General features: G+C 36.6%; 2 protein-coding genes and 1 pseudogene across 2 annotated transcripts; 2 read left to right on the top strand and 1 right to left on the bottom strand.

Annotated features, from left to right (window-relative positions):
• Window positions 1-19,096: 19,096 nt before the first annotated feature.
• Window positions 19,097-19,546, top strand: LOC142620413 (uncharacterized). The gene has a single exon (XM_075793782.1). The coding sequence runs from the start codon at window positions 19,097-19,099 to the stop codon at window positions 19,544-19,546; it is 450 nt and encodes a 149-aa protein (XP_075649897.1).
• Window positions 19,547-49,219: 29,673 nt separating this feature from the next.
• On the bottom strand, window positions 49,220-50,401 carry LOC142620412 (uncharacterized). The gene has a single exon (XM_075793781.1). The coding sequence runs from the start codon at window positions 50,399-50,401 to the stop codon at window positions 49,220-49,222; it is 1,182 nt and encodes a 393-aa protein (XP_075649896.1).
• A 910-nt stretch (window positions 50,402-51,311) lies between these two features.
• Window positions 51,312-53,627, top strand: LOC142620410 (FT-interacting protein 3-like; annotated as a pseudogene).
• Window positions 53,628-72,089: the final 18,462 nt, after the last annotated feature.

Here is a 72,089-nt window from a genome sequence, read left to right as displayed (position 1 = left end):
ACTTGCTAGCCCCGCCAAGCGCAATGAATCTCTTATGTTGGAACTGCTGAGGGCTTGGGTACCAATTGACAGAACAGGAGCTTGGGGATATTATCCAGGCACAAGATCCCTTAGTTGTGTTCTTAGCTGAAACATGGCTAGATAAGCCTAGGCTAGAAGATATTCGGGTCAGACTGAATTTTGGTGGTATGGTTGAAATGTGGAGAGATACGAGAGGAGGGGGGATAGAAATGTTTTGGAGAAAGGAAGTGGATTTTTCTTTAGACACCTTCTCCCCAAATCACATTGATGGTGTTTTGAATAAGGGTATGGAGGATGAGTGGAGATTCACGAGGTTCTATGGAGAATTGGAGACTAGTAATCACCATTTATCGTGGGCTTGTCTAAGGAAACTAAGGGGCAGAAATTCAATCCCATGGCTTTGTGTAGGTGATTTTAATGAGATTACATGGAGTCATGAGAAGCTTGGAGGGAGGCAAAGACCAGCTAAACAAATGAAAGATTTTAGAGATGTTTGGATGAATGTGGTTTTCGGGACCTTGGCTATATGGGAGGAAAATTTACATGGTGTAATGGACATCCGGATGGTTTTACAATTTGGGAGAGGCTGGATAGAGCGGTTGCTACAATGGAATGGCTAGATAAATTTCCTACAACTAAGTTAATTCACTTGGAGTGTGGTTCATCCTATCATAAACCTATTCTTATATGCCTTAATGGTATCCCTAAACATTGACAAAAGCCGTGGCGTTTTGAGCATATGTGGTTGGAGGAAGAGGGTTGTAGAGATACGGTAGAAAGGGCTTGGCTTTTCAATGCACCCGGTCAAGCTATGACTAGGGTGGAAGGGAAGATAAGCCATTGTCAAGCACAACTCAAGTGGTGGAGCCGGGTTGCATTTGGGAATATTACTAGAGTATTGAAGGAAAAAAAAAAAAAAAAAAAGAGTTGTTGAGAAAGGCAGAAGATGAGGCGATAAGAGGGAGGTCTATAAACCGGGTGACAAGGTTGAAAAAAGAGATAAATGATTTATTATCAAAAGAAGAGAAAATGTGGAAACAAAAATCTAGAGCATTGTGGTTGCATGAAGGAGATAAAAATACCCAATATTTCCATAGTAGGGCTACTTACAGGTATCGCCGAAATAGAATTGAGGAATTGGAGAACCATTTGGGTGAGAGCTGAGTGGAGGAGGATGGCATGCAAATATTTTGGTGGATTTTTACCAAAATTTATTCGCTTCATCCTCACCAAATTGGATTGAGGAAGCTTTAGAAGCTACTCCACGGGTGGCAACGGAGGGGATGAACCATGAGCTTGTTGCTCCTTTTGGGAGAGCCGAGGTTGATATTGCATTAAATCAGATGGAACCCCTGAAATCTCTAGGACCTGATGGGATGCCTCCATTGTTTTTCCAACAATTTTGGCCGGTTATTGGTGATGAAGTGGCTGAAGCAGTTCTTACATGCCTCAACACAGGTTCAATTCCACCTTCAATTAATCGAACTTTTATCACTCTCATCCCAAAGGTTAAAAGCCCGGTAAGAGTTTCTAAATATCACCCAATTGCACTTTGTAATATTCTGTATAAGCTTATTTCTAAAGTTTTAGCAAATAGGCTTAAGAATATCTTACCTAGCATTATTTCAGAATCTCAAAGTGCTTTTTAGTCTAGTAAAGCAATCTCTGACAATATTTTGGTTGCTTTTGAGACCTTGCACCATATGAAAAACCAAAAATCCAAAAAAATGGGTTTTATGGCTATGAAGTTAGATATGAATAAGGCGTATGACGGTGAAATGGAGCTATTTAGGGAAGATTATGGAGAAATTGGGTTTTTGCAAAAGGTGGGTGTCTCTTGTTCTAGAGCGTGTTAGCACGGTGTCCTTCATAATGATGAGCCCACAAAAAAAAAAAAAAAGAGAAGAAGAAATCTTACCTCGAAGAACACTACCAAAATCATTACATTGGATAGCAAAGGTTGGCAACAGTGGAAGCTACAGCCAGTCGGGGTTTCTTGGTCATTGAGATAGAGACTGGAGTAGAGAAAATCACGCATTGAAAACCAAAGATTTATAGGTGTCGGTATTCAGGGTTTTGAGTTTTTATTTATTAATTTTGAGAATCAAGACCGTGATATTATTGAATCAAAACTTTGTCACAGATTACAAAAAGAGATACGTCCTCAGGATTAATACCATTGCGTCTAACATTGGAAAAAGAGATAAAATTAATATCTTTTATTTACTTCTACCTAAGAGTCTTTAATCACAGAACACAACCCGCAAGGCAGCAACCTTTAGAGTTAAGGAAATCGATAACATGCAGAATCTCCTTCAACCTTAGTCACATTGATGTCAATCTTCAGAGCAAAGAGAATGGCTCCCTTCAGGGTTTTGAGTTTAGGGTTATAAAATAGAGTCGGGGGTTTCACCATTTTAGTATGGATTATTTTTGTTATTTAAATAAAACTTTAAATAATGCCGGTGTGTCAAATTTGGATTATTTTTGTTATTTAAATAAAATTTTAAATAATGCTGATGTGTAAAATTGTGGAGTTGCAAAAAAATCAGAGGCACATATATCTAATAGAGTTTTACTTAAGCTAAACTATTGTAATAGGCCATGTAACCCAAACGAGAGATGGTAGAACTGAATTTGGCAAACCAAGCTCGTGGAGCTTGTTTAAAGCCATAAAGTGCACGTCAAAGATGACAAACCTTATTGATTCAACAGAGAGACTAGGCGGAGGTTGCATATAAACTTCTTCACTTAAATCTCCATTAAGGGATGCATTTTTTACATCCATTTGAAAAAGGTCCCATATACTAGCAGTAGTAACAGCTAAGAGGGCACGAATAAATGAGACACGAACAACCGAAGCAAATGTCTTTTCATAATTAATCCCATACTCCTGTGTAAAACCTTTTGCAACAAGATGAGCTTTGTAGCGCTCAATAGACCCATCAGAGCGAGTCTTAATCTTGTAGATCCACTTACAACCAACCACAGATTTTTCAAGTGGGGAGAGTCACCAAATCCCAAGTATAGTTTCTAGATAATGCATTAAGTTCTTCTTTCATTGCAATCTTCCATAAAGGGTTAGTGGAAGCCTCATGATAGGTGTAAAGCTCATGCAGTGTAGAAAGGGCAGTAGAACAATGATAGTCAAGTGAATGTGCAGGAATGGATCTTACCCGAGTTGAGTGACGAGGTGGAATGTCTTGTGCAAGATCTTCAGGCGGAGCAGGAGTAGGGGACCCATGCTCAGGGTTAGGTAGCTCGTCTTCAACTTGTTTATCTTCCACCTATTCATTAAAGGGTGAACTAGGAAAGGAATCAAAGATATTTGATGGTTGGACAGAGAAGTCTATAGGAGAATCAGGAGCAATTACAGGAGGATCATGAGCAACTACATAAGGAATATGTGCTTCATTTGGAAAAAGATCTAATACAGAGGAGGAAGATAGGGAGGCACGGAATTGAGATAACCTCGACAAAGGATCGATGTTCCTAAAAGACAATATTGCGGGAGATACGAAGATGATGAGAGACAGGATCATAACACTAATACCCTTTTAAGTTTCGCCATAGCCAAGAAAACAACAAAGCCTTGACTGAGGCTCTAGTTTGTTATGCTCATGTGGCTGAAGAAGAACGAAACAGGCAGAACCGAAGGAGCGAATGTGATGATAATCTGGAGGTGACCTAAAAAGGCGCTCATATGGAGTTTGATTTTGGACAATAGGACTAGGAATGCAATTAATAAAATGAACAGCATGAAGTGCAGCTTCGCCCCAAAAAGGAGCAGGAACTTTGGCAGAGAGAAGGAGAGCACGAACAATGTCTAGAATATGATGAAGTTTTCGTTCGGCTCTACCATTCTGCTGAGAGGTACTTGGACAAGTTAGTTGATGAATAGTGCCATAGGAATGCAAAATAGTTTGGAAAGCATATTGAGTGTTATTAAGAGCATTATCAAATCAAAAATTTTTGATGCATTTGGAAAACTGAGTTTCAACCATTTTTGCAAAATTAGAATATACTTGCAATAATTCAGAACGATATTTCATATGAAAAATCCAGCTATAGCGAGAGTAATCATCAACAAAGACAACAAAATATCGAGATCCACCAATACTAGAGACAAAGGAAGGCCCCCAAACATCATAATGAATAAGGTCAAAGATATTAGTGGATATTGATTCACTAATATTGAAAGGCAAAGCTGGTTGTTTTCTTAACTGACATGGAACACAATCAAAATTTTCTGTAGACACTGAACCTAACAAACCTCTAGAAGCCAATTGTTATACCCGAGAGGAAGATGTGTGACCAAGTCAAGCATGCCAAAGTGCAAGGGAAGGAATAGAAGAAACTGCAGCAGCTACAGCAACAGAAACAAGAACAACAAGTGGAAGACGAAGGTTGTCCACGGGAAACATACACCTAACTCTGGGACTAGTCCTAAGCTCCTGTCCTACCCTCGAATCATGCACAATACACCCAAAATAATCAAAGATAATGCGATAACCCAACTCCGCTAATTGTCTCACAGAAAATAAATTGTAAGAAAGGTCAAGAACATTAAAGACCCCAGGATCCGAGAGGTTGGAGGTCGAAATGAAACCTATATTATGACCAGACATTGTGGAACCATTTGCTATGCGAATATTAAGAGGGTGTGGTGCAAGTTTAAGTTCAAAAAATAAGGACGAGTGAGGTGTCATGCGATTGCAACAAGCATAATCCATAAGCCAAGAGGAAGGAGACATACTAGATAAAATTGAGAGAGAAGAGGAATAAGATGCATTACCAACCATACGAATGACATTAGTGATGATGTTTTGAAGGTCAACTGTGGAAATGGTGATAGTGGATCAGAAGATGTTGACTTAGTAGAGACGAGAGCCATTGGTTGGACACTCTCAGTATTAGAAATAGTAGCAACAGAAATGGAAACAAATGATTTGTTGCGATGATAGCAAGTCTCAATATTGTGGCCAAGAAGTTTGTAAAAATTGCAAAAACGTTTGCTGGATTGTCAGTGACAATTATTGCAACAAGAAGAAGACCTGTCCTTATTCTTCATTTAAAAGCAAAATATGCAAAAATAGACTGCAAAAATGAAATCTACGTGAAAAACTTGGCATAGAGCACCTAGACTGCAAAAAGTCAACAATCAACTCTACAGAAAAGTCAATGGTCAACGCAGCCAAAAGTCAACGGTCAACCACGCTCCAAGTCAACTGAAGATGACGCCAGCAATCGGCGGATGACATGGTAGGTGACGTCAGCAGGTGAGTTAGCTAGGGCTGACGTGGCCAATAACCTCAGTAGCAAACCCAACGGCAAGTGACGTAAACGAATAGAAACTTTAGGCCACGCGTGGAGGCGCGTGAGATGTCCAATGAGGCTGATTCTTTTTCGATGATGTAGATCAGGAAAAGAAGATTCTGTTGGTGGTGGCGGCGACAAGATCAGAACAACATTGGTGGCGCGTGAAGAGAGTGGAAGGATTTGGTCGAAACTTTGACCGGCGTGTGGCAACACGTGCAATCTCCAATGGCTATAAGAGTTCCATGGATGAGTAGATAGGGGCAAGACAATCACAGTGGTACTTGCAAAAATGTAATCGGAGAAAGATGCACGGCAGTAATGGGAAGGCAATGGTCTTTGTGGTGAGTGATGGCAGCAATTGCAGGTCCAGAACTAGAGACGATGACTAAGAGACGTCAGAGATTCAACGGCAAATGGCTGCAGTGGCGGCTGCGACGACAAAAGCAAGGAACACCAAAGAGAGACAAGACTACAAAGAAAATTTTAGAGCAATGACTCTGATACCATGTAAGAAATACAAAATGATTGTATTATATTTCTTTAGTAATAGAATATACATGAGTGCCTTTATACAAAAGACAGAGTGTGCAGTACAAATAAGTGTGTTATACAAGTAAACAAAGTGGGCCTAAAGCCCACATACCCTAATACACGTTAACAATGAACAAACTGAATTTTGAACCCAGCATATTCCAGGGCTCCCAAGTACTGCCTCCAATTCAATAGTTTATCTTCTGTGATATCAAAAATTCTGGTGCAGCACACGCAATCTATAGTCCCACATAATATGACAATTAGATACATCTTTACCCTAGAAGATAAATTGGTCTCAGCACCCACATCCCCATATTTCTCTAAAAAGCTTTCTAGGATGGGGGCCAAGCTCTGAGGCACTAAGTAATCCCTCACATTAACAACCTGCTCCTCTCTGTTCCATAAGTCCATTAATTGCTTAGGCCCGGACCCAAGCTTTTGCTTTAAATCTGTAAATGCTTTGTCCAAAAACAAGGAATTATCTAGGCCACCCAGCTTATCCTCCGATGAGTTCTCTTCATCGATACTTTCTTCCTGTACATCTTCTGTCATTAGAACTTCCTTCAATTCCTAATGCTCATCTTACTGAAAGAAGATAATATATGCTTCCAGGTTAAAACACCCGTTCCCCTTATTTGTGGCGTAATTTGTCTTCTAATTCCTTGTGCTACTTCCATTTGAAGCAACACATTTTCATATTTTAATAATCGATCCAAAGTTAGTAGATCATGCAGAGCCTTCATTTCCTCTGCTGCTCCTGGATCATTAAGTAATTTGGTTGCTTCTGCTGCTTCCTTTTTGCACATCTCCATTGCCTCTGTTCTTTCGCTGATCACCTTCCCAGCAAATTTTCCTTCGGGTGACCTCAACTCCGCATCCCCATATTCTCCTCTGAGCCATAGCATAACCTGACATGGCCAACTGAATATCTTAGCAATGGAAAAAATTATATTTGTACTATGTCGAAATGGAATTATGGAAACACAGCCCTGACAATGCGGTTTTCGTTGAACTTATATATAAGCTTTTGAAACTCCAAAATTTTGCACATAATTATTCTAATTTATCTCTTTTAATTAATTTTAAATTTTATTCTATATTTAAACATTATATTAGAATCTTCTCCTATTTTATTTTCTTTAAATTGTATAAATATAGCTTTATAGATAAACACAATATGATATCTATTAATAATATATATATATATATATATATATATATATATATATATATATATTATACTATAAAACTGAAACTTTTGATTTTTATTGACTTCTTTAGAGCTTGTCACATACGATTTATTGCTCTCACAATTTTACACCTCATTTTAAATATTTAATGTTTAACTAAACACATGCAAAGTTTTGAGAACCCAAACCCATCTACGAAATTATATATATATGAATGCATAAACTAAAAACATACCAGACACATAGCCATCCAAAACTAAAGATTCTCTTTCACCGGATTAGTCTCCTTGCTTGCCTAAGATTCTTCTAATCAGAGCAACCGTTAATGTTGCAGAGTCCTTCTTGCTGGTACGCACAAATTTTGAAAATCTGACTACATCTATGAAAAACGTGTAGAAAAGAGAAAACCAGTTTGCTTTGAACACATTCATGAGAACTTTTAGCAAAACAGATGAGAGGTGTGGCAACATATGCCTACTGTATTGAATCAGAAAAGACGTGGGAAATACTTTGTAAGACATTTTATTATCAATAAACCATTTTCTACCGTTTTCCTTAAGCCGTTGCTTCTGCTAAGCACTGTTGTTACATTGAACTTTTTTGTTTTATATATATTACATCAGTTACAATTGCACTATTATTCTTATTTTTAGCTCATATTAAAAGAAAAGACCTGTGAAAGGTTTTGTAAAAGGGGCAAAGGTTTTTAGTGGTCACAGGTAAGGGAAGATTTAAGTAATTGGGCGGGCAAGGAGTATTTGGCAGAAATTTTGTATAGGAATAGCTGTTTGATGAAAATTGATTTTGCTAGAGGCATAATATTCTTCTCTGTAGGGGATTCACTTTGATCTTGTGATATAGTTGGTATGGTTTAGATTTTAGCTTATCCTTGGATCACCTTTAAAGTGTTTAAGAAAATGTCTAAGCCAAATTGAAAAGGGGCTAGGACTGAATTTTATTTTCCAATCTGCTTCTTTTCCTCTGGAACTAAATCAGAACTAGGTAGTATCTATGCCCTATACATACATATACTCCAGTTTAAGCTGTCAAAGAAAATTACGACATGTAAGATTAACCATAGAATTTATGATATGATTTACTAAGATGGATTCTTTTGTTTTATATTTGCTAGATAGCCTTTAATCTATGGACTATGTGAATATAAGTTTGATTTGTATTAATACTGGTAGAATTTTTTGTATTGTGTTTGGTAGAATTTTACTGATGGAATTTGTAGAATTATTGATTTTTTTTCTTTGAATGTTCATAATTTGTGTCATGCTCACAATTATAAAATTATTATGATCTTCATTCACATAGCTAGAGCCATTTTAGGAATAACATTAGTTAGAAATTGAAGGAAAATGAATATCTAAGTTGGAGGTTTTTAATTACATTTTTGTTTTTTGGCTTTGCTTTTAGAATTACAAGAGCTTATTCTCAAAAAAAAAAAAAAAAAAAGAATTACAAGAGCTTTATTTAAAACACAATAGGTGCGAGTGTTTCATGGTTTAGGAAACTCTCTAATTGTTGCATATTTAATGCATGTTCTTGAAAAGAGTTTGTAAGTTTTTCAATTGGTGAGTCTTGAAAAAACTGTCTCAATTATACTAGACTTGCGTATGGAGAAGCCATGACATTAGTTATAGGCTTTGGATATTGCCTTTTTTTCTATGTCAAATTTGGAGAATAATTATAGTAGGTGAGTACAAATGACGAGTTTGAGTGAGTGATAATTCGATACAATTCTCATCAGATTCAGTTGTGGTGACTGAAACTTCCTTAGCTATATATTGTGTTTCAATTGATCACAATTGTTAATTTTTTTAAATATTCATATTGAAAGGTATCTTGCATAATTACTACGTATACTACATCATTAATGCATGTCATCTCCTATTTATAAGCATTTCATGCATTTATGAAAAATATCTTAGCTAAAATATCTTAGCTAACTATAATGAAATGAATATTTGAAATAATTTTTCAAACTACCACAATTATAAAAAAAAAAAAATTGTCAATGGCAAAAAAAAAAAAATTAGCAAAAATATTTTAAAACTTATATTTAATAGCTTTCTTGTGTATCACACGAGTTAGCGACTAGTTAATAAATATAATTATTGAAGTTTATATATATTTAGAAAAAAATAGAATAGGGACAAAATCATATTATTATTATTATTATATTTAATAGTTTTTTCGTGTATCGCACGGGTTAGCGACTAATTAATAAATATAATTATTAAAATTTATATTTAGACAAAAATAGAATAGGAAAAAAATCATATATTATTATTATTATTATTATTATTATTATTATTATTATTATTTTGTATATTGCAAGAGTTAGTAACTAATTATAAAATAAGAGGCAAAACTTAAGTATAATTATGTAAATACTATACTTTAGATTACCCAATTTAATTCAAACAGGTGAATGCAAAATGTTGCATGCTTGCATTCACTTGTTTGAAGTTAATTATATATGAAATCTAAAGAGCATTTCAAATAGTTTCTATAAAATTTTACACTCTTTGAAATTTAATTATACTAGTCGCAGACCCACGTGTTGCGTGGGAATATATAATTATTGTTATTATGATATAATCCATAATCTATTCTCTCTAAAATTTATTGAAGATAATTTGTTCTCCTAAAAAATTGAACTATTTTTAAAAGTTTTTTTTTTTCCCAAATCTCTATTTCTACAAATTTATCATTTTTTTTTTTTTAGATTCGATATTTATAACCCAATAATAATGGAGGCATGCCAATACAATGTTAGATTTCCGCCTTTTCTTCATGTGATAAGATTGTATCATATTTTAATTCTTTTGAATTTTTAGGCGCACCCTTTGTACCAGCTACATGCATCCTTAACTCCTAAAAGTGATGTCTAGTTAGAAGCCAATAGAAAAGGATAAAAAAAAAAAAAAAAAAAACAAAAACAAAAATAAAGTAAGGTTTAATAGGTTAGAATCATTATTTACAAAAACTTATTTACAATAAGGTAAAAAATAAAAATATGTTTTAAACAAACCTTACTTCAAAAAAATGATCAAATTTAATAGACTCTCACTCATATCAATTTCCATCAAAGACCAAATTGTCAAACAGTAATGTGCCATTAATTCCACCCATGTCCACTACACATTCATCAATGTGTCCATATACAAATCACCCACTTGTCACTACATTCATTTCATCAATGTTCTGAATTTCCATAGAAAATCAAAATAGTGAGTATACAAATTATAACTAAGTGAGTCACTTGTATTGCCATGACATTGTGGTCAAAGTTGGTGGCAAACTTGTTGAACTTAGCCCAATTGTTTTTGCTTTGGAGAAGATGGCTATTAGCATTCTAGGTCATGAAATTTAAATGGGTATGAGAAATTATCAGATTGTATTAGCTACTATGCCCTATCAACGCTTAGATGGCAAAAAATGCCACATCAGCTTTTAAAAATATTTTTTTATGTACCAATTTTTTCCTTTCTATTTTCTTACATTTTCTTTAATAAAATAGAATTTCATTTTTCTTTCTCCCAATTTTCTTCCCAAACCCCGAATATGTAGTTACTTGAGGAGTTTTAGAAAGATACATATAAACTTAACAATTAAGACATATGTAGAATGAGATCACCAACACTCATTATTTTATCTCTAAAAGCATCCTTCAACTCGTTAGCAAGTAAATTTCTAAGTACAAGCACTATATGTGCACAAATTGAATCATTTGAAAATCTCTATGAGTCCTTGACAGAAACCACAATACCAATCGACCAACTAAATTATTCTAAACAGGAAAATTGCACTATTAATATTTCTAAGCACAATACCCATAACAAAATAGGACCTAGGTTCAAACACCAAAATCACTACACCTACAAAAAAAATATACAGCAAGAGAACCCCAAAATTGAAACCCATTTCTAGTCCATGTACCCATTTTGCAAATCTTGCCCAAAACAAAATCCATTTCGCAAATTGGTGGAGGTAGTAGATAGTCATTTATTTACCACAGACACAGCAAAGTTCATTTGAATCAAAGTTGAGATCCTTAAATCATTGATACTTTTTTTTTACTTGTTTCTCTAACTCAATTCTTAGAGAAAAACAAAAAACAAAACGAAAACATCACAATGAAGTTAATTATCAATTAGAAAAACATAATAGCAAACATATTGAGAGTAACATTCCTGCAGTCTCGAGAAAGGCAACTACAAAGCTATTTATAACAAACAAGATCAAATGCCCAACTGAAATCAATTTTGAAAAATCTAAAAATATTTTTGAATATTTTTGAGACCATGAAAACTCAAACTCATTCATCATAAAATCCCAAAATTGAATTACATTATAAGATGGAAATAAACAAATAAAAATAAGAATAGTAAAAATAACAAAACTCAGTTTGAGTTCATACCCTTTGGACATGAGCTACTAATGTTCGTCTCTCATGTGCTTCAGTTTCGTTCACAAGCTCTAGAGTCACTCTCTTCTCTTGGACTCATTTGATTAGGTTTTGGCAATGGACTTGAGTCATGACCAAAAGAACGGGAAAAACACTCTAGAAACTATCCCATTGTAGGCCATATCAATTAATTTGTGGAGAGAAAACAATTGAAAATTTATAAAGAAAAAAAAGAGAGGTGAGGAGTTGAGGAGGTTGCAATCTACCAATGACCATCAGAATTCCATATAATAATGGAAAACAATTGAAAATTAATAAAGAAAAAAAAAAAGGTGAGGAGGTTGCAATCTACTAGTGACTATCAGAATTCCATATAAAAACAGCATCTAGAAAGTCTGGGCTAATGGAGAGACACATAGTAAACTTGGAAATAGAGTAACACCTACATTTAAAGAGACGCTCAATAAATTTCAATTGGTAAATAAAAAAAATTAAAAATTAATAAAAGAAAATAAATGATGTTGTGACACTGATGTGGCTTAACTGGAGTATAGCAACAATAAATGCTACGTTTCAACTTTTAGATATATATATATATATATATATATATATATATATATATATATATATATATATATAGATATAGATTTGTATTCACTTGTTTGAGACGAAGAAGACACTTGACTTTTGAAAAAAAAATAAAAAAGTTTAGTGAGGACTATTTTGATTCAACACCAAAAGGTTAGAGACTAAACTAATACATTTAAAACATTAGAACTAAATTGACACTAGTTTACCTCCAAATCAGTTTAAGGCAATTTCCTCAAATCCATTATGTGACGATTTATTAGACTATTTTATATGTATTTCTTTTTGGGTTTTGATTCTAGAAGGAATTTTTTTCTCTTTGTTAAATTATTGTGGTCCTACTCAAGTTCAGATTATTTTGACTATCAAATCTTGATTGGCATTAAGATGAGGGTAATGAGAGACATGTTTTGAATGAAAAGATTTGGAGGAATCTATGAAAGCTAAAACTTATAAATTGTTGTATTCATATGGACACTTCATAATAATGTGGTTCCTTTAAGAACAGAGTTGGCTGAAATCAACATAATGTGTTGCACTAACTCAATGTCCTTAATCTGAAGAAGCTGAGGAGATTCAGTGCCATATTTTGCACTCAGTACCATCTTTTCTATTTCCATAATTTACTACAGGGCCACTTGGTTTGAATCTGAACTGTGACTCAGAATAGAAGATTTAGTTCCAAAGTCTGGTCAAGAGGATGGACATCTATATGGCTTCTTCATGATCAGTTTAAGCAACAAGAGTTGAGGGATTTCTCTGTGACTTTAGGTCCTAATGGGCTATTTGGCTATGCAGAAATAAAACAGGCATTGAGAGGGATAAATCCCATAGCAGACGGATCCAATTTGTTAAGTTAATAATAAAGCAATGGTGACACCAAGAGAGACGGTCTGGATAGCTTAATAGTCAAAGACTTGGTAGACGGAGTCTCATCTTGAACAGAAGGCAGAGAGACGAACAGACCCTTTTAAAGTGGATGGACTCTTTAAGGTGGACGGACCCGACTGAGACAGGTGATAAAGCCACGTGGCATCCACGTGACCTGAGTAGTCTCCAAGGAACCTAATATAGGAATGCCTTGCATTCTACGTTCAACCGTAATCAGAGGGATCCCTACAAGGAAAGAATCCCACAATATATGGACGTTGGAAAAGATCTTATCTATAAGGAAATACCTTCTCCATTAAGAAACTGAGGTCAGCTCTACACTACTATAAAAACCCCAAAGCCCTCACAAATCAAGGCACGCATAATAATACCCTAGGGATGGCACTATAGAGTGAGAGAAAATTCCCTTTTCTAACTTAACCTTCAGAAGGTCTTTAGCCGGTACCACACTGGTACTCTCTGCAAGGCTTTCTTTTTATTTGCGTTACACAGGTTACGAAAGGCACGTAAGGACTATTCAGCTTACTGATGATTTTCTTCATCATCAGTTGGCGTCGTTTGTGGAAACGACACGATAGCCGTATTGTCACTTCCTAGACAAAGAGTTGTATGGTACTTACACACTCGATGGCAACAACCAACAACTAAGATAATGAACCACGCAGCGTTGCCTTCAAGAGACAGGTGCAGACTTTGGCCACGGCTGTGGAACGCCTTACTAAGTAGAACCACAATTTAGAAGAACAGTTACGCCAAAGGGACGCTAAGCCTTGAACCCAGGAAAAAGAACAAAAGGGTGACAGTAGGCAGAATAGAGAGGGACCAGAAGGCAGCAACGCTTTGAGCATACCATTTATCACGAATACTGCACCACCACACATGGTCGCAGAGATGCAGATGATGAAGGAGAGGATGGACTTCATGATGAACTCCCTTAAGGGATGGGTGTCAAATGACCTCGATGAATTGGTCCACAGGATGGATTCACCTTTCACATCACCCGTCACTTCCTTCCCCCTCCCTGCAAAGTTCCAAATGTCATAGATAGAACCCTACAACGAGTCTAAGGATCCCTTGGATCACTTGGAATCATTCAAGACCCTTATGCACTTGCAAAGGGACCCAGACGAGATCATATGCCGAGCACTCCCAACTACACTGTAAGGACCTACAAGGGTATGGTGTAGCAGATTGACCCCCAACTCCATCAACACCTTCAAGGAATTAAGCGCACAGTTCGCTTCGCACTTCATCGGGGGGCACAAGTACAAAAGCTCTACTGCATGCTTGATGAGCATCAAGCATCGTGAGGATGAGACACTAAGATCATACATAACACAGTTCAACAAAGAAGCCCTTTCAATAGATGAAGTGGATGACAAGATACTGATTGCTGCGTTTACCAATGGCTTGCAGAAGGGGAAGTTTTTGTTCTCCTTATACAAAAACGGCCTGAAGACCATGTCAAACATGCTTTACCGGGCCACCAAGTACATGAACGCGAAAGATGTGCTACTGGCTCAAGAGGAAAAGCCTAAGAAGAGGGACAAACAGGAAGACGCATGGCAAGAGAGAGAACGGAAGACCTCTAGAACAGGAGACTAATGGGAGCATGGGCGCTCCAAACCACCCGTTGGAAGGTTTCAAATTTCACCTTGCTGACTGCCCCAATCAATCAAGTCCAGATGCAGATCAAGGATGATACAACCTTACATGGCCGGGCAAGTTAAAGGGGGATCTGAGTAAGAGGTCCAAAGGCAAGTATTGCCGCTTCCATCGTGATCATGGTCATGACACATCTGAATGCTATGACTTGAAGCAACAGATCGAGACCCTCGTCAGACAGGGAAAACTACGATAGTTTGTCAGCAAAGATAGGATGGACCCACTGTAGGAACAGGCTGGTCAAAAGGAAGGCGAGCGCCCTAAACCCCCTTTAAGGGACATAAAGATGATTGTAGGGGGCACCACAACATTTGGCTCATCTAGGAAAGCCTGCAAAACTTACCTTAGGATGGTTCAGAACGTCCAGCTGATGGGTTTCGCTCCAAAGATGGCATGGGTCGACAACCCTATAGCTGGGTTCTTAGAGGAAGATGCCCGACGTCTCCACCACCCCCATGACAATGCACTTGTTGTTAGCACACTAGTAGGAGATTAACAACACTCACCGAGTCCTAGTTGACAATGGGAGCTCTGTTGATATTCTTTATTACCCGACATTCTAGCAGATGAGAATTGAGAGAAAACGGCTCGTACCGACCAATGCATCGCTTGTCAGTTTTGGAGGAAAGTATACCCCCTTTATGCAATTACAATTCCCATGACGATTGGTGATTACCCTCAACAGATTAACAAGGATGTCACCTTCCTCGTCGTAGATTATTCCTTCGCTTACAACGCCATACTGGGTCGACCTACCCTCAATTTGTGGGAGGTCGTTACTTCAACTTATCATCTGATGATCAAATTTCCAATATAGTACAAAGTAGGACCAGGTGGCAGCACGCAAGTGCTACATAGCGATGTTGGAGATGGACGACCACTTGTAGACTATGAGCATAGAAGAGCAACGAATGGTTGCAAAGCTCATTGAAGGGTTGGAAGAGATACTTCTCGACAACTCCAGACCCGAGTCGATGACTAGGATCGGCACCCTCACCAGTCCACCTGTTCGCCAAGCAATCGCGACATTCCTAAGAAAGAACCAAAATGTCTTTACCTTGAGCCATGAAGACATGCCCGAGATCAACCTTTCAATTGTGGTTCACAGGTTGAATGTATCACCCTCATTTCCTTCTATCTGTCAAAAGAAGCGAGTGTTTGCCTAGGAGCGAGACAAGGTCATTGCGGAAGAAGTCTGCAAATTGCAGGATGCAAAGTTCATTAGAGAGGTATGTGAAGACCAAGTGGCAGCACGCGAGTGCTACATAGCGATGTTGGAGATGGACGACCACTTGTAAACTATAAGCATAGAAGAGCAACGAACGGTTGCAGAGCCAGTTGAAGGGTTAGAGGAGATACTTCTAGACAACTCCAAACCCGAGCCGACGACCAAGATTAGCACCTTCACCAGTCCACCTGTTTGCAAAGTAATCGCGACATTCCTCAAAAAGAACTAAAATGTCTTTGCCTAGAGCCACGAAGACATGCCCGAGATCGACCTTTCAATTGTGGTTCACAGGTTGAATGTATCACCCTCATTTCCCCCTATCTTTCAGAAGAAGCGAGTGTTTGCCAAGGAGCGAGACAAGGCCATTGCAGAAGAAGTCCGCAAATTGCAGGATGCAAAGTTCATCAGAGAGGTATGTGAAGACCAGGTGGCAGCAAGCGAGTGCTACATAGCAATGTTGGAGATGGACGACCACTTATAGACTATGAGCATAGACGAACAACGGACGGTTGCAGAGCTCGTTGAAGGGTTGGAAGAGATACTTCTTGACAACTCCAAACCCGAGCTGACAACTAGGATCAACACCCTCACTAGTCCATCTGTTCGCCAAGCAATTACAACATTCCTCAGAAAGAACCAAGTTGTCTCTGCCTAGAGCCATGAAGACATGCTAGGGATCGACCTTTCAATTGTGGTTCACAGGTTGAATGTACCACCCTTATTTCCCCCCATCTATCAAAAGAAGCGAGTGTTCGCCCAGGAGTGAGACAGGGCCATTGCAAAAGAAGTCCGCAAATTGCAGGATGCAAAGTTCATCAGAGATGTGTACTATCCCGACTATGTGGTGATGGTCAAGAAAGCCAATGGAAAGTGGAGTATGTGTGTAGACTTCATGGACCTAAACAAGGCATGCCCAAAAGATAGCTACCCACTCCTGTCGGTCGACGTCCTAGTAGACTCAACAGCAAGACATTAGTTGCTGAGCTTCATGGGCTCTTTTTTCTGGTTACAACCAAATCAAGCTAGACGAAGCTGATCAAGAGAAAAATTCATTCATTACCAGACAAGGCCATTTCTGTTATGAAGTGATGTCGTTCAGTCTCAAGAATGTAGGTGTAACGTATCAGAGGCTCATGAACAAGATGTTTGCACATCAGATTGAGAGGAATGTCCAAGTCTACGTGAACGACATACTAGTGAAAAGTTGACGGGAGGACGACCTTAAGGAGGCCTTCGATACCCTCCGCTCTTATAACATCAAGCTCAATCCAAGTAAATGCGCATTTGGGGTAGTGGCTGGAAAATTCTGGGGTTCATGGTGTCGCAGAGGGGCATTAAGGTCAACCTAGACAAGATCTGGGCCATAATGGAAATGGAACCACCCAGGAACATAAAAGAAGTACAAAGCCTCAACAGCAAGGTAGTAGTACTGAATAGGCTCGTGTCAAGGGCAACGGACAAATGCCTACCTTTCTTTCACACGTTGAAGAAGTCCTTTGAGTGGAAGGCTGAGTGTCAACAAGCATTCGAGGACTTAAAATCGTGCCTCTCTTCCCCATCATTGCTAAGTCCTTCTAAACCTGGGGAAGAACTATTCCTCTACTTGGTAGTCTCCCCAATTGCCGTCAGTGCGGCCTTAGTCAAAGAAGAAGACAGGGTGTAAAAGCTCATATACTACACTAGCCGAGCATTCTAAGGTGCAGAGGAGAAATACCCCCCGATGGAGAAGCTAGCCTTCACCTTAGTAACTATAGCTCACAAACTCAAACCATATTTCCAGGCCCACACTATAATTATTTTGACAAACAAGCCCCTATGGAGAGCAATGAGCAATCTTGAAGCTGTCGGACGAATGACTCTATGGGCAACTGAGTTAAGCAAATTTGACATACAATACAGCCCGCACACTGCAATGAAGGGACAAGTAGTTGCTGACTTCATCACGGAGCTCACCAATATGGAAGGCCAGGAGGGCAGAAAAGCATCCTCAATGGAATATCCACACGGACGGATCATCCAACAGGCAAGCTGGTGAAGTAGGTATAGTACTCCGCTCTCTAGAAGGGGATGAAATCGAGTGCATGGTTCGTCTCGACTTCCCTACAACCAACAATGTACGAAACTTTAGTGGCAGGTCTAGATCTCGCCAAAGCAGCAGAGGCCACAAGTATGGTTGTTTATTGCGATTCTCAGGTGGTCACAAGTCAGGCGAACGGTGACTACGAATGCAAAAGTAAACGGATGAAGAAATACCTAGAGCAAGTAAGGAGACAAGTGGTTGACCTCCAGGCCAAATTTATTCAAATCCCAAGGGAAGAGAACGAGCAAGATGACCGTCTTACCAAGGCTGCATTAGCAAAACACATGCTCATCCCCAATAAGGTACTTTCTTTTGTTCAACTTTCGCCTTTGATTGAGGGCATCGATGTGCAGGAAATAGGCTCAGATAGTAACTAGACCACACCGATAGTTTCATACTTGAAAGACGGCACACTACCTTACGGTAAGGAGGCCGCAAGAAAGATGAAGGTTTAGGCGGCATGATTCTTCCTAATAAAGGATGTCTTGTACAAAAAAGGCTTCTCTTGACCGTACCTAAGATGCTTGAGCCCTGAGGAAGTAGACTATGTCATGAGGGAAGTTCACGAAGGAATATGTGGAAACCATTCGGGGTCACGGTCACTAGTGCACAAGCTGATTTGGGTAGGATACTATTGGCTCACCATGCAGAGGGATGCCCAAGCCTACGTCAAAGCCTGCGACAAGTGTCAGAGGTTCGACAATGTCATCAGAAAGCCAATAGAAGAGCTCACTCTAATGACAGCTCTGTGGCCTTTTGCTCAAGGGGGGTTAGATATCATGGGCTCATTCCCAACGGCAATAAGACAATTGAAATTCCTAGTGGTTAGTATAGATTACTTTACCAAATGGGTGGAAGCTAAAGTGCTGGCTACCATCATAGAGAAAAAAATACGAAACTTCATCTGGAGAAACATCATCTACAAGTACGGGATCCTTAGAGTATTGGTCTTAGACAATGGAAAGCAGTATAACAAGGAGCCATTCAGGGATTTTTGCTCACAGTTGAGGATCAAGAATCACTGCTCCTCACTCGCTTACCCTCAGGACAACGGACAAGTTGAGGTCACGAACCGATCCTTACTCAAAATCATCAAGACTCGGCTCGAGGGGGCAAAGGGTATATGGCTAGACGAGCTGCCAAGTGTACTTTGGGCATACATGACGACAACTAGGACACCTACAAGAAAGACACCATTTAGGCTAGCATACGTGAGCAAGGTCGTCATCCTTGCTGAAGTCGGACTCACAAGCTACAGGGTGCAGAATCATGACGAGAATAATAATGATGAAGCCATGCACCTACAGCTAGACCTAGTAGGCGAGGTCAGAGCAGCAGCCGAACAAAGGTTAGCACGATACCAGGATCTCATGGCCACGCACTACAATTCTAGAGTCAGACACAGGGACTTCCAAGTTAGAGACCTCATCTTGAGGAAGGTGACGAGCGCCACAAGAGATCTATCCCAAGGGAAGCTTGGACCCAATTGGGAAGGACCCTACATAATCGCTTCATGGCAGAGGAAAGGCATCTATCACCTAGACACACTTGACGGACAGAAGTTGCATCATCCATGGAACATCGAGCACCTGAAGAAATACTACCAATAGACGATGGCATATAGACCACTCCTAATTTCCAGTTTATTCCTTTCCAGTTTTTTATTATTATCTACAAGTACTTTTTAAGCCCAAAGGGCAACCTTTCATTTTTTCAAGAACAAATTTTTTTTTTTTTTTTGCTTATACACGTATTTATCATAATAAGAAGAGTTATTCAGATATATCATGTGTATATACATCTCTACAAAGCCGTGTCTACGACTAAGTCCTTAACTGGAAGGATGCATTCCAAGGGATGCCTCAAAATTTATTTTTAAGTCCCTGAGTGGACGGATGCATCCCAAAGGGGTGCCATAGAATTTTTATACGTCCATAAGTGGACGGATGCATTCCAAGGGATGCCTTAGAATTTATTTTTAAGTCCCTAAGTGGACGGATGCATCCCAAAGGGGTGCCACAGAATTTATATATGTCCATAAGTGGATGGATGCATTCCATGGGATGCCTTAGAACTCATATATGTCCATAAGTGGACAGGTGCAACCCAAGGGATCTGCTGAGGATTATACAACCCCTTGGATGGACGGGGACGACTAATATTAAAAAATTTGCTAAGTCCATAAGGTGAATAGACTCCAACTTACATTATAAGTCCACTAAGTGGATGGACGTGAACCAACATCCCTAAATCCGGGGAATGGACGAAGATTGTATTAAGCACGACAAATCCCAAAAGGGGATAGATAGGAATGTTTGGTCCCACATAACCTCAACATGGACGAAGAAATCCATTGAAATCTAATAACAAAAGTATGTTCAAACAAAGCAAGTAAAAATGTAAGCGACGGGTATGAAAATGATAATGGATAAAAGCCCATGGAAGGCAAATGTTTACATAAAAAACCCAAAAAGGTGGGCGACATTAAAGAATTTACATAAATATTGATCTCCCAAGGCTTTTTATAAAAGCAAAAATGAAATCTAAGGTTGGTCAACGAGGGCCTCCTCATCCACGACCTTCTTGTGACTAGCCATCTTAGCTTCCTTAAGGGGACAGTTCTCATCCTTGGCAGACTTAACCTGTTCATCTTGAAGTGTAGCCTCTCTGTTACCTTAGGCGTCAAGAGTTGGATCAACCTCAAACAGCTCGTCGATACCTTTAGGATCGACAGATCTAGCTGGGTTTTGGGCCAATACATCAATTGAGATTGAAGAAACGTCTAGATTGGGGAAGGAAGCCTTGACCTAACGAAGGCACTCGTTGAAGCCGTTGGCATAGCAACCATCAAGCTTGTAGAGGAAGCCGTCGAAGTTACGAAACACCATCTTTCCGTCCTCCTTGGCCTGAAGGAATTGCTTCCTTAATGAGGAGATCTCCCTCTCCTTGTCTTTGAGCATGTTTGTCAGCACCTTGGTTTGTCTCTCCAACTCCTCCAAGGCTTTCTTTGTCAAGTCAAGCTTCTTGATCTGCACCTCTCTCTAGGCCTTGAGCTCATTCAACCCCTTCTTCACGGCCTTGGCCCTCTCTTTCAAACGGCTAACCAACTCTTCACGAGCCATGCAACGGTACATCAGGCCTTTCATAATTAGCACCCCCTGCAAAAAAAAACCCAAAACAAGGTTAGAAGTGAGGGTAACGAAGAGACGGGAAAGAAAGAAGACGGGCACACACCTAAGCCAAGTTGAAAAGGCCCGTCTCCCCCATGGCCTCAGTTGCATGGTTGCCCAAGTCTTCTTAATCATCGTCCTTGATAATGGATGAGATTTGCCCAACAACATAATGCAATTCTTCATGGAAGAAGGGGGGAGGGCGTTACTCAACAACGGGACCCTGGGCCATCATTAAACCCTTCCCTTTTCCATGATGGAGGGAAGGAGGCAGCTTGGCGGTCGAAGGTGTCTCCCCAACGGTTGGACCAGTCACCACCTTCGGCTTCTTGGTAGGACGGTCAACCTTGTTCGTTGGTTTCCTTTTTAGGAATGGCTTTAAGGGATTCGTCCCTAAGGTTGGGGGCACGTCCTCGTCTAGTTTTTTCTTCACCTGTGCGGCGGCTTGTTGGCGAATATAAGCCCTCCTCTTACCATCTTCCATTTCTATGCCAAAGAAGATGGAAAGAAAAAGTTAGACAGGAATTTCTAAAAATTTAACGAAGATAAAGGAGAAGAATAGGCGACGGACTCACGTTAGCGTGCTTGTGAATTGTAATGACGTGCAATGGCTGTAAGATCGGGACCCTCACAGTACTAGTATAGGGTGTCCAAGGTGACGAGCTTCTTCCACGTCCTCTCTTTCAAAGAAATTTTGAAGATCTTCTCCAAAAAGCTCCACTATTCAAGATCAACTTCTAGACGTTCCTGAGTTTCAATAAGAGATAGTTATATTAACAAGTAAAACAAATAAAAGGTAAACAAGAAAAAAACTAAGCAAATAGGCACCTACTAGATGGAGGTAATATGCCCTAAGTTCTATCAACCAAGGGCATGTTCTCCCATTCATCAGGGTGACACACCCAGTTGTCTCCCTAGATGAAGAAATACTGACTCTTCCAATTTTGGTCAGAATTAGGTGTTTCGTACACTAGCCTAAGTTTCCTTAATAGAAAGCTGTAAATCCCCCTAGACTTGATGATCTCAGAAGGACAATAATAATGGAAGAACTCCTCCACGGTTAGTTGACGTCTCCCTTTGCTTAGAATCCTATATAGGACCTCAGCACCAAGGAAGATTTTCCAAGCATTTGGAGCAATCTGGGTGATGGCTAGCCCTAAGTATTGGAGTAAGTGACGGTGGAGAGCACTCAAGGGCAATCTGAATCCTGCCTTGAACATTTGCTCATACACCCTAACGTAATCAGCATCGCAGTAATGACACTTTTCAAACTTAAGGGGCAGACAGATAGGGATGTCGACGGGAATCTGATACCTCTCATGCAAGGTATTGAAGTGACTAATTTTAATGGTGGAATTGAAATCATTGACTGTCCACAAAGGGGGAAGAACAAAATTCCTAAGGCCGTCGAGGCCAACAACAATTCTAAAAGGAGATTCAAAGCCTTCTTCACTGCTTGAGTCTGTGTCATTCTCAGATCCATCCACATTTGTATCCTCATCCTCCCCCTCAAAAGGTGAGTTGGCAGACGGAACTCTTTCAGGAGAAGAGGTGCCAAGGTCGCCTCCACCTGATGGGTACACATCATCATAGTCCGCTCCTTCGCAGACATACGATTGTTCACTCGATGTTTCACTAAACATTATTACACCTACAAGTGATAGATAAAATCCTAAGACTCTATAAATCTATATGCACGACGGTCATAAAACACTCTAATGAAAAAAGAAGATAAAAGGCATGCCCAAGATGGAGAGCACTTACAGGTGTACAGTGCAGAAAAGAGACGGAGACGTTGTGATGAATAGACGCGTCGAGAAAACAGACCGACAAATTCCAAAAGGATACGGATACGCTCTGACTGAAGAAATGATAGCATAAAGTGGAAATGAATTGGAAAGGCAATATATATATATATATATATATATATATATATAGGGAAAACAGCGCGGAAGAAGAAGCAACGCTTTGATCTGAGTAACCAGCCATTAAAATTTTGCCATGTGTCCCTCAACATTTATGGCTCTCAGTTGCCCTGTCAATCAAAACACGACTCCCTAGAACTAAGTGAAACCGTCACCCCACATGTCCGTCAGGGATATCAAGCGACAGACCCATGGAGTAAGGGGCAGTTTATAGGGATAAATCTCATAGCAAATGGATCCAATTTACTAAGTTAATAATAAAGCGATGGTGACACCGAGAGAGACGATTTGGATAGCTTAATAGTTAAAGACCTGGTAGACAGAGTCTTGTCTTGAACGGAAGGCAGAGAGACAAACGGACCCTTTAAAGTGGACGAATTCTTTAAAGGGGACAAACTCTTTAAGGTGGACAGACCCGACAGAAACAGGTGGCAAAGCCACGTGGCACCTGCGTGACCTGAGTAGTCTCCAAGGAACCTAATATGGGAATGCCTTGCATTCTACGTTCAATCGTAATCAGAGGCATCCCTATAAGGAAAGAATCCCACAATATATGGACGCTAGAAAAGATCTTCTCCATAAGGAAATACCTTCTCCATTAAGAAACTAAGGTCAGCTCTACTCTACTATAAAAACCCCCCAAAGCCCTCACAAATCAAGGTACGCATAATATTACCCTAACTCTGACACTCTAGAGTAATAGAAAATTCATTTTTCTAACTTAAACTTTAGAGGGTTTTTGGCCGGTACCACACTGGTACTCTCTGCAAGGCTTTCTCTTTATTTGTGTTACGCAAGTTACCAAGGGCACATGAGGACTATTTGGCTCACTAACATCAGGCATCAAGGGGATAACGATTGATGCTCAGTCTTGCATCTAAGTATGAATCTAAAAAAAAAAGTACAGTATAATGTAGCTCTTAAAGCGAAAAATCATTGTTCAGAGAAAGCTTTAGTGATGCAGGACAATCAAGAGGAAAAATTGGAGTAATAAATAAGAACAAAACTTAGATACAGTACCTTAGGTATTGTTATTTAGGTTTCCCTCTTAAGATTCACCCATGTGACTACTTAATTAAAAAATACACTTCCATCCCATGAGAAAAAATCCACATGGCACCTAAGTACTGTATCTAAGTCTAGCCCTAAATAAATAAAGATAACCCTAAGAATCGGCACCTAGGGCTTAACTGGAATTAGCACCAAGCAAGAAAACTTAAACTTAGGCATCAACACCTAAGGTGGTAGGAATCAACATCCAACAATTTGGAAAATTTCCAACTTGAAATTTCATTAACCAGTCGTCTCCCCAAAATACAAACATCTAGAATCCTTATATAGAGATTTTAGAAATAACATAAAATCCTATATAAAATTGAAGCTAATCTAAAAACTTATCTCAAAACTTAAATATAATTCCTATTTGAATTCAAAAATAAAAGTCTACAATAATCCAATCTCCAATGAGACAAATATAAAAATATAACTCTAAAATAAGCACTAAGTATAGCCAGCTACTTGGGTGTTTGATCAAGAACGGCACTGCTGGGGAAGGAAAGGTAGCAGAACTTTCTTTTGAGGAAAAAAAGGGGGATAGGAATCGAGAGGAGGGTTTTTTTTTTTTTTTTTTTTTTTTTTTGTAGTATGTGTAAGTTTTAATTGGCTGATCTTCATTAGTCTGTTAAGGATCCACACCAACTCCAAAATTTTCAAACTGTATCTTCTTTGTTATTGCTATTTCTAAATTTCAATTACAATAATTAATTATTAACTGTGTAACAATTAGGGAGGCTGCGTTAGCAGCTGCCGGCAAAGGTTTTACTAGGCAATTAGTCCTTATCTGCAGCAAAGAAGTTGTGCCACTTTGAAGGAGAAAAAAGTCATCTCCTAGGCAGGTGCAGACCATTTTAGAAGATACCAAGTACTGAAGTACTACAGATGGGCGAATGAACTTTACATGAAATTCACTTTGTTACTTAAAAAAAAAAAAAAAGAATGAAGTTCACTATTTAATTCTTCCGAAGTAGCTGTCCGTTATTTGCTTTTATTTTTGTATGTTTTCTTATATTTCAAACCCTACTGATTGTAACCCAAAAGAAAATCTGAGTAAAGGGGCAAAAGATGAGCATACCCTTATGTGTTTTATATTCAATAATTTTTAAATGAATTTCAATCCGCTAATATTAGATAATTTTTTTTTAAAAAAAGTATTAATTAATATTTTGAATTAAAATTTTGTTATGAATTGACGAATATTATTATTTCTGTTATTATTGTATCATGTGCAATTGATAGTTGCTACATCATTAATCACAACTTATATGAAACCTAATATGTCTTCTAAATTTTGCTCTAATAAATTTTAGAAAATGTTGATACCATAAACTATTTTACAAACAGTTGATGTGATGGATGATTATTGGTAAGTAAAAAAATGATATTAGTGGTGGATCTAGTTAAGAACCAGTAAGAATTTACCACATTAACAGTTTGTAAAAATATTATAAAATAATTTATGGTTATTAATTCTTGATCAATTAGACTATGATAGCTCCTGGCCATTCGGAGGTAGGGTTGGTTTTGGATAATATCCAAAAGATTGTTGCTCATTCCAGTTGCCTTTCATTCAATTTTATTCCTTCAAACACATACTTGTGTTGCTCTAGCTCTAGTTAGAGTTGCAAAAAAGATAGAGAAGGTATTTGTTTCAATTGAGGAATGCCCATTTTTCTCTTTTTCATTGTACAAATAGAGTTCGGAGGAGTAAACTTCTATCCTTTTTACTAAAAAAAACAAAACTTGGTTAAGTAAGCTATTATAGAATGGAAAAATAACTCTTGCTTTCTCTTTCCCATTGTAGAAATGGATTTTGAAGGAATAAACTTCTATCCTTTTTACATTAAAAAAAAAAATCTTGTTTAAGTAAGATATTATAGGATGGAAAAGACCTCATCATTTACTCTTTCCCATTCTAAAAATGGAGTTTGAAAGAATAAAACTTCTGTTCTTTTTACTTTTTTTTTTTTTTAAATCTTGATTAAGCAAGCTATTATAGGATGGACAATAAATTATCTTTTTTCTTTCCCATTTTAAAAATGGAATTTGAAGGAATAAACTTTTATCCCTTTTTTTTAAAAAAATAATAATAATTAATCTTGGTTAAGCAAGCTATTATAGGGTGGAAAATAAAATGCCAACCGCATCACAAAATAAGTACTTTTTTGTGGCATACTCCATATGCAATTAAAAGGACTTGAAAATGCCAACCACATCTTTCTTTCTCTATTTTTTTTTCCTCCATAATAATAATGAAAAATGTTTTAGCATTGGCGCATATGGATTAGCAGACATTTTATAACACGAAATACCTCAATGTCACAATGTATTTTAAACGTGGTCTACTTTTAACTTGGCAGCACCAATCTTCATATTTTGAGGATTCTTTTAGAGAATTTCAACTTATGGCTTTTGAGCAAGGCTTTTGATAGGGTTGAGTGGGGTTTTTTGGAAAAAATTATGCAGAAAATGGGCTTCCATAGTAGATGGGTTAACCTCATGATGCAATGTGTTACATCTGTTACCTACTCTCTAAAAATTAACGGCACACCCCGAGGCCACATCACCCCTACTAGGGGATTGCGGCAAGGGGACCCCATATCTCCCTTCTTGTTCTTGTTTTGTGCAGAGAGACTTTCATCTCTACTTCGCAAAGCCACTAGCAATGGTGTTCTTAAAGGCATCACTGCCTACCCACGAGGCCCACGTATCTCACACCTCTTCTTCGCCAATGATAGTATCATCTTCTGCCAAGCAACCCTAGAAGAGTGCAGCCACCTTGCGCATGTCCTTGAAACCTATGAACTTGGTTCAGGACAGCAACTAAATAAGGAGAAAACTTCTCTCTTTTTTAGTCCAAACACACCACATGCAATACAGAAGGACGTCAAGACTATGTTTGGGGCGGAGGTAATCAAGCAGCACGAGACTTACCTAAGCCTCCCATCCCTTGTTGGCTGCTCTAAGGTGAACACCTTCCATGCACTTAAGGAAAGGCTTGACAAGAAACTATCAGGTTGGAAGAAAAAAATGTTTTCTCAAGCAGGAAAGGAAATTCTTATTAAAGCACAAGCTATACCCACTTACACTATGAGCGTCTTCAAACTCCCTGACACACTCTGTGATGACTTGACTAGCATGGTTCGTCGGTTTTGGTGGGGACAATCAAATGGAAAAACAAGATGGCATGGCTTAGCTGGAATGAAATCTGTACTCCGAAACAAGATAGTGGCCTTCGCTTCCGTGATCTACCAGCTTTTAACTTGGCACTGTTAGCCAAATAAGGTTAGCGTTTGCAAACAAACACGCACTCCCTCTTGTTCCATGTCTTCAAAGCACGCTAGTTTCCAAATACCGACTTCCTCCATGCTGAACTAGGGCCAAAGTCGTCGTACGCATGGCGTAGCATTATGGCAGCATAGAATGTTGTTAAGGAGGGCTGTAGATGGCAGGTTGGCGACGGAGTGTCCATCAACATTTGGAATGATAGGTGGCTGCCTCATCCGACCACCTTTAAGATCTCTTCCCCACCATGCGTCATCCTACCCAAGAGCGCCACTGTCAGCGCTCTTATAGATGGCACAGTGGGTGAATGGAAGCACAACCTGATTAAAGAAGCCTTTCTCCCACATGATGCCAACAAAATCCTGAGCATTCCCATCAACAAAAATCGCAATAGAGATCGGCAGGTCTGGGCTTACACACCTAAGGGAATTTTCACCGTAAATAGTGCCTATAAGCTTGCCTTATCTCTGCACTCACAGAACACCACTGGGTCCCCCTCCACAAGCCGTGATCAGAGTGCATTCTGGAAAAAAATCTGGAGTTTGCATGCTTCAAATAAAATCAAGACCTTCGTTTGGCGGGTATGCCGTAATATCCTCCCCACCAAGGAGAATCTCTATCACCGACGAATGCTTGATGAGTCCACCTGTGAAGCTTGCGGGTTGGCCTTGGAGACAACTGCCCACTTGTTCTGGGAGTACACAAAGCAGTTGAACTTTAGGATATCTCGAGCATTCCTTTTGATAAGCATGGGGTCCACTTTCAGGATTTTGCGAATTGGCTATGGTACCTTATCTACAGGCAGCATGTTGGAAATGACCTCCTTGAACTCATTGTCACCATCACGTGGTGCATGTGGTTTAATAGAAACAAAGTGCGTGTGGGCCAGCGCAGACAAACGGGAAGTCAGATTCTCCACAGAGCTTGTGGCATACTCAGCGAGTTCCAGCTTGCTCACCATCACCCACTACAACACTGGGATGCCATGGACTCTCGCTGGGTCCCACTGTCCCCACCGTGGTACAAGATCGATGTGGACGCCGCTGTCTTCAACCAGCTCAACTCTGTGGGGGTGGGTGTTCTAGTTCAGGACCATGAAGGATCGGTGGTTGCTGCCATGAGCAAACACCTCCCATTACCGCTGGGCCCGTTGGAAGCAGAGGGAAAAGCAATGGATGAAGCTGTCTCTTTTGCATGGGATATGGGGATCAAGGACGTTATCTTTGAGACAGACTCACAGATAGTTTTTGACGGACTCAATGGAACCATCACTCCCCCAATAGTCATCGTGAACCTCATTGTCGGCATCCAGCACAAGTTGCACTCCTTCGGATCCACTCTTTTTCTCCATGTACTACAAAGCGGCAACAAACCAGCTCATACTCTGGCAAAATATGCCAAAGGAATTAACAATTTTGTAACCTGGGTAGAGGAAAATCCATCCATTATTGAGTCTCTTGTTTTTCAAGATGCTATGTATTTCTCTTCACCTTAATAAATTTATCATGATTTTCCATCCAAAAAAAAAAAAGACACCAACTGGTTTTTTTTGTAGGCAAGAATTGAACTTCAAATCTCTTATTCAGCCATTAAAGATTTTACCAGCTAAACTAACTGAAACCCACTCATATTTTAAGTTTGATTATGATAGATGGCAAGAAGAAGTTGTATGACAAAGTCACAAAAGTATCCGAATCGTTCAAACATAGCAGTTTTTGTTGGCAATAGTCTTTATACACACGCAACAAAAAGAACAAATACACTTCCATAAATTATCTTGAACAGCCGTATTTGAACAAGAAAGCTAGTAAATTCACCATCACATAAACGAAAGACTATGCATTTACGTCAGAACATAGTTTCTAATATTCATCTATTTTTTGTATATTTAAAAGCTGAAGCGTAGCATTTATTATTCCTACGCTCCTGTTAATCTACCTCATCCTCCACGTCATTGCCACATCGTTATTGTTTTTCATATTTATTTTTTACCTTTAATTTTTTTGTTAATATTAAATATATAAATACATTGGTTTTACAAATTCATCTTAGGTGGTTTTAACTTTACATATTCACCTACTTTAATTTTGATGTTATAACTAAGTATTGTCCATACATATTCCTCTTAGACAGTTTTAACTTTACATATAATTTTGTCCATTTATCTTCCTTTATTTTGGCTCTTTTTATTCTCATCCTCTTACTATAAATTTATCATTCTTTCCCATTTTATGTGTATTTTCCCACACAAAAAGGTTATTTCTCGCCCTCTCTCTTCTTCTTTTTTTCATTTTTTGTTGGATTTTTTATGAGGTTCGTACTCTCATTGTCTTATTATTGACTAATTTATATGTGTTACTTGATGCAAATATTTTGTTATCATTTTATTTACAACACAAAATAATTTTAATGTTGTTGACCAGATTTAGGGAAAAATCATATTATAATATGTTTACTCTGTATTGTTATCAAGTTTTAGTTTATTTGGAAAACAACAGGATAGTTTAGACAATACGATGAAGAATAGTTAATGCAATTAAAGAAGATGGTATTTGTGCAGTTTTCTTTCACTATTTGTAAATATTTTGTTTAACAAATTAGCAATAAATTGTTATATCTTTATTATACGATTTTTTTAGATGTTTGAGTAATTGTTTTAAGCATTTACGAATATTTTGTATTGCTCATATTCCTTATCTCATTTGTGTATTCTTTGAGATTTTTAAGTAAACAAACTCAATTCTGTGTTCAAAATTATTTATTTATCTATTCATTTTTTATATGTTAGATTAGATTATGATAGTATTAACATAATACTTCCTATTTTTACAAAAAAGTTTCTCTAAATTTCCCCTTTGTACTCTTGGTTACAATCATTATATATAAAGTTATAACTAGCACTTTTTTTTCTTGGGAATAATGACATATTTTTATTGCGTCACTTCAAAATCTTATTAAATTTTTTGAATTTGATTATGCATTGGATATTTGGCTTGATCACATCACGTTTGAAATATTTTACATATTCAAAAGAAAAAGTTTCTTTGATGTGATTTTTATTTTTCCCTTTCTTTTTTTGAATTGTAGTTTTTGTTGACTTTTTTGATATGTTTTTTTGGTGTTTTTGATTGTACAGTAGATACAAGTGGATTTTAAAAAGTTTTGTTTAAAACTAAAAAAAAAAAAAACAAATTTCAAATTTTTTGTACTTTTAAATGATACACACAATTTTTGCTACCTTTTGAATTCTTGAGAAAAATTGTATTGTTTTCATTTTGGATCATTTTTGGTTTGACAAAAATTATATATATTACATTTGTGATTGTTCCTATAATAAATGAAAATATGATTATGAAATACATTACTATTTATTAAATTAGTCTAATCTGCTAAAAAATAAATTTAATGAGATTATCTTTAAAATATTATCATGCGCAACGCGCGGATCTGACTAGTTGAACATAACAATTCAAACAGGGAAGTAAGAAAGAACATACCTACAATATACTGGAAATTGATCATGATCATTGCACATAACACGCTAGTACATAGATTGGTTCTCTTGTTTCCGCTACATATTCTTAAAATTTAACATCCTTTCAAAAAAAAAAACAAGGAAAACTTTTTTTTTTTTTTTATAGATTCTAGCCCAGCTTGATTAGACCCACGCCAGCTTTCTTCCACTTCAACTTGGCAGCCATTCTCAAGCAATCCTTGATTAAGCTCGACCTTTTCCCAGATTTTTCAGATGTTATACGCTTATGCTTGTCTTTTATACGCTCCAATTTTGTAGTCATTTCCTTGACTTCTGCATCATACTTTGTGATATCTGTTTCAAGTTCCTGAAGGGTGTCATCTTCTAGTTTTTTAAGCCGGAGTCCAAAGTAAGCTTTTGTAACTCCCCTCCACCGATCATGAACAAACTGAATTTTGAACCCAGCATATTCCAGGGCTCTCAAGTACTGCCTCCAATTCAATAGTTTATCTTCTGTGATATCCAAAATTCTGGTGCAGCACACGCTATCTATAGTCCCACATAATATGACAATTAGATACATCTTTACCCTAGAAGATAAATTGGTCTCAGCACCCACATCCCCATATTTCTCTAACAAGCTTTCTAGGATAGGGGCCAAGCTCTGAGGCACTAAGTAATCCCTCACATTAACAACCTTCTCCTCTCTGTTCCATAAGTCCATTAATTGCTTAGGCCCGGACCCAAGCTTTTGCTTTAAATCTGTAAATGCTTTGTCCAAAAACAAGGAATTATCTAGGCCACCCAGCTTATCCTCCGATGAGTTCTCTTCATCGATACTTTCTTCCTGTACATCCTCTGTCTTTAGAACTTCCTTCAATTCCTAATGCTCATCTTCACTGAAAGAAGATAATATATGCTTCCAGGTTAAAACACCTGTTCCCCCTATTTATGGCTTAATTTGTCTTATGATTCCTTGTGCTACTTCCATTTGACGCAACACATTTTCATATTTTAATATTCGATCCAAAGTTGGTAGATCATGCAGAGCCTGCAGTTCCTCTGCTCCTGGATCATTAAGTATTTTGGTTGCTTCTGCTGCTTCCTTTTTGCACATCTCCATTGCCTCTGTTCTTTCACTGATCACCTTTCCAGCAAATTTTCCTTTGGGTGACCTCAAACCCTAAATCTAAAGCTAGCTGCCTCAAGTAGAACTTACTAGCACGACCACGTGTAGCTCTGACTCCATGAACTCTTCTATCTTGGATTTGTTGAACACAAACTCTCCGTTTGTGACTCTGAGATCCCACTCAAAGGTTTAGTAACACAAATTCTCCAGTTTGTGGCTCCAATACCACTTTTAAAGGTTTAAATCATGAGCTATATATGATCTTGTTGTAGCAACTTTAGATCTATCGGTTCTAATAGTATGAGAGTGATTTCCGGTAGTAACTTTGAAAGGAGAAGACACGACACCTTTTAGATCTTTCAAGAGCATCTCCAAAGTCTTTACAAAATGTGTCTTAGGGTTCTTTTAAATACTATGCGAAATAGATTTGAAACCCTAATCACTTAATGCGCTTATGGACTACTAGGCTGAAATTAAAATTTGCAGAAGTCATGTCTCAATTGGTCGAACCATAGTCTCGATTGGTTGAACTTGGCATGTTTCTGGATTCTTCTTTTTGCAACTTCCTTCTTTTTTTTTTCTTTTTTTTTTTCTTTTGTATTTTGACTTGCAACATCTTGAGTATTGTCTAAGAAATCCTATAAACTCTAAGACCTATGCCTAGACAAGTTTGTGCTCATGGTTTGCCAATTTTTCTAAAGTTAAAGAACCTAATAATCTCTCCCTTTGACAATCCATGACATAACTTACATATATAATGAAATGTTTAAATACAAGAACAACCAAATTACAATAAAATGCCCAAATACATCACAAATCCCAATCTAATACTTCTAACCTAAAAGTTACAAGAAGAGACAGAAGGTTTTGATAGGAATGTACCTGTCTTTCCTGAAACACTCAAAAGAGCACATCACTGCATGTGTGGAAATAAAGATAGATAAACAACAAGTAGCAAATATGCAATAACAGCATATAACAAATATGCAAACTAACTCTCCACCTAAGTTAGATACATAAAAAAAAAAAAAAAACTTTCATTTTCTCCCCCTTTCAAAAACAATTTCATCTCCCCCTAAATAAAAACAACATGATTCCCAAATTTCATATATTTCTCACCCTTTTTGTCACATATTGACAAAGACAACTCAAATAAAGAGTAGATAATAAACATACACAACAGAAGATGAGAGAAAATAGAAAACCAATGAACCACAAAAGAATCTAGCTCTATAGAAAATAGAGGCAACTTCCTCTATGAAGAGCAACAATTCCCCTTATGAACAACACATGTTTTAAAATTAGCTTTTTCCCCCTTATAAAAATAGGAAAAACATAACAAGTTTTGGGAAATACAGTTTTACGGAAAATTTAGGAAATGGGGAAAAATTAAGATACACATAAGTTGAGGATACACATGAATACAAATATTCTCTCTTTCAATATATGCAAACAAGACACCCAAAATCCACTCCATCCAGGTTTTTAAACTTAAAAAATTTTGCAACCTTACTACAGTAAGAGCATTAGCATCCGAGGATGTAAAATAGACTATTTTACATCCTCAAAGCCTACTTTATCTATTTTACTATCTTATTTTACAACTCATCTTACAATACTGTTTCTATTTTTAGATACAACTCATTAAAATAATATGAACTACACAAATATAAAAAATTCTATTTCTCTCTTTTCTCTCCCATCTCTTTGTTCAATCCAACAAATCTTCTCCACTTCTACCCGCCAACATCACCCACAGCCCATACATCTGAACCACCAATACAAACCCAACAAAACACCAAGACCCACCACCATTCACACAACAAACCATCGAGAACCAGCCAAAAAGCACATACCAAACCCACTGAACCACTACCACAGCACTGCCAAACATCACAACAAACCACCAAACCCACAAAATCACCTAAAACTTGCCAAACCGAAACCAACCTGCAACATCATCGATTCAAATCCAACCACAACAACTAAAACTTAAAAGCATCGTCTACTAATTCAAACCCAGCCCCTAGCACCAGTACTACAATCAAACTGCCTACCTCCATAGCAACAATGAAAAATTTTCACTATAAAATTAGAGAGATACAATAGTGCACAAGAATACTCTCAAGAAATTCAAATCCCAATTATACCCTAGCACTCTCTCACAAAACAATAAGAAATAGAAGCTGACTACCTCTCTTTTTTCTCTTTTTTCTTATGCGGCTATACCTAGGGGTGGCAATTCGTGTTCACGTGTCGGGTTCATGTCGTGTCAACTCATACGTATCCGACTATATGGGTCAACACTAACCCGACATGTTTATTAAACAGGTTAAGATTCCTCAACCCTAACACGACCCATTTATTAAACGGGTCAGTCGTGTCAACCTGTTTATCTAATTTTATCAAAATGAAAAAAAAACATTTATGGAAAAACAAGCAAATAAATATTTTAAATATAAAATTCAGAACTAATGAGTAATTATATTACAAATAATCATTCAAAACTAAATCATATCTCAATATCATAAATAATCAATCACAATACATCAAAGAAAATAAGCTACAACAACTAATAAGCTTATATACTTATAGTTTGAATGGTATATTGGTAAAATTTCATTTAATTAAACGAGTCAGACGGGTCAAACGGGTTCTATAGATTGAACCCTAACCCAACCCGTTTATCAAACGGGTTCGTCGTGTCAACCTGAATATGACACGAACCCATTAAGCCTCAACCCATAACCTACTAATTTCGTGTCGTGTCGTGTCGGGTTCGCGGGTCGTGTCAAATTTTGCCACCCCTAGCTATACCTACTAGGTTGTTGGAATTCTTGATACTTCTCCATATGGCTTGCAGATAGGTTTTGGAACACTTACCAATCTACCTAAATCTGCCGCAACAATTACCAAGTAGTCCAAAGCCAAAAGGCTTGATATATATATATATATATATATATATATATAGAGAGAGAGAGAGAGAGAGAGAGAGAGAGAGAGAGAGGGTCGCCCCTATCTTGCTGGAGGCAGATTTTCTAAAAAAAAGTGGTGAATTACTCGGATTGGTTCTTGCGTCCCTGTGCCCAAAAGGATGGGCGATATTGGTGCAAGTGTTCATCGATCGGGTGGATCTATATGCTCTGGGGGCTAAGACAAGGTGTAGCGCAGTTTGGTTAGCGCATCTATTTTGGGCACAGAGGGCCATAAGTTCGAATCCTATCACCTTGATTTCAATCTTTTTTTTTTGTTTGTCTCATCATGGGTTTGGATTTTAACCTCCTTTCCATTAAAATGGAATCCCTAATCCTTGCAAAGGGGCTCTCCTTTTTTTTACAAAGGGTTGAGTTTACAGGAGGTATATATATATATATATATATAGGATAGGTTACTTTTGTCCGCTAGGGAATTCTATTCCCTTTTGTTTAAGCCAATCTAGTGTTGACTCGGGCTTGGCAATACAAGCCACAATGTATGTAAAAATAAAAATTGAGATGTAGAATGAATTATAAAATGGGTTGGTAAAATAGATAAAGTGGTGTTTAGGGATGCAAAATAGGTTTTTTTTTTTTTTTTTTTTGGGCATCCCATGCTAGTGCTCTAAGCAATTAAAGGGACTTGAAAATTTATATAAAGATGCCCTTGAGCTTTATCTCCAATAATAATGAAAAATAATGTGCCTAGATTATAGGTTCCAATCTAATGATGCAAAATATAATAAAGAAAAATAATGATGAAGATAATTGATTTCAAAGGTTATTAGTTCATCTTTCTTTCTCTTTTTCCCGTCCATAATAATGATGAGAAGTGTTTTAGCATTGGCGCATATGGATTAGCAAACATTTTAGAACATGAAACCCTCAATGTCATAATCTATATCTATATCTATATCTATATATTACTAAAAGCTGAAGCATAGTATAAAATGTTGCTACGCTCCCATTGAGCCACATCAGCCGCCATGTCATTTTTAATTTTTTTTCCTAAATTTTTTCTATAATTTTAAAATACTTTTACTAAATTTTTTCCTAATTTTAAAATATTATTAAAAAGAAAATGATTTGCAACCATATCTCCATCATAAAGCCCAATCTTTATAGTTTTAATTATGTTCACCATAAAGCCCAAAAAAACGAATATTACGTTGCTGTCCACCATTAAGCCCAAACCCAACCCTTTATTCTTTTAAACGCCAACCCTTCTTCTTCTTCAGACCTTCAGCATGACTAACGCCAACCTCTCTCTCTCTTCCAAAGACATATTCAATACTTCAGACCTTCGGCTTTCTAACTCCAACCTTTCTCTTCCCTTCTTCGTCTCTTCCTCTCCTTATTTAAGTGAATCACTCCTTCATACCATCACTATCTCCCCTCCTTTTGCTCTTCCTATCTTTCATGGTTTCAAAACTCCTCATTTAATTGAATCAGAAAATAGCATATTTGAAGAAGAGCTCAAAAATATTGACAAAATGTGGATGATTCACTTCAAGTATTCAGTTCAGGTATTTCCGCTTTGTTCATGTTTCATCTGGGAGTGTTTCTTCTGAATGATTTACTTAGATTGATGGGTTTGGAGCCCTGTAGTGGGTTTTTCTTATTTTAATTATTGGATGCATTACTCTCTCTTTCGTATTTCAGTAATTTAGTTAACACCCTATTTCCTATCCTTATCCTTTTGTGAGAGGCAAATTGGTCCAACCACAGGCCTAGGTTCAAGGCCACCATCAACTTTAATGGCAAGGAGTTGTTAGCTACCTCCTCTGTACGAGTTGTATATCTACATCCGCTACAAGGTCTGTATATCAAATTGAGGTATACTTAAATTTTACTTTCTATGTATATTTAAAATTTTTTAGTGTTAATTCTTCTATGTTTTCCTGTTTGGGAAGTTTATGGTCTGCAATTTTTTGTATTTTTAGCTGTTGCCATTGGCTGTAGAGAAAAGCTCAGAAATCAGGGTAAGGAAAATTACCCCAATCTATGATTAATTTTATTAGCCTTATATCAATTTGAGGTTATACAACTTCAGGGAGATCATAGAAAGAATGTTTCCACCTTCCTTGTGCAAGCTGGCATTGTGAAGAAGGAACATATCAAGATTCATTGTTTTTGAATAGCAGCAGCCTGCAAGTCAATCTCCATATGTGGTTTACATTATTCTTGTCATGCTATAGTGGATAGTTTATGATCTGAACCTTAGACTGTAGCTATAATACATGTGACTTTGTTATATGTACGTCTATCTTCTGTGTCAATTTGGTAGTTTTGCTACTTGCTAAGTTGTGTGGGAGGGTCATTATGGATTGTACTGAAGCCCTTATCCATACCTTAATCAATCATACTAATTTCCTGTTTTATATAGATGGTTGTGCTTTGATTGGATGTATTTAAATGTCTAATTGATTTAATTGTCACATAATTAGGTATTGCCACATTCAGCTATTATAAATCGATAATAGAGTATATAAACTAACAGAAAAGGCCAAGAGTTATTCAAACAAGAGATGAACACCTTAATAACTTCTTCTTCAGTTGCAAATGCTTGCACTTTTTTTTTTTTCATGTTTGTAGTTGTACATCATTAAGCAAGGGTTACATATGATTCTTTATGGTTTTTTTTTTCCTTCTTTTTTTTTTTTTGGTAGTAAGCTTAATTTAATTACTACATTTGAAGTTTTTTTATTCCTTCATTCTTTCTTATGTTTTTTTTTTTTTTGTTTGCTTCAAAGGAATGTACTACTATATATGTAGTATGTTAGTTGGAGAAGTTGAATATTATGTTATGGTTGGTTAAATGAGATTTTTATTTCTATTTTTTTTGGGGTTTCAATTATTATAATTTTTAGCTATAAGTTCCGCAGGACTCGAGTTTCTTAGGAATTTTGTGCACGATAAATCTCTCTCTCTTCCTTTTAAATTTTCTTATTTTATAGAGTTTACCCAAAAAGATTTTTTTTTTTTTTAATGAAAGAATTTTGACTTTGTAGATTTTTAAATTTTAAGCAAGTTATTGGGGTTTTAGTTCATAAATTTTGCAGTTAAAAAATTGTTTTCTAATAGGGAATATTTTCACCAGTTAGAAAAGTTTTTCTCACACCCTAAAGTCTTCAATTACCAAAAGCATCATGAGCTTACCAAAAGAATCTTCAATCACCAAAGTATCGTCGGTCACAAGGGGCTGTCAGGTACCTTCCTTGACACAGCGCGACACGTTTCGCCCTGACGGTCGTCACGTATCAATGGGTCGTTAGGTACCAAAGGGTCATCAGGTACCCAACGGTTGTCAGGAACCTTCCCTGACACTGCGTGACACATTTCGCCCTAATGGTTGTCACGTATCAATGGGTTGCCAGGTACCAAGGGTTCATCAGGTACCCTCCCTGACATGTGCGACACGTTCCGCTCTAACGGTCGTCACATATCAATAGGTCGTCAAGTACCCAACGGTCGTCAGGTACCCTCCCTGACATTGCGCGACACGCTCCGACCTGATGGTCGTCACGTATCAATTATCGTCATGTACCAAGGGGTCGTCAGGTACCCAACACTCATCAAGTACTTTCCTTGACACAACATGACATGTTCGCCTTGACGATCGTCACATATCAATGGGTCATCAGGTACCAAGGGGTCGTAAGGTACCCAACGGTCATTAGGTAACTTCCCTAACACCGCACGGCACGCTCCGCCCTAACAGTTGTCACGTGTCAATGGGCCGTCAAGTACCAAGGGGTTGTCAGGGACCCAGTGGTCGTTAGGTACCTTCCTTGACACCACTCGACATGCTCCACCTTGACGGTTGATAGGGATAAATCCCATAGCAGATGGATCCAATTTGCTAAGCTAATAATAAAGCAACGATGACACCTAGAAACGGTCCGAATAGCCTGATAGTCAAAGACCTGGGAGACAGAATCTCGTCTTGAACAAAAAGCAGAGAGACGGATGGACCCTTTAAAGTGGACGAACTCTTTAATGGGGACGAACTCTTTAAGGTTGATGGACCGTTAATGGGGACAGACTCTTTAAGGTGGATGGACCCGACGGAGACAGGTGGCAAAGCCACGTGGCACCCACGTGGCCTGAGTAGTCTCCAAGGAACCTAATATGGGAATACCTTGCATTTTACGTTCCACCGTAATTTGAGAGATCCCTACAAGGAAAGAATCCCACAATATATGGACGCTGGAAAAAATCTTCTCCATAAGGAAATACTTTCTCCATTAAGAAACTGAGATAAGCTCTACGCTACTATAAAATTCTCAAAGCCCTCACAAATCAAGGTACGTGAATTCTCTCTAGCTCTTGCATTATTGTGTTCTTGGAGATTCTTCCATCACTGACTTAACCTTCGGAGGGTCTTTGGCCGGTACCCCACCGGTGCCCTTTGATTGGTTCTTCTCTTTTGTTCTTCAGGTGCACCCATTAGCATGTGTGTGGACGATCAACTCACTAACGGTTTTTATGCATCATCAATTTCAAATTTGGTGAATTTTTGGGAATGTAATAGTGTGAAAATTTTATAAACTTTTATTGCCTAGGAAGCCAACTTGAGTCTAACAAGAAAGCCATCAACAACTTAAGTCCAACTTGAGTCTATTGGCATGTTTTTGTTTCAATTATTTTCCTTCCCCTAATATAGCTTTGGTGTTTGATTTGTTAGTTGAAATTGAAATAACACAATTTTCTTATTCTAGATTAAATTGTTTATGGGCTTTTATTTCCGTTGCTTACTGTTTCAATGTTAAGGATTTAGTGAAAAACTTATTTAGTATTTTTACTATTGTTTTACTTGGGAAAATTTGATGAGTTTTATATGTTTGTGTTTTGTAGTTCGTATTGATTTGCTGGATGTGAATGGTGATGTGGGGGGACTTAGACAAAGATAATGAGCTACCTGTCTTCTATCTCAAGGTTTTTGTTTTTCCTTTATATTAAGCTGTAAATGAGTAATAGTTTCTTTGAAATCTTATATGAATTCTATTTATAGTCATAGGTTCAACATAATATATTAAAATAAAAAAAACTTCTATTAATTATTTTTTACTGAGTTATTGAATCAAACATGCATCCAAAATATGTTTTAAATGGAAATAATTCAATTGATGATTATTTACCTTTTGTTTTTCTAGACTAGAGATGAATGTTTACGTTGAACTGTATACCTAATGGTGCACTCCCACACATAGATAGAGTGGAAGAAAACCATAAAATGGAGTTCTATGGAGTTCTTGACAACTTGCCTCAAGTTATGATTAGGAGTTCTATGATGATTGTATGTAACTTATTATAGAACATGGTGGAAAAATTGAATCAAAAGGAAAGAGGAACCATTTTGGATTAGCACATGTTGACAAGTTTGGGGTTTGATGGTGTCATAGAAGTTTCAGTGAAAGTCTTCTCTCAGTTGCTAAGCTGTAATGTATGTAAACTAGGTTACTTATTGAAAAAAAATTGTAAATTAGGCTAGACATTGAAAGTTCTTACTGAATACTATAGTTACTAAAAGTTGTGTTTAGCTACTAAACTACTTGAGATGTTTCTTAAAATTTTGGGATATAAGTTAATAAGAAATGTCTTTTACATTATGCTTTCAGATACAATTTTTATTCAACTTTGATGTTGGTTTTTATTCCCTTTTAGATTTTATAGAGAAGTAGGAACACAAAATTTGTATTTTAATCTTGTTTGTTTTTGTGTATGCATATCCACATTCCCACACACATTATATACACTATCAACTTATATAGTTGCATGGCTAGATAGTTTAGCAAATCCTTGTTAGTATTAAATGGGGTTTTGCTTTTTTATAATATTTATTGAATTCAAAGTGGAAATTTGATAGATAGCACCAATTGTGTTTTCAACCAATTGAATATCAAGAAACATTTGACTTTTTTTTTTAGTTTATATAACATTCCTCATTAAATAGATCAATATTCAAATATTTAGAAACAAATTATAAGTAGCATGTAACTTTGCAATATGAATTAAACATTAGACTTGCGTATCTCTTTTGCAACTACAAAATGTACAAATACTGAGAGACACTATTTGAAAGGAGATTTAATTGGAAAATAATTGTGCTTGCCAAAGGAGGAGTAAAGATTCATAAATTTACTTCTGTAAGTCTGGAATGAAGTATTTTAAAATGTTATAATTATGGATTCATCAAACTTGCAACATTTAACCATTTAAATTTGCTGTTTAAGTACACGAATATTGGAAATTAATCTTATAACTTTCATCAATCTAGAGGAAGATGAATTAAAAAAATGAATTTCTTGAACATTTTTCTGAATTTTCCCGTGCATTGCACGGGTTAGCGACTAGTGTATTATAAACATGGTTTACTTTAAACTTGGGTAACACCCATCTTCATATTTTGAGTTTGATTGGGGGTTGAATTTTAGATGGCAAGTTAGTTCCGCTGAATCATTCACTACATTGCATTCAACCTGAACCTACAAAATCATAAAAGTAAATTTTGCCAGATGATGAAAAAAAACACCCCACAAGGGACAAAACTTGAAGTAGGAGTATGACAAAAGTATCAGAATCGTTCAAACATAGCAGTTTTTGTTGGCAATAGTCCTTTTTTATACACGCGTTAAAAAGAACAAATATACTTCCATAAATTATCTTGAGCTTCCTTATTTGAAAGCTAGTAAATTCACCAGCACATAAACTAAAGACTATGCATTTACGTCAGAACATAGTTTCTAATATTCATTGAACACAAAAATTAAAACAGAGAGAAGAAAGAAAGAACATACCCTGCAATATGCAACACAAGTGTGAGAAGCATGAGAAGCAAGCCTTGAGTCAAGCCTTGAACAGAAGCAAGACCAAGTGAAGCTGCAGAATTACAGAACAGAGAAAACGACTAGTAGTTTAGGACTGATACTACATGTAGCATTGTATTCAATATTGTTAGTGACTTAGTTACCAAACGTGAGCTGGTTAGTTATTTTAGTGTTCACACGTGTAAGATTCAGTTAGTATAGTTCAGTTAGTTACTTGGTTAGTTACTTAGTTTTAGTTACTTTGCACTGTATATATAAGCTGTAACCAAGATATTTCTAATTAATTGAGAAGTATTTTTCCAACTCTGATAGCAATATACTGGAAATTGATCATGATCAATGCACATAACACACGCTAGTACATAGATTGGTTCGCTTTTTTCCTCACAAGATACAGGTTTTCACTGTAATGGACAAATAATCTTTGAAATATTCAGAGTTCTGCCTCACTGATCAACACTATCATAATGGCCTTCATAAATGGTCGATTACATGTTCTTAAAATTTAACATCCTTTCAATATAAACACGAAAAACAGTTTTATACAGATTTTCTAGCCCAGCTTAATTAGACCCGCGCCAGCTTTCTTCCACTTCAACCTGGTGGCCTCTTTCAGGCACTCATCAATCAAGCTTGACTTTTTCCCAGATTCTTCTGACATTATACGCTTCTGTTTGTATTTTAGAAGGTCCAACTTTGTAGTCAGTTCCTTGAGTTGTGCAACATACTTTGTGATATCTGTTTCAAGTTCCTGAAGGGTGTCCTCTTCAAGTTTTCAAAGCCGGAGTCCAAAGTAAGCTTTTGTAAGGCTCGTCCACTGATTATGAACAAACTGAATTTCGAACCCCGCAGATTCCAGGGCTGTCGAGTACTGCCACCAATTCAATAGTTTATCTTCTGTGATATCCAAAATTCTGGTGCAGCACATGCTATCTATAGTCCCACATAATATGACAATTAGATACATCTTTACCCTAGGAGATAAATTGGTCTCAGCACCCACATCACCTTATTTCTCAAACAAGCTTTCTAGGATAGGGCCCAAGCTCTGAGGCACTAAGTAATCCCTCACATTAACAACCTGCTCCTCTCTGTTCCATAAGTCCATTAATTCCTTAGGCCCGGATCCAAACTTTTGCTTTAAATCTGTGAATGCTCTGTCCAAAAACAAGGAATTATCTAGGCTATCCAGCTCATCCTCCGATGAGTTCTCTTCATCAATGCTTTCTTCCTGTACATCTTTTGTCATTAGAACTTCCTTCAATTCCTTATGCTCATCTACACTGAAAGTAGATAATATATGATTCCAGGTTAAAACACCCGTTCCCTCTATTTGTGGCTTAATTTGTCTTCTGATTCCATGTGCTACTTCCATTTGACGCAACACATTTTCATATTTTAATAATCGATCCAAAGTTAGTAGATCATACAGAGCCTGCATTTCCTCTACTCCTGGATCATTAAGTATTTTGGTTGCTTCTGCTGCTTCCTTTTTGCACATCTCCATTGCCTCTGCTCTCTTGCTGATCACCTTTCCAGCAAATTTTCCTTCGGGTGACCTCAAATCCACATCCCCATATTCTCCTTTGAGCCATAGCATAACCTGACATGGCCAAACGAATATCTCAGCAATGGTAAAACTTAGATTCGTACTATGTCAATTATGGAAACACAGCCCTCACAATGCGGTTTTCATTGAATTATATATAAGCTTTTTTTTTTTTTTTTTTTGACACAAGATAGAATTTCTACTCTAGCTTAATATAAGTGTATATGTGTGTGAAGCTCCCTCTGGAGACTTGAACCCCGGCCCTTCTACACCCCACAAGCATTATACTTGTAGAGTGACCACCGCATCAAAACTCCAAAATTTTGCACAGAATAATTCTAATTTATCTCTTTCAATTAATTTTAAATTCTATTCTATATTTAAACAATATATTAAAATCTTCTCATATTTTATTTTCTTTAAGAAAATAGATTGGCTCAGGAGCTGGCGTAGAATGTGTGTTTTACGGCATCCAATCCTAACCCGCCACGTCAGATTTTTACCCACTAAACAATAAACTTTAACACACAATTATCCCCAAATCTTCATAAATCAAAACCCAATTTCACCGTGAAAATCACAAAAGTGACCGTTGGAGATGTTGGAGATAGAGACGATGATGCTTATAGTCTAAAAGTGATAGAAAATTCTTAGGTAATCTCGGAGTATAGTGAAATGGTGTTCCCTCCTCTCACATTCATAGTGGACTCACCATAAATTTAATGAGTGAACCCAACCATGAATGTGAGAAGAGGAAGCACCATTCTCCGTGCTCTGAGAGTACTTAAGAATTACTCAAAAGTGATACCAGAAAAAACCACCAGGACCAGGTGGTTGTGCCGATGATGTTGGCCATTTTTTTAAATCTCAGTGACTTGGAGTTCTAGACCAATTTTCTCTTCAATCTTACGGAGAGTAGCTAAGAAAAAAGAACAGCAATAACTCAGAAAAAAATCCTGCTGTTTACAAATCTCCAACAACTTCTCAGATTATCTCGTCGTACTTATTTCCAAAAGCTCTTGCTGTAACTATTTTTTTGAACAGTAAGATTGGGTTTTGATTTTCTGCAGATTTTGAGTTTAATTTTTCTTTATTAAATTTGGTGTTTGAGAGGGAGTCGTAGTGTGTGTTATAGTTTATTATTTTTATTGGTTAAAAACTAAAAAAATTTCAGCTTCCACAGTCCACACTACAGCGATGTTCTTTGATTTTTTTTTCTTAAAATAAAAATTATTAATGACTGAGAAAATCAAAAGGAAAAAGCCACATAAATCTTCTTCACTTGTGTTTGGTAGCCTAGAAAATTAAGTTTCATCTCCATTTAGTGTTTGGAAGCCAAGAAAACCTAAAGGAAAATCCTCATATACTTCAAAAAGAAACCCAAAAAACGCCCAAGGGCCTTGATTCAACCACATCGGCCAAGGGCCAAACCTCTGACACAAAATTTCCATCACCCACAAACTCTTGATGCGATGATCACTCTACAAGTATAAGTGCTTGTGCGGTATGGGGGAAAAAGGCCGGAGTTCAAGTCTCCAGGAGGAAGCTTCATACACATATACACTTAGATTAGGTTAGAGTAAAAATTCTATTTTGTATTTAAAAAAAATATATAAATATCTATTAATAATCTATATATATACACACACTATAAAACTAAATCTTTGACTTTTTGTTGACTTCTTTAGAGCTTGCCACATAGGATTTACTGCTCCCACAATTTTACACCTCATTTTAATTTATTTAATTTTTAAACTAAACACACGCAAAGTTTTGAGAACCCAAACCCGACTACGAAATTTCATATATGAATTCATAAACTGAAAACCTACAGATGCATAACCATCCAAAACTAAAGATTCTCCTTCACTAGATTAGTCTCCTTGCTTGCCTAAGATTCTTCTAATTAGAGCAACCGTTAATGTTGCACAATCCTTCTTGCTGGTACACACAAGTTTTGAAAATCTGACTACATCTATGAAAAACACGCAGAAAAGAGAAAACCAATTTGCTTTGAACACATTCATGAGAACTTTTAGCAAAACAGATGAGAGGTGTGGCAACATATGCGTACTGTATTGAATCAGAAAAGATGTGGGAAATACTTTGTAAGACATTTTATTATTAATGAACCACCTTAAGCCCTTGCTTCTGCTAAGCATTGTTGTTACATTGAACTTTTTTGTTTTATATATATTACATTAGTTACAATTGCACTATTATTCTTATTTTTAGCTCATATTAAAAGAAATGACATGTGAAAGGTTTTGTGAAAGGGGCAAGGGTTAGTGGTCACAGGTAAGGGAAGGTTTAAGTGATTGGGAGGGCAGAGAGTATTTGGCAAACCTTTTGTATAGTAATAGCTGTTTGATGAAAATTGATTTTGCTAGAGGCATAAAATTCTTCTCTATAGGGGATTCACTTTGATCTTGTGATATAGTTGGTATGGTCTAGATTTTAGCTTATCCTTGGATCACCTTCAAAGTGTTTAAGAAAATGTCTAAGCCAAATTGAAAAGGGGCTAGGACTAAATGAGGCGTTTGAGTGATTGATAATTCGATACAATTTTCATCAGATTCAGTTATGGTGACCGAAACTTTTTAACTAAATTTTGTGTTTCAATTGATCACAATTGTTTTTTTTTTTTTTTTAAATATTCATATTTGAATGGTATCTTGCATAATTGCTATGTATAATATATCATTAACGTCATCTCCTATTTATAAGCATTTCATGCATTTATAAAAATATCTTAGCTAACTATAATGAAATGAATATTTGAAATAATTTTTCAAACTACCACAATTAAAATAAAAAAAAATTGTCAATGGCAAAAAAATATTAACAAAAATATTTTAAAACTTTTTTTTTATACGAATATTTTAAAACTTATATTTAATAGTTTTTCCGTGTATCGCACGGGTTAGCGACTAGTTATTAATATAATTATTAAAGTTTAAGTTTAGACAAAAAATAGAATAGGGACAAAATCTTTTTTTTTTTTTTTGGTATATTGCAAGAGTTAGTAACTAATTATAAAATAAGAGGCAAAACTTAAGTATAATTATTTAAATACTTTACTTTAGATTACCCAATTTAATTCAAACACGTGAATGCAAAATGTTGCATATTTGCATTCACTTGTTTGAATTAATTATATTTGGAATCTAAAGAGCATTTCAAGCGGTTTTTTTAAAATTTTTATACTCTTTGGAATTTAATTATTTTTGCATTCACCTGTTTGAGACAGAGGAGATACTCTTGACCTTTGGAAAAAAAAAAGTTTAGTGAGGACTATTTTGATTCAACACCAAAAGGTTAGAGACTAAACTGACATATTTGAAATATTAAAACTAGGGTGCGTTTGGATACCGCTTATTTTGCTGAAAACTGAAAACAATTAAAAAATAATAAAAAAAGTTACTGTTTATGCGCAAATTACTGTTCATTTGCATATTTTAAGGCAATTTCCTCAAATCTATCATGTTACAATTTATAAGACTATTATATATATATATATATATATATATATATATATATATATATATATATATATATCTTTTTGGGTTTTGATTCTAGAAGGTATTTGTTTGTTTTTGTTTCTTTGATTTATACATTTTTAAGATACATTTTCTATGTTTTGGATATTAGGGAGAAAAAAAATTAGAATGTGCGATGATTTTTCTTTTGCAGCTTTGAATCGTGATTTTGTTGGATGTTATAAACTGAAAATGTTTTTTTTTTTTTTTCTTTGATTCACTATGAAATCGCTTAAAAATGCTAGTTCTTACGTTGCTCTGCTAAGGCCTAAGAGAGACTTGCTTCTATACCATCTACTTCTATAGTGATAGCTGAGTGCTGACCTGCTAAGGCAACTCTATTCTTCCTATCCCAATCTCGAAGTTGCATACTCTGTTAAATTACTGTGGTCCTACTCAAGTTCAGGTTATTTTGACTATCAAATCTTGAGTGGCATTAGGATGAGGGTAATTAGAGATATGTTTTGAATGAAAAGGGTTGGAGGAATCTATGAAAGCTAAAACTTATAAATTAGTTTTATTCATATGGACACTTAATGTGGTTCCTTTAAGAGTTGGCTGAAATCAACATAATGTGTTGCACTGACTCAGTGTCCTTAATCTCAAGAAGCTGAGGAGATTCAGTGCCATCTTTTGCACTCAATAACATCTTTTCTATTTCCGTAATTTACTACAGGGCCATTTGGTTTGAATCTGAATTGTGACTCAGAACAGAAGATTTAGTTCCAAAGTCTGTCAAGGGAATGGACATCCTTATGGCTTCTTCATGATCAGTTTGAGTAACAAGAGTTGAGGGATTTCTCTGTGACTTTAGGTCCTAATGGGCTCTTTGGCTATGCAGACATAAAACTGGCATAGAAGGATAGCGATTAATGCTTAGTCTTGCATCTAAGTACGAATCTAAAATCACAAGTACCGTATAACGTAGCTTTTGAAGCGAAAATTAATTGTTCAGAGAAAGCTTTAGTGATGCAGGACAATCAAGAGGAAAAAAATAATAATAATAATAATAATTAGAGATAACCCAAAGAATTGGCACCTAGGGGTTAATTGGAATCAGCACCAAGCAAGAAAACTTAATCTTATTCATCAACACCTAAGGTGGTAGGAATCAACATCCAACAATTTGGAAAATTTTCAATCTGAAATTTCATTAACCAGTCGTCTCCCCAAAATACAACCATCTAGAATCCTTATATAGAGATTTTAGAAATAACAGAAAATCCTATCTAAAATTGAAGCCAATCTAAAAACTTATCTCATAAGTTAAATCTAATTCCTATTTAAATTCAAAAATAAAAGACTACAATAATCCAATCTCCAATGAGATAAATATAAAAATATGAAAATATAAACTCTAAAATAATTTGTGCTCCTGCATTAAGTAACTTAGCCAGCTACTTGGGTGTTTGATCGAGAACGGCACTGCGGGGGAAAGGAGAGGTAGCAGAACTTTCTTTTGAGGGAAAAAAAGGGAGATAAGAATCGAGAGGAGATTTTTTTTTTGGTAGTATGTGTAAGTTTTAATTGGCTGATCTTGATTAGTCTGTTAAGGATCTACACCAACTCCAAAATTTTCGAACTGTATCTTCCTTGTTATTGCTATTTCTAAATTTCAATTACAACAATTAATTTCTAACTGTGTAACAATTAGGGAGGCTGCGTTAGCAGCTGCCAGCAAAGGTTTTAGTAGGAAATTAGTCCTTATCTGCAGCAAAGTAGTAGTGCCACTTTAGAGGAGAAAAAAAGTCATCTCCTATGCAGGTGCAGACCATTTTAGAAGATACCAAGTACTACAGATGGGCGAATGAAGTTTTCCTTTGAAAGTGTGGACTGAGAAATAGTGGCAGAATCGGCTTCTTTTGCTCTACTGGTATCCTAGGCTTACATGAAATTCACTTTGTTACTTATTTATAAAAAAATAAAAATAAAAAAGAATGAAATTCACTATTTTATTCTTCCGAAGTAGCTGTCCGTTATTTGCTTTGTTTTTGTATGCTTTCTTATATTTCAAACCCCACTGATTGTAACCCAAAAAGAAAATCTGAGTAAACGGGCAAAAGATGAGCATACCTCGGAGATCACACATGAGACCTCAGCTACAAATTGACAACCTGCACAATAGTAAATGGGTAATTTTGGATTTCTATCTTCCTCGCAAACATCACAGTAGAATTCATCATCTGACTCATCTTCAACAGGGGATTCTACAAGGGTGAGATCATCTATATGACATTTATGTTTGATGGTATATGGTAATGGACCACATTGAACATGGAGATTGAAATTGCACTGAAGACAACGGATTATTGAAGAATCACAGGTGCTTTCACAGGCATTGCACTTAGCTTCAGCCCCCCATCTTTGGCACCAATAAGAGAAGGTGTTTGTCACTTTGGTATTTTATAGTGGGAACTTGTCCAGTGCATTTCTCATGCATGTTAAAATCACAGAGGTCACATCGGTAGGTTAAGTCACAGCAATCGCCACGGCACGCATTGCATCGAAATCTGACTGGGGTTGTATTGGTTGGCCTAAGAAGCAGGGATAGAGGGTGGTCTGGGTGGAGGTAGTCATAGATCCTCGGAGCAGAATCAGCACAGGATTCATGGAGTGAAAATTCCCCTTCATATTTGTTGCATACGTAGTAGGTTGTTCCTAAGGAGCCTTTCCCACAAGCGTAGCAATAAACTTGGTCAGTATCACCAAATTTCTCAATGAGAGACAAGGGATGCCTGTGGTTGATATGTTTAATTTGCTTTCCGTCATCAGATTTTATGCTCCTTAATAAGGCGCATTCAACATCAATATCAAACCAGCACTGCTCACAGTGGTAAGAAATGCTCATCATACAAGTGTCACAGGCTTGGCAGCAAAAGGAATGGACACGAGTCTGCAGGGCCAGAGGGCATGCGTGAGTAAAGCTCTCTATTTTTTGTGGGTACTGGAGTTCAGCACATGGTTGGTGAAGAAAGACGCCACAAGGGTCACAGCCATAGCAAGGACCGAAGCAATGTTCCCCACATACAAGGCATTTAACACGATTGACTACCTCATACTTCTTTTCAACCAGTACCAGTGGATGCATGTGGGTGGTGTGTTTTAGTTGCTTACAGCCTTGCTGTTGTTGTTCTTCTTCTACAGTGGGCATTAGAAAAGCACAATCAACATGCAGGTCAAAATTACATACCTCACAGTGGAAGTAAAAGCCGTCGCAACTTTTAAAACAAGCTCCGCAGGGAAAAGATATATCCGCGTCGAAGAGTAGAATGAGAGGTCCATGTGGGTGAAAGGGATTTTGGAACTCTGTTGGGAACTCGGCGCATGATTTGTGCAGATAAAATGAGCACTGGGTCTGGGTGCAAGCGTAGAGTGGAACGGAGCAGAATTTCTGGCACGCTTTGCATATAACATTCATCTTCCTGTACTCTTGTGAAATTTGTTTCTCACTTTCAACAAGGGTCAACCGGTGCTCATGACTGAAATGATCAATTTCCTTTTCTTTTTGCTGGAAGAAATGATCAACCTCCATATCTTCCTCTAAGCTTGTGTTTTATTTTCTATTTTTAGATCTTGAGTTAGTAATCTAGATCTTATTGGAGAAGAAGAAGACGGTGAAAGCAAGATGGATTCTTATTTGAAGAACAGGACCAGGATTACTCTCATATAAAGGATGGGACCGGTGTTAGGTGTAGGACAGCTCATCTCCATTAATGCTCCGGGACTGATCAAGTTTTTTTCTATGAGACAAAGTCGAAGACAGACACGTGCAAAATTAATGCAGTCTTACCCTTTCATCTACTTTCAAATTTTCAATCAAACAAACACTAGTATTTTTTTTATTGAAAAAAAAAATACCCAATTGCGCTTTGTCGATATTTCCAGCGTTTTCTCAGCCACGAAACACTGCAATTGAATGTCTTTGTTCTCCACCCTCAGGTTTTATTAATTTTTTTCCTAGATTAAAACCTTTTGATTATACTCTGCGTTTTTCTTTTTATCTATTTTCATTTCCAGTTCAGTTTTCAAAATCTTACTCTTCGAAGATTTGCTTTTTCAAAAAAAAAAAAAAAAAATCTCTTATCTATCTGTTATTGGTTTAGGTTATAGATTTGAGGGTTTCTTTTTAATATTATTAACTTCAGTGATTAGTATTAGTATTATACTTTGTTTTTTTTTTTAATTGAATATATTATGATATCTTGATTTTACGGGATATATAAGTTGTAAATCACTTTTTAAGTTTAGTATTAGGCATTGGCTAATTGACCCTTTTTTTTTTTTCTGATGCCTTAGATTTACCTTTGAAATACTTTTTTTTTATTTTTTTATAATCACCTTTGAAATACTAATTGAAACTAAGGTCCTTCTATAACATCAAACTCTTCATCTTCAACTTTCAGTTCTTTGCCGTTTGGCGTCTTCGCTTTTGAAACCAAAAGATGCAGAACCTCACACCATCAACAGAGTTTTCGTTGCAAGAGACCAACCCCAATCTTGGAGGGGAAAAGGTCACTGGCTATGAGCTGGTTAAACAGATTGGTTATCTCTATGTCCAGGTTGTCGGGGCCAAGGACTTGCCTGAAAAAGATGTCAACGGTACTTGTGACCCTTACGTGGAAGTTCGGGTTGGAAATTACAAGACTGCCCATATTGAGAAGAATTCGAATCCAAAGTGGAATCAGGTGTTCGCTTTCTTGATAGATCACCTTCAGTCTTCGCTAGTTCATGTTACTGTGAAGGATAGAGATATTGTACATGCAAGTAATGATTTCATGGGTCGGGTTTTGTTTCATCTGAAAGACGTTCCGAAACGGTTTCCTCCAGATAATCCATTGGTGCCACTGTGGTATAGTTTGGAGGATAATAGGGGAAAAAAAGTTGAAGGAGAGGTGAAGTTGGCTGTTTGGATAGGTACTCAAGCTGATGAAGCATTTTCTGAAGCATGGTGTTCAGATGCAGTTGGAGTTATCGGAACTGATGGTCATGCCAATATTCGTTCCAGGGTGTACTTCTCCCCTAAGCTTTCCTATTTAAGGGTCAATGTAATTGAAGCTAATGATTTGCAACCAAGTGATAAGCGTAGGTCCCCTGAAGTGTTTGTGAAAGCTCAACTCGGAAATCAGGTTTTAAAAAGCAGAATTTCTCAGATCAGGACTGTTAATCCCTTTTGGAATGAGGATTTAATGTTTGTAGTGGCGGAACCGTTTGAGGAGCCGTTGATTTTAAGTGTTGAAGACAGAGTTGCACCTAACAAGGATGAACTTCTGGGGAGGTGTATAATTTCCTTTATGAATGTGGATTGGAGGTTGGATTAATCTAAAGCTAGGAACAGTAAATGGTATGATCTTGAGCAGCATGTCCTCATAGAAGGGGATCAGGTGGAGGAAACCAAGATTCCCAGCAGGATTCTTGTGAGGATCTGCTTGGAAGGTGGTTATCATGTTTTGGACGAATCAACAAACTATTGCAGCGACTTTAGACCAACAGCTAAAGCGTTGAGGAGGCCCAAGATTGGGGTACTCGAATTAGGGATTTTGGAGGCTAGGGAGCTTGCACCGATGAAGACAAAAGATGAGGAAGGAACAACAGATGCTTATTGTGTGGCAAAGTACGGTGAGAAATGGGTCAGAACAAGGACGAATATTAATAGCTCTAATCCCAAGTGGAATGAGCAATATAGCTGGGAGGTGTTTGATCCTTGTACAGTTATTACAATTGGGGTGTTTGATAACTGTCAGCATGGAGGAGATAAGTCTCGTGGGCTAAGAGACTCGAGAATTGGGAAGGTAAGGATTCGTCTTTCCACCCTTGAAACTAATCGTGTTTACACACACTTGTATCCACTTGTAGTTCTAGACCCCAGTGGGGTGAAAAAGATGGGTGAAATTCATTTGGCTGTGAGGTTCACTTGCTCCTCATTGCTTAATATGATGCACACGTACTCACAGCCACTTCTTCCAAAAATGCACTATATTCATCCAATACGTTTTTCTCAGCTTGATTGCTTGAGGCACTATGCAACTCAAATTATATCGATGAGGTTGAGTCTGACTGAGCCACCACTGGGGAAAGAGGTAGTAGAGTATATATTGGATGTGGACTTACCTGTGTGGAGTATGAGGAAGAGCAAAGTGAACTTTTTCAGGGTTATGGGCGTTTTGGGTGGGTTAATCGCCTTAGGAAAATGGTATGACGGGATTCACAAATGGAAAAACCCCAACACAACCATATTGATTCACATAATGTACACAATGCTAGTCATCTATCCAGAGCTAATCTTACCCGCCATTTTCCTCTGCCCTTTCTTGATTGGGGCTTGGTATTATATAAAGAGGCCAAGGCATCCTCCTCACGTAGGCTTCTGCCTTTCTTATGCTGAATCTGTAAGTCCTGATGAACTTGATGAAGAATTTGATACATTTCCAACTTCCCGGTCTTACGACCTTGTAAGGAAGAGATATGATCGTTTGAGAAATATTGCTGTGAAGATTCAAATGAAGGTTGACGAAGTGGCTAGTCTAGGGGAGAGGCTTCTATCTTTGTTGAGCTGGCGAGACCCAAGAGCGACAGTGCTATGTATGATAATCCATCTGGTAGCTGCCATTGTTGTTTATGTTACACCATTCAAAGTTGTGGCCCTTCTCACGGGATTTTATGTGTTGAGGCATCCTAGGTTACGACGTCGTAGATGGCTTCCCTCAATACTAATGAATTTTTTCAGGAGATTGCCTGCAAGAACGGACTGCATTTTGTGAGCAATGCCAGTATTATCTGCAATTGCTTTTGAACAGAGTGGTCAATGATTAAGTTCCCCTCTTTCTTTCATGTTAAGCTACTGGAGAGAAGATGCGAATGTAAAAAAGAAAACATGGCGCTTGTCTGATTTCGATGTTTGACAGCTGATGTTGCGTTACGCTTTCAATGTTTATAGTCTTTGGCTTATGTAATTAGCTACAAAATAAATAAACAAACAGCTTGTGGTAATTAATTAATCGTGTGGCAGTGTGGCTGGAAAATGGTGAACCAGAATAGTGTATAATAAAGTTGAGAGCAGTTGGGGGAGATTTCTGCAATGTAAGTGGGTCTTATAATGTACTCTTTTAAAGTAACTTTAATGCATTGAGCTTTTCCTCATGCACTGTTGTTCAATAAAACTTCTGTTTCAGACCCTTCGGCATGATATATTTATTTTTCATCTCAATAATCAATATGATCTTGCAATTAATCTTTTGTGAGTTTTTTTTTATATTAATAATTCCATAGTTGGAAAATAAGAGGGGGTTATTAGAACCATTGATATCTTAGTTGGAAATATCTTTTCTTTTTTTCTATTTTTTGGATGACCGTGTTCTGATCATTTCATGAGGGATGAGAGTCAGGTTCGGTGGAGAAATGAGAGAGTACGATAGAGATCAAGTAGATAGGAAGAGCTTTGGGAATCCAAAAAAAGATAGGTAGAGCTTTGGTTGCGACAAAGGGATAGTGTGGCCAACGGTGAAGGAGGGAAAAGAAAAAGAATTAAAGTATTTTATATTTTACTAAAAAAACTAGTAATAGCATTTTTAATATTAAAAATTAGGAGAAAAAAGAGCAAGCCTAGGTGCTTCTTTAGGGGATATTCCTAATACTAACAACCATTTCAAAATGAGAGATGAAATTAACAACTGTTGCAAACTTAACACTGTGTTTGGATCAGTGGAAGGGAGAGAGAAAGGAAAGATAAGGAGAAAAAAAATTAGGTTTCTCTTGTTCGGTTGAGGAAGGAAAGAAAGAGGGAGATTCATGGAGTGAGTTTTTTTTGGGGCCCACAAATGCATCTTATGCTATAAAATTAAAACAATTACTATAATACCTTTATACTCATTAATTATCAAATTTATATTATATATATATATATATAAAATACTAGCTGAAGCATGGTCTTTAATATTGTTACGCTCACGTTAAGTTATGTCAACGACCATGTCATTCCCATCCTATTTTCTAAATTTGTCCTACAATTCTAAAATACTAATAAAATTAAAATAATCTAGATTATCTCTACCATAAAACCCACTTCTTATAAATTTAATTCCACCAGCCCACTTCAGATAAATTTAATTCCACCATAAAGCCAAAACCCAATCATTTTCAACCAAAAACCATTTGAAAATCACGGTTACAACTTTCTGTATTTCCATGGAAAACCCTTTGAAAATCACAGTTACAACTTTCTGTATTTCCTTCCCTTTTGTTGCATGGTTTAAAATTCCAGTCTCCCCACGTTTTGTTTCACCGTGTCAGATTTAGTTCCTTCCACTTTCCCGCCTTTTATTTCTCACGCAAATTTAGTTCCTCCCCTTCCCCACCTTCTAACGGCAACCTCTCTATCTTCATTCCTCCCCTCCTCACGGTATATAAATACTAACAAAAGCTGGGTGATTCAGTTGAGCTATCTCTTAATCCTAGTTTGTTTTGTGCTTTATTCTTTTGCTTGATGTTTTTTATTCCCTACATTTTGTTACCGCCTCTTTTGTGTTGTGCTATGGATAGTTTTTAATTGGAGCTCTACCTCTTTATGGTCTATTCATCTTGAGTCTTTGGAATGGGTCTGAATTTTTTATTGTTGGGTTTTTTAATTGTATTTCCGAAGAAGGTTGCCCATCAGCTTTGCAACTCTCATAGATTTTCCACATCATCAATATTTTATTTTTATTTTTTAACATTTTATTTTTAAAAGCCAAATTTAGATTTACACTATATGCAAAACGGGTAATTCTAGCGTACCCCCCCCCCCCTTTTTTTTTGGGGGTATGGTACCCATTAGTAGTCAACCTGCTATACCAGGTTACCAAAATATCACATTTGATGGTACCATCCTCATATTATATAGTACTAATATCACATGTAACTGTACTTTTGTCACATTCGGTAGTTCCCTTATTTTTTCTCACATTTAATAGTATCATCTTCACATTGTGCAGTACCAACATCACATGTGACTGTACTTTTGTCACATTCGAAGGTTCCATTTTTTTTTCTCACATTTGATGGTACCATCCTCACATTGCGCAGTACCGTCATCACATGTGATTATACTTTTATCACATTCGATGGTTCCTTTATTTTTTTCTCACATTTGATGGTACCATTCTCACATTGTGTAGTACCAATATCACATGTGACTGTATTTTTGTCACATTCGATGGTTCCTTTATTTTTATTCTCACATTTGATGGTATCATCTTCACATTGCGCAGTACCAACATCACATGTGACTGTACTATTGTCACATTCGATGGTTCCCTTATTTTTTTTTCTTATATTTTATAGTACCATCCTCACATTACGCAGTACCATCATCACATGTGATTATACTTTTGTCACATTCGATGGTTCCTTTATTTTTTCTCACATTTGATGGTACCATCCTCACATTGTGTAGTACCAATATCACATGTGACTGTATTTTTGTCACATTTGATGGTTCCTTTATTTTTTTCTCACATTTGATGGTATCATCTTCACATTACGCAGTACCAACATCACATGTGACTGTACTTTTGTCACATTCGATGGTTCCCTTATTTTTTTTCTTACATTTTATAATACCATCCTCACATTACGCAGTACCAACATTACATGTGACTATACTTTTGTTACATTCGGTGGTTCCCTTATTTTTTCTCACATTTTATGGTACCATCCTCACATTGTGTAGTACCAACATCATATTTTATTGTAATTTTGTCACATTCAATGGTTTCCTTATTTTCTTTCTCACATTTTATAGTAACATTCTCACATTATGCAGTACAAACATCACATGTGACTATACTTTTGTCACATTCGATGGTTCTGTTATTTTTTTCTCACATTTTATGGTATCATCCTCACATTGCGCAGTATCAACATCACACGTGACTGCACTTTTGTCACATTTGGTAGTTCCCTTATTTTTTTTCTCACATTTTATGGTATCATTCTCACATTGCGTAGTACCAACATTACCTGTGACTATTTTTTTTGTTATATTTGATGGTTCCCTTATTTTTTTTATCACATTTTATAGTACCAGTCTCACATTTCGTAATACCAACATCACATATGACTATACTAACATCACATGTGACTGTACTTTTATCACGTTCGGTGATTCTCTTGTTTTTTTTCTCACATTTTATAGTACCAGCCTCACATTACATAATATCAACATCACATGTGACTGTACTTTTATCCACTGGTGGAGCCAGAGGGGGTGAGGGGGGGCACCTACCCCGCTTGACTCCTAATTTTTTTTTTTTTTTTTGTATTAGTAGTCACGTAAAAAAAAAAAAAAAAAAAAAAAAAAAAAAAAAAAAAGCTTCTACTTGTTGAAACTTGAAAGTGACCAAACCACCTATTTCACTATTTTTTTTTATATCATTATTTACATCATTGTTACTATTTATGATACTTTTCACAGCATTTTATCTTTAAATGATGCTAGAGATATTACAAATTTTACTACTTATGTCTTACAAATTAGCATGTCACCAATCATAAAAAATAATTTCAAACATTTATTCATTATATTTTTTAAGTAACACTAATCATATATTTACTCCATCAGTTTGTAAATTTTTTAGTAGCTATGAATTGGTTGTTTTTGTTTATTTATTTTAATAATATGAATTATATTCATATTTGCTTACAATTTTTATTTATTTTGTTATTATTGTTGATTAATGTTTATTAGATAAATTTCACTTTTAATATCATCTTTTAATTTTGCCCCCTCTAGACTAAAATCCTAGCTCCGCCACTACTTTTATCACATTCATAATTCTCTTATTTTTTTCTCACATTTAAAGGTACTATCATCACATTATGCAACACCAATATCACATGTCAGTGCACTTTTATGGAATTCCCTATTGAGTAGTACCACCATTCTGTACTTTCGTATAAGAAAAATTGGATTCATAATCTCAACCTTTAATTTAATCCAACAGTTGTAACTAGTTGCCACGTCATCGATCCGTGTCTCACCTAGTGTTGGGCTACCTTTCTTCACCTCTCCCCTTTCTATTGTCTTCAGATTCACCAAATCCAATTATCAAAACTTTTTTCTATTCCAACAAGTTTAATCTCCATAACCATGGCTACAACTGGAAGCCTCCGAGGCCCACCGACCACCACCGGCGGTGCTTGCCGGTCTAACCTTCTCCTCTCTTAAGGTCCCTCTTTCTTCTCGTTCTCTCAAGTCTAGCCGTGACCAAGATTTTGCTTGCCCCGACACCACCATCTCTAGCGGTTTCTCAACAACGTCACCAACGCTAGTGGTCATCGGGTACCCTCTCTTTCTCCTTAATTTATTTTCTTTTCTATGTGGGTTTTTTTTTCCTCTTGTTTGCCCACTAATTTTGGGGTGAGAGGGATGAGATTTTGTTTTATGACTAACATTTTGTAGCTTGATGAATGGGTTTTCTTGTTTGGATTTCTGGAATTAGCAATAACTGTTACTATTGGCATTTTTAAAGCTGGTTTTTGCGTGAGCGTTGAAGATGTTTGTTGAAATGCCTCATAGAGTTTTAGTTCATCTCTCTGTATTCTACCCCTTTTTTTTTGGATTTTTATGCCAAAACTGTGATGCTATGTGTATGGAAATTGGATTTTTTTTTTATTAGCTTGATTAATGGGTTTTCTTGTTGAGTGTAAAGCTTGATGGTTTTGCTTGAGTTTGAAAATTAGGGCTTTGCAATATGGCCGAATCTATTGTGATTGAATGAAAATGGGTTTTCTTGTAATTGTTGTGTGTATGGGTCTATTGGCTTTGGTATTTTGGAAATGTTGATACTAGATCTTTGATTTTTTCTTCTGATCTTGATTTCTTTGCCTAAGAGTATCCATTTTTTATTCCTTAGTTTCTTTCACTGAAACAAAACTATGATTCTTAGCTTGATAAAAATCTCTCAGTTTGAAGTTTGTTACAGTGGATCAGTTTTTTCTCATTCCCTATGTTACTACTGTGGTTTGAGTTGTGAAATGCACTGAAGATGTTTGAGAAAATATATGTTAGAAATTTGAAGTGATGTTAATCTAATTTATTTGTATGTTGTGTCGTCTTGAGGGAGATTCATCATAGTGATGTTAATGCCACTGAACCAGGTCTTCCCTGAAGCTGCCAGAATCTTGCAAGACTTCCTTGAGGCTCACAATGATGCACCAGTCCTAGTCCGGAATCCAGTCCAGCCTAAATGGTTTGTCCCAACACGGCCACGATACAAAGTCAACTTCGACAGAGCTCTATTCAAAAGCACTGACTCAGCTAGTTTGGGCGTGATAATTCGAGACACCAATGCCGCGGTCATAGGCGCTTTGTCAATGTGAGTCCCACTCCCCCAATCCGTGGCAATGGTTGAAGCTCTAGCTTGTAGGTGAGCTGTACAATTTGCTATTGAAATTGGGCTACACGAAGTGATTTTTGAAGGTGATGTAGCAGTAATCATCAACGCTATTTCTAATGGATCGGCCAACCAATCCTTGTATGGTCACATAGTCGATGACATTCTAGCCTAAGCTTCTCTTTTATATTTCTCTGATTTTTGTTTTGTTCCTTGGTCATGTAATAAAGTAGCAAATGCCTTGGCCAAACATGCTAAAGTAGGGTGTGATTTACAAGTTTGGTTAGAGGATTGTCCTGAGGATTTTGCCCCTCTAGTTTTGGGTGATGTTTCTTGATGTTTTTTTCCTTGTTTCAATAAAGCCCAGCCTGTATTTGGGTTTGGTTTCTGGAAAAAAAAAAATTTCTTGTGTAATGGAAAAAAAAATTGAAGTTTCGAACTGACTTGTCTTGGCCATGGCATCATTATTTTTGCCTTCAATTGTTGCCATTGTATAATTGAATTGCTAAGCACGAAACTAAAGTTTCCTACCGAAATTACCATAAAATCTAAATAAATTACTAAAATAACCACGAAACTAAAATATGACCAAACTACCCTTACAAAAAAAATGACCATAATACCCTTAAAGAAGAAAATGACCATAATGGTCCCTATACATAGAGAATATCTAAAAATACCCTTAGAAACTTAACAAAGACCGAGATACCCTTAATTAGGGGTGTGCATGGGTTGGGTTAAGAAGTTTTTTCAACCCAACCCACCATGGTGGGTTAAAAAAAATCCAACCCAAACCCATCATAAGGGTTCAACTCAACCTAACCCAACCCACGTAGATTGGCTTGGGTCGGTTGGACCCATGGGTTGGACAAATTTTCTTTTCATTATTATTAAATTGAGCATTAGAACAACACCACTACAATTAAAAGCAAATTTATAACCAAATAATCATGAGCATACGCCGAACAAACACAAACTATATAAGAAAAACTTAGGGTTTGGGTTTTGTATGTGCAAGTTAAATTTGAGCTTATATGAAGGAATAAAATAAGTTATCTAACAATACATTTACATGAAAAAGCTTGTAAGTGACAAAAATGCTAACTTTGACATGACACATGTTAGAGAAGATGATGAAAGTGATAGCAAAAACGTAAAAAGGAAATAAGATGTACGTGGAAAACCCTAGGAAAATGGATGAAAAACCATGGTTTGAGCAAGAATTGAATGTTATTGCTCTGTTCAAATTTGTATTATGTGGGGAAAATAGGTCGCTCTTGTACAATAAGGGTGTTCTTCCTTAAAGAGAGACCTTGTTTTCTAACTTTCCATAACTGTGATATGGAAAGCTGACTATAGGATGGAGATTGCGCCAACGTGGCACTAAGACCTGTGGGTAGGTGACTTTGCTGCTGCTTGAAAAACAAGTCCTGGACATTGAGAGGGATATCAGGAGTACTGTGAATGATACACATCTTTAAAGTAGTCCAGCATGCATTTAACCAATAAGGAGTGTCCCTATAGTTGTTGACCTTAGAAAGTCATTATCTCCTTTTTTGTGTGTATTTAAGTACTATGTCAGATGCATATCTTACTTCCTTTCCAAAGTAGTCATGCCTTTAGCACGGACCAAGAATAGAATCTTTCAGCCAATGCTTCCTCTTCCTTTGTTCACAGTCATTCCAAGTGTAGGGTCCAGATCCAACCACATATGCATTCTCTCATGCCTTAGTGGTGTAATGTACAGGGTTTGTTTAGGAAAATGGGTAAAAAAAATATCATTCTCTCTCTGTTTTTGATGGCTTTGGAAAATTAGAAAACAAAGAAAGTTAGTGAAGATTTTAAGAGATGGAAAATATCAGGTAATAAATCTTAGTTGTGAAATCAAACAGAAATGAAGAAGTTTTTTTTTTTTTCAATTTGAAACACGTCTCCATGTTTCAAATTCAAAACCTGCTCCACTGGTTGTTTTTGTTTGCTTTCATCCCACTGATCCCGCTGGAAAAGTGTAGTGAAAACAGTGACAAAATGGTACAGATGAGGGCACACTCAGGGGACAAGGTTTTGAAGAAAGAATTCAATCGTTTTGAAAAATTAACCGTTGAATCGTAATTTTTTTTTATAGGCATATCAAATTTCATACAAATTAGATATTATTTACTTTTGATAAATATTTTTATTTTTATTTTTTGCATAATGTTTTACTTACAAAACTTAAAATTCGAAGAAAAACTTTATGGTCGCATTCCAACTTGCCTCCAATCGCTGACCCCAGTCCATGTCTAGTGTTGCAGGTGTCTGTTCACTACTTCACTGTACACATAATGCACGTCTCACCCACTCTGATTTGTTTTGTCCTTTTTTTTTTTTTAAAGTTTTTTTTCCTGTTACTTATTATTGTCAATTTTCAGCAAAGAATTCTACGGTACCCCTCTCAAAAAAAGGGGTATGGTATCCACTAATAGGTAACCTATTACGTTAGGTTACTTTTTTCTCACATTTGACGGTTTCGTTTATATATTATGCCGTTCCAATATCACATGTGACATTTCTTTTCTCACATTTAGTAGTTCTCTTACTTTTTTATCACATTTGACGATTCCATCCTCACATTGTATAGTTCTAACATCACATGTGACAGTTCTTTTCTCACATTTGGTGATTCCCTTAATTTTTTCTCACATTTGACGGTTCCATCGTCACATTGTGCAGTTCCAACATCACATGTGACAGTTCTTTTCTCACATTTGGTAGTTCCCTTACTTTTTTTCTTACATTTGACGGTTTCATCCTCACATTGTGCAGTTCCAACAACACATATGACAGTTCTTTTGTCACATTAGGTGGTTCTCTTTCTTTTTTCTCACACTTGACGATTCTATCCTCACATTGTGTAGTTCCAACATCATATGTGACAGTTCTTTTTTCACATTTGGTAATTCCCTTATTTTTTTCTCACACTTGACGGTTCCATCTTCACATTGTACAGTTCCAACATCATATATAACAGTTCTTTTGTCACATTGGATGATTCCCTTACTTTTTTCTCACACTTAACAGTTTCATCCTCACATTGTGCAGTTCCAACATTATATGTATCAGTTCTTTTCTCACATTTGGTGGTTTCCTTACTCTTTTTTTTTCTCACATTTGACGATTTCATCGTTACATTATGCAGTTCCATCACATACGACAGTTCTTTTGTCACATTGAGTGGTTCCCTTACTTTTCTTCTCACACTTGACGGTCCATCCTCACATTGTGCAGTTCCAACATCACATGTGACAGTTCTTTTCTCACATTTGGTGGTTCCCTTATTTTTTTCTCACACTTGAAGTTACATCCTCACATTGTGCAGTTCCAACATCATATATGACAATTCTTTTGTCACATTGGATGGATCCCTTACTTTTTTCTCACACTTGACGGTTTCATCCTCACATTGTGCAATTTGAATATCACATGTGACAATTCTTTTCTCACAGTTGGTAGTTTCCTTACTTTTTTCTCACATTTGACGGTTCCATCCTCAATTTGTGCGATTCTAACATCACATATGACAGTTCTTTTGTCACATTGGGTGGTTCTCTCACTTTTTTTCTCACATTTGACGGTTTCATCCTCACATTGTACAGTTCCAACATCACATGTGACAGTTCTTTTCTCACATTTGGTGGTTCCCTTACTTTTTTCTCACATTTGACGGTTTCATCCTCACATTGTGCAATTCCAACATCACATTTAACAGTTCTTTTCTCATATTTGGTGGTTTCCTTTCTTTTTTTTCTCACATTTGACGGTTCTATCCTCATATTGTGCGATTCCAACATCACATATGACAGTTATTTTGTCACATTAGATGTTTCCCTTACTTTTTTTCTTACACTTGATGGTTCCATCCTCATATTGTGCAATTTCAACATCACATGCGATAATTCTTTTTTTACAGTTGGTGGTTTTCTTACTTTTTTTCTCACATTTGACGGTTCCGTCCTTACATTGTACATTTCCAATATCACATGTAAAAATTCTTTTCTCACAGTTGGTGGTTTCCTTACTTTTTTCCTCACATTTGACGGTTCCATCCTTATATTGTGCGGTTCCAACATCATGTGTCAGTTCTTTTGTCACATTTGATAGTTCCCTTATTTTTTTTCTCACATTTGACGGTTCCATGCTCATATCGTATAGCATCCAACCCTCATTTGGTGAAAGGTGTTACATTGCTTAATGCAACTCCTTTCTGGAGATTTCTGCCTCACCCAATAACATCTCCTAGACTAGCAAAAATATTTAACTGATCTTTTACATCACATGGTGTCCATTTTTGGATATATATTCCTGTATTTCCAAGTCAGCTTGTCATGTCTTAAACCTATGAGCACCAGTGCATCGCATATAAGATCAGTAACCATCGTAAATGGGAATGTTATTATTTAATAAAATTTCAGTTGGCAGAAAATAAGTGATCCTAGAAGTATTGCAGAGATACTCAGGCAAGTTTATGCCGATCAAAAACCTGGAGACACAAGGTTCACTTGCATTACCCCTTCTTGATGATGGTGAAAGCATTAACTACAACATTGCCTAGGAGTTGGAATTTGTGAGAGATGGGTCAAGAAAATCATTGAGTGTGTGTTTCTTTGGATCCAAGTTCTCACTCTGGAACAGGATAAGCTCTTGCGTCAAATCTCAATTTGGGAATACAGATCTCAAATCTTGATACTGGCACCAACTTTGTCTTTGTTTTAAGCATAATGTATATATGAAAATGTACCATGTTTGTCATATACTGGTGTATTAAAAGAATCAATTAATGTATATCCATATTCTTTCAACTTCAATACTTGTTTTCTATCAAAAACAACTCTCCACAAAAGCCTAACGAGCAGAAAACTGTTGTTAAAACACAGCAGACGAGCAGAAAGATTCTTTGGTTGCCAAGCTCAAAATGCAATTATTGAGCGACCTGTTTGTCTGGAACTAGGCTTCTCTCCTCCACAAGATTGTGGTTCTGATTTGCTGTCCCTTTATATATTTATTTTCTCCATTTCTTTTTTCTTTAGTATACTTTCTGTATACTGCTTTTATCTTTTTTTTCTGTTCAATGAAATTTTTACTTCCTTATTGATAATAAAATAAAAAAAAATATATATATATATATATATATATATATATATAAAAGTATGGTTACGATTAGTTTGAATCAAAGGTCATTAAAATTTTTGGGGGTCTAGGTTTTGTCTTCTAATAGAAGAAGATTATGGCATTATCGTAAGACAACCTTACTTTTTATTATCAATAAAAATTGCCTTTAGCTTCTAGGTTCTTTTGGGAACCGTAGGATTTACTTGCCAATGGGCTTTAGCCCAAACGTCACCTCCTCATTCGTTGGCCATCACCATTCATTTTCTTTAGACTGGAACGGATATTGTCCCCAGATTTAATCAATTTGTAACTTTTGTTTGACTGACATTTTCTGGTTAATTCTTTTACACCCTTTCCTGTCATCAGTGTCCTTTGTTTAGCTCCCACAATGTTTGCATTACTCTCTATTTGGATTAAAATTCGTTGAAGTTCTACAGTCTTTTTACCACTGAACCGAGTATTTCATGTAGTGCATTTCTTTTTGAGGTTGCCAGTTGTTGTTGTTGTTGTTGTTGTTGTTGTTTTTGCCGTTGCCGTTGCCGTTGCCGTTGCCGTTGTTGCCGCCGTGTTGTTGGGCATGCCTCTCGCAATGTGATCCGCCGCATCCGCATATGCCGCTTCTTCGCCGTTGCCGTTGCCGTTGATGTTGTTGATGTTGTGGTTGTTGAGGTTGCCGCCGCTGCTCCCTTTCTTTAATCAATCGCGTCTGCATTTTCATAATTCCATAAGCTTTGACTCGATACATCAAGTAGTAAAAATTGATGACGAGAATAATGCAAGAATGTGTTTGTCTGGTGCAGCTTCCCCCCAAAAGTACTGGGGGAGAATTCATATATTTTTCCATAGGAATGGCATGCTGTACACATTATTTTTAATTGTATTTGTAGCATTAAAAAAATTCGTAACAATTATAATGTCAAAATAGGCTACCCTCCTATACCATGTTTCCAGCTAGGAACTTTATGCCATTTGACAGTTTTGCAGAAAGAATAAGTGATTTCCACAAAGATTGGCATACTAATTCTACGTCAGCAAATCAAAGTTCTTAAATGGCTACCTATGGGAAATGACTATCACTGAAGATGTGCAACTGATCTTCAAACTCACAACCCCGCCCCTTAAATAAGCCAAAGATTCACCTCATATGTACCAAGGAAAAAGAGAAATCAAAGGAAAGGAACAATCAGGGCACATCTATTTTTGATAATTCGATAGTTGGGGGCAAAAGATTTGAACTCTATATGTGTCCGTTGAAAACACTAGGAGGTGCCAATCAGTTTAGCTACAAACATCTTGGCAGGAAACATCTAACATAAGGACATGTAAAGGAGATAACATGATTTAGTTTCTTTAAGAAGAATTCTGTCATTCACTCAACTGTCAATGAGCAATGCAAAAATATAAACCAGTCAAGCAAGAGAAACACCTAACACAGGTTTTTCTTCGAGGGAGATGAACTCTTGTTGCAGAAAGGAAAAGAAAAACTAAAGGCTAAGCATGGAGAAAGAGAAACCTTCATTTCTGATTCTAAATTCTTGTCACAGTCAAGGACAAATGCAAGATACAGTTAGCAATAATTATAATAGATGATACCAAGTTACGTACTTCCAAAAGCAGACAGAGCAACGGCGTATTAGTTTTGATTTCCAGGATGTGAGACAAAGAAAAAGATAAATACCAGAAAGGCCATGATAACTATAAATGTGTTACACCAGTCACAGGAATAAAACAAGCAATTTTAGAATTAGCAAATCACAAAGTTAGCTGATATCCAGGATTCCAAAGTATAAACATCTAAGAGTGAGATCAGAACTAACGTTTTTCAAACAAATCTTAATAAATAATTTTGTTTTACACCAACTAAACTAGAGATGGAAAGAGAATCAATAATTTCCCATAATTAATGCCACATAAGAGCTCAAGTTGATTCTGCATGGGAAGCTCAAAATCCATACTTTCTTGAAAGGATAAGTGTCTTTAGATGAAACAATTTGGAAAATGCATGATAGAAAAGTTCTATGTCTTTGAACCGCAAGTTTATTTATTCTCTTGCTTTACTAGGTAGTTATCGCATTTCCTCCTCTCTTGTACAATCATTGTCAAAACAAAACAAATACTAAAGGAGAATGTCCAAGAAAATAAAATATTCTTAACCAACCTCAATGTAAGATGCAGCAACCTCTGAGCGCTTCTCATTAGTTCAAGCAATAAATATATCCCAAAATACTGACCACCACTCAAAGAGAAAACCTCCAGGGGCGTCAATAGCTGTAACCCATGTTCCAAAAATGTAAACCAATTAAAAAGGTTTAAAAGAGATGAAGAAAAAAGAGTCTCTCAGAAATGAAACTTGTCTTTGCATCCCAACATCTTGTTCTAATATACTCACCAACAGATCAGATGATACTTTCCCTTCAAACTTGAAAAGCCTGCTTAGAAGCCTTTAAATCCCTCTTTACTAAATAATCATGGATATACACATCTAACCTGTAATTTAGAAGTAGCAAGAACATATTGTCTGGGTCATGAATATTAGGGGAAGAAAAATTAGAACTTTTACAAAGAACAATAGCTCAAAACAACAATAACCCAAGATTAAATACGAAATAGAGATTATAGAAAGCGTACAAAGAAACTGTGGTATCATTAGACAATTTCAGTCCAGGAACCCCAATGTTACAGCCACAAACATAAAAAATAAAAATAAAAATACTAAATCACTTATTGCACAAATTTAACTCCATTAAATAACAGAAAAACACAAACCCTAAAGTACAGAAAAGATACAAATACAACACATGCAAATTTACACATACACACACACACAAATTAGCACAAAACTAAAGAGCACAACTTGAATCAAAATAATTTATACAAAAAAAAAAAAAAAGGAGAAAAAACCCAGAAAATCTTAGAAACCCATAACCCAAATCAAACAGAAAACAGCAAAGGAAAGCCATAGAATGATAAGAAAAGAGAAACCCAGATAGAATAATGCAACAACAAGAACAAAAATGTAGGGGAAGAGTGAAAAAGAACTCTCATTTTATCAGCTTCCTAGTTAGTCTGAGACATGGTGGTTAAATCCAGTAGCTCACACACGAGCTAGGGATACAAATGTAAGACTCTTTGAGATTACCAAACCCAGAAGACCATAACTACCAAATTTTTCTGTCACTGAAAAAACATTAAAACCCACAAAAACAAACACACAAAAACACAAAGAGAGAATCTATGTGAATGAATGGAACCAAAAGATATACAGAACAAAAATATATAGTTAAGCACAATATAATATATATAGCATTAAGAAAAATTCCTGTCTTTAACGCCTTATTCTCCAAAACTGTTTGTTGGGCAAAATTAAGTGGACATTCATATTACTGCTTTTATAAGACCCAGATAAAGAAAAAAACCTAACTTTAATTTCTTCGATTCCTACCTTTTTTTTTCAGCAACCAAACGTGGTATAATGAAAAACCCAATATAAACCCTAAATTTTCACAGTGATTAGTTGAACCCAGAAGAAAGAATAGTCAATAAAAGTTGGAGATTGAGATGGAAACAGAGAACCTGAAGATTGTGGGTGTCGCCGCCGATTTAGAATGGAAGAGAAGAAGCAAACGATGAGAAAACGATGCGAGGAGCAAACGATGAGACAGGAGAAAGGGCTGAAAAGAATGTTTTAATTTTTTGTTTATATATAAAACCGGTTTCACCGGTAACCAAAAACCCTTAAAATTATATCAATGGTCAAAATCAAAACCAAAATAAATTAACGACTCAGAGATAGGTGGGTACCATACCCCCATGTTTTTTTTGGGGGTACGGTAGAATGACCCTATGCAAAACATATCCCCTCTCTCATTAGAAATTTATCTAAAATGAAGATCCCATTACTTTAATTGTTTGACTGTTTTGGTGATCTCTAATTGTTTCTATGGCTTTTACATTTGCTTCTCATCAAGAAGGTACTAATAATTTAAGACTAATAGCATTGTTTTACTTTGATTTTGTGCTAAAATTTGAGTTTCTATAATTCCATTCACTCAAATTCCTTCTTTGCTCCAAATTTTACATGGGATCGTTATCAAAGTTATGGCCCTCATATATTGTGGATATGGATGTATTTGGTAGTGGGGCTGTGAAGGTAGTATTGAAGAGCCTCTCAGCCCTCAAGATCTTAAGCAACTTGGAGACAATAATCCTACAACTTTTGCCTTAATGTTCTTTGCTTTCATGTGTTTAAGTTTCAAGTTATTATTTTGCTATCTAGGTTTTTTTTAGCAGATTTGGTTTAGCTTAGCTTAATTGCTTGTTTAATTGTATTTTTGTAATTGTTTAGCTATGTGTAAATGAAGATTTTTAATTATTATAAGTAATTGAGCTTATTAAATCTGAAAAAACACAAAGTTTAGGAAAACAAAAAGAGAAAGCTATTAATTCAAAAAAAAAATCTCTTTAGGATTGTTTTATATAATTGCCCTTGATTCTGTTGTATTGTAAAAGAATTCTATTACCATTAATTTTTTTTCTCTTTTCTTGTTTGTTTAATAACAGGCATACGTTAATTTCGAAATATTAGAGGATGAGTTTGAAAGGACCTGAGAGCTTTATGAAAGACTTTTGGACGGATTAAAGCACTTGATGGTATGTATAAGCTATACAAAGTTAGAATATAGTTTAACTTCAGAACTATTTCGTACAATTTTTATTTTGCTAGCTTTTATGGTTTCTGTTGTGTGCTTAGGTGGTGTAATTTGATTACTATCCTTTGTTGAGAAAAAAAAAAAGTTGATGGGCTAATTACAATTTGGTATTTTTGACGCTTTGTTTTTTGTTGTTTTTGGTTTTGTTTTTTTTGTTTTTGTTTTGGTGTTAACATTTGGACCCACAATAAGTATATTAGCCAGGTAGTTGACTTAGATGGCCAAATTACTAATACACTAGCACTAGACTAGGTGCAGAGCATATTGGGCTTTGTGGAACCTAATTGTGTTTGATTCAGTTGACTACCCGACCTAACCCGAATAATGTTGCGTGATTTTTTAATGGAGATTTTTTGAAGCTTAGTCCATAGAGCGGAGGCTTGGGCCAACAGGGTGATTAGGGTTTTTAGTTGTTGTTTTCGTGTGAGAGAGAAAAAGACTGTAGCCGCACTTTGTATTTTTTCCCTAATAATATTGAAATCCCTGCAACTCCATGGATGTAGGCAAATTGCCGAACCACATAAATACTATCTTGTACGTGTGATTATTTTTTCTTTAGCGTGTGTTTTCTCTATTTTCTGTTTCTCACAGGTTGGGAATTTCGTGGTAATTTCCCTACAACTGGTATCAGAGCCTAGGGTTAGGTTTAAGTGGGAGCAATGGCAAAGGAAGTAGGAAAGGCGTCTGGAATAGAAAAGTTCGATGGCATAGACTTTGTGTATTGCAGGATGCAAATTGAAGATTATCTCTATGGGAAGAAATTGCACCTGCTTCTTTTGGGGACAAAACATGCGACTATGAAGAATGAGGAACGGACTCTTCTTGACAGACAAGTACTGGGAGTTATTAGGTTAACGCTGTCTAGGTCTGTTGCACACAATGTTGTAAAGGAGAAGACCGCAATAGATCTGATGAAGGCTTTGTCTGGAATGTATGAAAAGCCATCAGCAAACAACAAGATGCATCTGATGAAGAAACTGTTCAATCTGAAGATGGCAGAGAATGCATCAGGAGCACAACATCTAAATGAATTCAACACTATCACAAATCAATTATCTTCTATAGAAATTGATTTTGATGATGAAATTCGTGCACTGATTTTTTTGGCTTCTTTGTCAAACAGCTGAGATGCAATGAGGATGGCAATAAACAATTCCCCAAGAAAAGAAAAGCTAAAGTATAATGACATACAAGATTTAATTCTGGCTGAGGAGATTCGCAAAAGAGATGCAGGTGAAACCTCAGGATCTGACTTTGCCCTAAACCTTGAGTCAAGAGGCAGAGGTAATGCAAGAAATTCAAATTAGGGAAGATCAAAATCTAGAAAATCTAATCGAAACAAAAGTAAATCTAGATCAGGCCAACAAGTACGATGCTGGAACTATGGGAAAACAGGTCACTTTAAGAGGCAATGCAAAATTCCTAAGAAGAAGAATGAAGATGATTCTGCTAATGTTGTAACAGAAAAGGTACAGGATGCATTACTTCTTGCAGTAGATAGTCCACTTGATGATTGGTTCTTGCAGTAGAATTATGCTGCAGATGATTTTGGTAAGGTGTATTTGGCTGATGATACAACCTTAGATGTTGTGGGTATGGGAAACATCCAGATATTGTTGCCTAATGGGTCTATTTGGTTATTGGAAAAGGTTCGACATATTCCTGACTTGAGGAATAATTTGAAGGGCATGCAATACTATTTGTTGGTGGGACTTGGAAGGTTACAAAGGGAGCTAGAGTATTGGCTCGTAGAAAGAAGATCGGCGCTCTCTATATGACCTCAAGTCCAAGAGACACAGTTGCAATTGCTTAAGCAAAACTGATACAAGCCTATGGCACCGCAGACTTGGTCACATGAGTGAGGAAAGGATGAAGATGCTGCTGTCAAAAGGAAAACTACCAAAATTGAAGTCCATTGATTTTGACATGTGTGAAAGCTACATCTTAGGAAAGTAGAAAAAATGTGAGCTTCTTGAAAACTGGTAGAACACCGAAGGCTGAGAAATTGGAGTTAGTACACACTGATTTGTGGGGCCCTTCTCCGGTTGCATCCCTTGGAGGTTCAAGGTACTACATCACTTTCATTGATGACTCAAGCAAAAAGGTATGAGTTTATTTTCTGAAAAATGAATCTAATGTATTTGAAACTTTTAAGAAGTGGAAGGCCATGGTTGAGACAGAAACAAGTTTGAAAGTAAAATATTTGAGGCCAGATAATGGAGGAGAGTACATAGATGAAGGGTTCAGTGAATATTGTGTTGCACAAGGAATTAGGATGGAGAAAACCATTCCTGGGACACCACAATTGAATGGTGTGGCTGAGCACATGAACAGGACTCTCAACGAGCGTGCTAGAAGTATGAGGTTACATGCTGGACTACCAAAAACTTTTTAGGTTGATGCTGTTAGCATTGCAGCTTACTTGATAAACCAAGGACCATCAGTTCCTATGGAGTTCAAACTTCCTGAGGATGTTTGGAGTGATAAAGAGGTAAGTTTTCCCATTTAAAAGTTTTTGGTTATGTTTCTTATGTTCATATTGATTCTGATACTCATAGTAAACTTGATGCAAAGTCTAAAGTATGTTTTTTCATTGACTATGGTGATGAGAAATTTGGCTATAGGTTTTGGGATGAACAAAACAGGAAAATCATCAAAAGTAGAAATGTGATATTTAATGAACAAGTTATGTATAAGGACAGGTCAAATGTAGTGCCAAATGTTACAGGGATAGATCAAAATAAATCTGAGTTTGTCAACTTAGATAAATTGACTAAAAGTACTGTCCAAAAAATGGATGAAGAAGATAAGGAGTATGTAGATTCACAAGTAAATTAGAGTACACTTGTAGTTGAAGTCCGCAGATCCTCCAAGACCATTAGACCTCCACAGCATTATTCACCCGCTCTAAATTATCTCCTGTTAACTGATGGTGGTGAGCTAGAGTGTTATGATGAAGCCTTGCAAGATGAGAATTCAAGCAAGTGGGAGTTAG

The sequence above is a fragment of the Castanea sativa genome, chromosome 12 (assembly GCF_040712315.1).
Source record: "Castanea sativa cultivar Marrone di Chiusa Pesio chromosome 12, ASM4071231v1".
NCBI lineage: Eukaryota > Viridiplantae > Streptophyta > Magnoliopsida > Fagales > Fagaceae > Castanea > Castanea sativa.
The sequence above is the reverse complement of the archived record's forward strand: the minus strand, read 5'-3'. Positions and strand labels throughout refer to the sequence as shown.

Coding starts and splice junctions, on each gene's coding strand:
- LOC142620413 (XM_075793782.1), top strand. CDS start 19,097: ATGACGACAACTAGGACACCTACAAGAAAGACACCATTTAGGCTAGCA.
- LOC142620412 (XM_075793781.1), bottom strand. CDS start 50,401: ATGGAGGTTGATCATTTCTTCCAGCAAAAAGAAAAGGAAATTGATCAT.